General features: G+C 43.8%; 1 protein-coding gene across 1 annotated transcript; it reads left to right on the forward strand.

The window, feature by feature from the left end:
* The first annotated feature begins 228 nt into the window (after positions 1–228).
* LOC143787292 (platelet glycoprotein IX-like) lies at positions 229–13619 on the forward strand. Its single transcript, XM_077275878.1, has 3 exons — positions 229–354; positions 2773–2985; positions 9014–13619. Exon 3 carries the CDS (start codon positions 9015–9017, stop codon positions 9648–9650), a length of 636 nt encoding a protein of 211 aa, XP_077131993.1. The 5' UTR covers positions 229–354; positions 2773–2985; position 9014; the 3' UTR covers positions 9651–13619.
* Positions 13620–72089: the final 58470 nt, after the last annotated feature.

Below are 72089 nucleotides of genomic sequence, written 5' to 3' on the forward strand. Positions count from 1 at the left end.
TTAAGTTATAGTTTTGATTCTGCTTATTTTCCACTGCTGGATCACAAATTGTCCTGCGTAATGCTGATTACAGTATTGCAGTGTGAAAGTGGCTTTACAGAAGTCCGGTGGAGAAAGAGTTAAGGTGATTGTGCAAAAACTTGTTTGTTTTTTTTCTTCCTTTCTTCAAACTTATTGGATATAAGATCATCGGGGCGGGGATATGCATTCGTGTATGCGTGTTTGCATCTGTGTTTCAGTATTGATATAACTCTCACTAACATGCCAACTTGAGAATGGCTTGCACTAAAAAAGAACATTTCCCCAGTGGACTGCCTACGCTAACTTCATTGCTGTTTGGACTCATCGACTGAGGTGGGAACATTTCATTTCTAGACTAGACCTTAGCTTGAGGAAAGGCTTTGTCTTAAAGCTTTGGTGCCAGGGCTTTCATGCCGCCACATAAGGGAGAAACATGTATATATAATACAAAATAATGAATATTATGAAAAAATATCTAAAAGAGCTGTTGATACAATCCAGACAACATAATATACTGTAAAAATTAAATGTACTTAATAAAGGTAGGCTGTGTGTTCCTGCCTTTCTCCCGCCAGCACAGCATAAGCTGGCACGATGCAGAACTCCGTAGTCTACTTTTATGGAATACGGTTATTTCTGACATGATCCTATGTTGTCTGGAATGTTTCAGTACTACTTTTAGATTCCCCATATTATTTTTTTTTTTTATAATATGTACATATTGGCTAACTGGATATTTGGCAACCAATCCGGATTACGGGGACAGCAGAAGCTAAGACTTTAATAACTCGTCGCTTTGTATAGTGTTGTGCCTATCACTTTCGTAACAAATAGAAGATTTCCCTGACGATTCTTAATTAAAATATTTCAAAAACTATTATTCCATATCAAGCAAATTGACCCTCACAATAAATCCAAGTATGATGTTGTTTTCTACGTGTTTCAGACAGAAAAAGTCCTTCATCATGGACCTTTTTTTAGTCTCAATCATGGTTAAAGATTTTTTTCTCTGAAACGCGTAGGAACTACATCATGCTTAGATTTATTATGAGTGCCAATTTTACAATATGGAATAAAAGTTTTTGAAATATTTTAATAAAGAATTAGCTGGAAAGTCTTCTATTTCTTATTCAGTCTTTGGCCACAAGTGACATTTCTGTGCTGAGAATTGTCGAAATCCTCAACCAAGGTGAGCTTGGCTACACCTGTTTGTACCTATCAGTTGCACATCCATACAAGGTGAGCATACTACCTTACAACTACCACTCTCATCATCACACTCTAGTTCTCCAATCTCTGTGCTAACGAACATCCTGTTGTTTTAATATTTTTATAGAAACTTCCGTATGGTGCAGTCACCGGTCTGTGATTCGAATCTGTGTTTGGTCAAGGCCGACTGCCAATCTCCTGACCCCAACTTACATAGTCGTATATTCCTATCAGGCTGCTCGCTAGGGTTAGGATTCCGGTTCTTGAAAAATGGACATGTGGATGCAGCCTTGTACCCATGCAAAGGAGCATTCTGCAATTTCATTATTTCTGATATTACAGAACCATTGGAGAACCCTAAGTAATTGCAGTCTGTCGGGCACTATTGTATGATGAATGAGGGATATGGCTTCCATTATGAGCAAAAGCCATGATGCAGATGAAAATGAAGCATTAGCTGTGTCATCATAGCACATAGTCCCATGTGCGACATTTTACTCACTAGTGATGACCAATTTGATTCTTGCTGGCCTCATGGAACATTATGATATGTATCACGACGTTGTGGGGTCTACTAACCACCAAGGAGACCAGGATGCCAAACCAAGTATGTTGGGAGCAAAAATAAAGATCAGTTGCCACGGAAGACCAGCTGGAACGCTGGGGAAGGGCAACACGAATCAAATTGCTCATCTCTTTTACTCGTTGGGCAGTCTGGTCCGATGGGCAAATCCAGATTGTGCTCCATGCCGCCCTAGACCTGTCAAACCCGTCTCTCCTGACTTGATGGAAGTGGGTGACATCTACATCATCTACACAGTGCTCAGAGACTCATGCCTGCACAGATGAATCAGAGACCTGCACAGGCACCTTTACTTTGGCAGAGGGAAATCATGTAATGCTCAGGCGCCAGCTTTACTTCTACGTCAGCAGCTCTCTGGCTGGTCAATAGGGCAGAGTGAGGTGCGCCTTCACAGGTCTCTGATTCCACTGTGCAGGAACAAGACTTTGAGCACTAGGTGGATGATGCAGGAGACCTCATCCTCTTCCATCATGGTAGAAGAGGCAGTGTATGAAGGGACTAGGGCGACGTTGATCGCAATCTAGAGACATCCAATTTGGACCGGATCGTGCAATTTACATGCAACGTAATCTAAGACTTTCTCGAAGGTGTGAGGGTAAAAAGGGATTGTAGGAACTCTATTTGCATGCTTTAAAAGGTGATAGGTAGAGTTAACAAGGTATGAAATTGGTGACAGGTTCTTAGTTAAATATAGTGCATCTCTTTTGTAGAAAAATGTCAACTGTTAGAGAGTAAAGATGGTGCTGAAGATGGACTTTCCACAACGCATTATGGCTTTACTATTGGTAATGGCATTGAACTGTATTGTTGAGAAATAATTTCATTTTAAACCCTCAGTCCTGGTTGTGTGCACATTTCCAGAATACTTTCTGGCTCACTCCTTATCAATCCTGAACACTAGTTTGTTGATGAGTTTTCTCTCGCCCTGACCACTGCCTCTTATCTATCCCTGACAACAGGACATGTCACGTCAGCGATGTCTCACACATCATGAATGCAAAGCTGCCTCTCTCCACTAATGCCGGATCTCCTCTGGAATATTATCTCTCAGTCATCGTGTACAGCTCTGACATTGGGAGGAGAATTGGATAACCACACTCATCCGCCTGCGTTGTTGGGGAATATGAAGACATATAGACATGGACCTATGTGGGATCAAACAGTGACTAAAGGTGATCTTATGGATTTTCTATAACTATAACATTTAGGTATTTGCAGAAAGAAATAATTTTCGGTTTTGAAAAAAATAATTTGTCAAATTGTAAATGGGAAAATGTCAAGTGTCTCACTGATGTAATTCTACACCTAAAAAGCTTTGAGCATTAATTCTTCTTTTGTAATGGAGGACGGAAATATTGCTAGAAAAACAAAATATTACGCAAAATATGATTTTCTAATTAGGTCCTAAACATACGTCAACCTTTAACCTCTAGTACACATCAAAACCACATCACTTTACAGATATCACCACTGTCCTAGATTCCCTACCAGTATGTCTTTTGAGTGTGAGAGAAAAGCGGAGGACACCCAAGCCAAAATGAGGAGAACATACAAACTTCTTGCAGATGTTGTCCTTGGTGGGATTTGACCGAGGTCTTGCAGCCTCAAGGGGATCAAACTGTTTTTCAGCCCCAAGAATACATTTGTATGATAAATGATGCCATAATGTGAGGCCACGTTACAAATTTTGATTTGGACCCGTACAAGTGAGACTTGACAACACAGCCAAAGGTCTAGGGAGTTCCACACCTGGACCATTACAGATCAAAACTTCTGATAAGGTACGAAGACATGTCAAAAGTTTTCTCAAACTTGAGGTTCACTTTACAGTTTATTAGATATCATGGAAGTAGTTTTCCGGTTTCAGAAAAACTGTGTCCCCGACTGCAGTTTGTTTAAAAAAACACTTCCAGAGCAGAGTCTCCACTGCTGCTATTGTCTGCAGCGCTGACATCACGTCAACAGTGCAGCAGCTAATCACTGAGCTCAGTCGAGTACAATCTGACTAATGTTAGTCAATAATTCTGTGTTCATCTGCAAATGTTTTTCTCAGCTCTGATCAAACGGAGATAAAAATTTCAGCATGCTGAGAGTGGCTGCATATATCGGAAGAGACTCACCAATGTAAGTCAATGGGTGCGAGAAAAAAATAGCACAGCACATGGATCATACATGTATCGTGCGATTTTTACACACCCATCTCAAAGGAAACCCGACATTTCATTAGCTGAGTACAATAAAATCACAGTGTGAACTGTCAGAGTAGATATATAGATAGAATAGATATACAGATAGATGGATAGATGTCATTGAGATATATAATTAGTGTAGAGCGTGTGTAGCTAGCTAATAATTAAATAAATTAAAGAAAAAATTGTGTGGGGTCCCCCTTAATTATCTTAACCAGCTATTGGAAAGTGGACAGCTGGGGGCTGATGTTTATAGCCTGGGAGGGGGGTAATAAAAATGGAGCTTCCTAGGCTATTATCAGTTTACAGCGGTCTGCATAGCCTTTACTGATCATTAACAAGGGGTGACAGCCCTAAAAAATGAAGCTGAGTCCCCCTATGTTTAATAACAGCAAAGGCTAGGTAGGCATACATTTGACAATGGAGTTACTAATGGGAGTGTCTTATAGACGCCTCTGCATTACTAACCCCTGGACGTCAAGTCATATAACATTACAAAGCCAACATCAACTCCAATACTATTACCCCACTTGCCACCGCACCACTGCAAGTGGGAAGAGCTGAAACTAAGTGCCAGAATTATCGCATCTAATGGATGCACCATTTCGGGTGTGGCTGAGGGCTGAGGTTCTTAGTCTGGGAGGGGGCCAATATCCATGACACCTTCCTAGGCTATTAATATTAGCCCGCAGCTGTCTGCCTAGCCTTTGCTGGTTATTAAAAATAGGGGGACCCCACATCATTTGGGGGAGGATTCACCCCATGCCAATAACCATTAAAGGCTACACAGACAGCTAATAATAGCCTAGGAAGCTTCAAGTTCATTACCGCCTATAAACATCAACTCCCAGCTGTCCACTTTCTCTCAGCTGGTTAAGATAATTAAGAGGGACCCCAATTATTAGCTAAGTACATGTACAGTTAGCTACACATGCACTGCAATGCTGATATTTCTATCAATCTATCATCTATCTATTTACATAAAAGATTGTTTTCTTAATTAGAAAACTACAGTAGCTTCAAATGATAGAGAATTACAGTATGTAAAAGCTGATATTAAAAACACATATGCATGTCATATGGATTATAAGTATATTTACGCTGATGAGTATAAGCCCTAAAGCTGTAGGCTCATATACATTTGTAAAGGCATTTCCTTTCTTCCTTTGCTCCTATTTTGGAGCTAGAGATCCGCCACCAATGCCGAATTGTAACAGTCTTTATTAGAAAATGGAAGTACCGTGACTCTTTGTACAAAGCAATGGAGATTCTAGAGTTGCAGATATGAAACATATTCTGATCTCCAATGACGGGCTAAGTCGTATTTTAGGTCCTAGTCTAGTTTACCTAGACTTGAACCTAAAGTGAAGCCCACGATTCATCAAAGAATTGCGCCAGATGTAATTGTTTAGAAAAGTCGCCAAATTTTTGCACATTAGGCAAAATTATGCAACGTTTGTAATTTTCATACCAGTTTCGCACAAGCTATGCCAAATTGTGTGAAGCTGGGGTGGAACAGGGCATTAATTCACAACTTGTCTAATTCATATCGAGCTGTTTCTATCCTTACACCATTCATGGAGTGGAGTAAGATTTTTGGTGAGGCACACATCTCTCGTCAGATGCTCCTGAGTTATTAGGAGGTTTGTGTATCTTGTAGAATCAGGTGCGTCTGACTCCAGCACATCCTCTCATCAACACCATCAACACCAGCGTGGACATCACTAGTCTTGATGAATCAGGGCCAAAGTGTGTATTTCAGAAGTACACAAAACATGTTATGCCTAGTAAATTTTCAATTTATGTGTCTTCATACTCAGGTGGAGCACAATCAATATGATCCCATGCAGTTAGGTATTATAATTAAAGCTGTTTTCGAACCACGGCCCAGGGCTGCGTTGGGATTTCTTGAGCTCTGATCTGGGGTTTCATAACACTTTACACTTGTATGAAAAGCAAATTGATTTCACATGCTTTGCAAAGCAGTAACCTATGTTTTATATCCAAGCAATTTTGGGGCAAGAATGTCATTCGGGGGTCTTCTGCAGTAATAAAAGTGGGCATCACTGTCTTACAGATTAGTTTTTTGGGCTTTTTTGTATTCTATGTAATAATTGATGAGAAGAATCAGCTCTCGATTCTAGGAATAACAATAGATGTCAAAAGGAATCAATGACTGTGTAACTCAGTGATGTCAGGGGGCGGACATACCATATGTGCAACTTGTTAGCAGTTCTCTACTATTAAGGCCCTCATACATGACATTAGATTAAAGCCGGACGAATCTGCCATTATTGGCAGGATCGGCCATCGATTTAATCTGTATGTGGGCCTCCCAATTCTTGCCCAACAGAAGAATTTAGGGAGATAAGGGTCAGGCACTTTAATTCAGACAAGGAGATAAGCCCCTGCCAGAGGCTCATTGGTTTTCTCCTCTCTCCCCATTGAAAACAGCTGACCATTCATGTATATAGAGAAGTTGGGACAGGCAGTTGTTGGCTGACGCCAAAGTTGTATGGCCAACTTTAGAATCTATGAAAGGAATGAGTTAATAAGTTTGATGGGTCATAATCATTGGGGGGAGTGTTAAAGTGAGATAAGGAGATGTTCTATGTTGAGTAAATAGCTAAGAGTATGGGGCCCTTATACTGTTTATCAGGGGCCAAAAATATCATTTATTAATCAAATATTTTTATTTTCATATTTAGAATATTATGTCTTTTCCTGAGGACTAGTCTTTTTTTTTCAAAAGCAGATTGTGATCTTTGTGCGTGGTAGGTCCTTTTTAATGTTTTTGTAGCTTCACTTTAGGAGAGTTAAAGAGATTGTTTCATCTTGCTTGTGAGGAACACACACCTGCTCCCCAATGTCTCAGCTTTATGCTTGCCGGGAAGGGGGATGGTTGTGCTTTCCTTAATGATTGACAGCTTGGACCAGGGGCAATGTGACGCAACTGGCTTGAATTGTGCCTTTTCTGATGCTGACAACATAAGCAGCATCCAAGGCGCGAACTGACACTGAAGCTGACCGAATCGGGAGCTACCGGCATCATCCGGTTATCCCAGCCAGCTTCAGAGCAGTGCTTGCAAGTTCTGGAACTTGTAAACATTGCACTCCTTGCCTAGGAGACTAGCCACCGCTGATAGACTGCAGAGGTGGCCAGTCACCTAGGCAATGAGATCAGAGAGGATTTTGAATGAGAAGTAAAATGCTAAATTGCTAGGTTTTACAAGCACTTTGTAATTTTAACCATTATAGAACCTGAGAATAACCCTTTAAACAAATGTTAACATGCTCCCCCACAGATTGCAGCTGATCATTGGGGTCCCAGAGTCAGGATTCCCCATAATGAGGGTACCTCTCGCAAAAAGGGTCCAAAGCAGACAACCTCTACAAGAATTTTTTGCACCGTCTATGTGGTCCTGCTTATTCAATGCTTAATTTATTTGGGTATACCGTTTACTGCAACGATATTCATATCAATAAGAAAAAAAATGCAATAAGAAAACTGACCTCTAATCTAAATATATTATGTTATATTTGCCTTATCAAATTTGTAGCTTTTAATTTCACGCCTCATAAATTTTACTTCCATCTTTACTTTCTATAATTTAACAGGCTTTTGGAAAAAAGCCACGTACAAGCAAAAATGTGACAATTAAAATGCATTGTCATTGGATTTCTCTGATAGATTCAGTAAGAGGACTACAATGAGAGCGGCAGGCAATTAATATACAGCTAAACATGTGTAAGTCAGAGAAGGTTAAATGCGCCGGAGTTTTCAAGGAGGCAGTAACTCCTCAACTTTATGTGACTTTTTAATTACAGGATCAGTCACAACCCTCACAACCTGCAGCTGATAATTATGTTCTTATCAATTTACTCTCCATTGGGAAGGATATATCAAAAGTAAATAGCAGGGCAACCTATTATCTTCAAGCAAAATGTAACACATGAACATTATTTACAGGGCTGGTGAACTTACAGTACTTTTAAATAATGCTCCAGATCGTTAAGCGATGTTGACAAAAGGGTAATAATATAGCAATCTTTATAGTGGTTGTATAAATTATATATAATAAAATGTCCACCGTTACATAATTCAAACGGCAGCCCTTCCTAGTCATGTGTCAGGACAGGCTGCAGCCTGAAAAAAAACACAGCTCCAGTGACCTATGTCTCAACTGACAGAGGAGCTGTATTGAAAGCACATGTGTGAGCCAAAGAGAAGGGCTGTGAAAGGAGAAGAAATAAATGTTATCAGCTGACTAACTGCACAAGGAGGACTGAGGGTAGAGAAAGTTTTTGTGCTCAGTCAGCTGAGGAGAAGATTTATTTCTTCTGGTGTCACAGCCTTTCTCCTCAAATCATGGAGGCATGTGGACAGGCTGCAGTCTGAAGAAAACAGCTCCTGAGACTTCTCTCTCAACTGATAGAGGAATTGTATCATAAGTGCACATACTTCCGGGAGCCGAGGGGAAGGGCTGTGACATCAGGAGAAATAAGTCCTTTTGTCAGCTAACTGAACATAAAGGAGTTTTTTCTCCACCCTCAGTCCTCCTTGCGCAGGCAGTCAGCCGAGGAGAAGATGTTTTTATTTTCCTGCCACAGACCTTCTCGTCATCTCATGGGGGTGTAAGTGCTTACGATACAGCTCCTCTGTCCGTTGAGACACAGAACTAGGACATGAAAAAGATCTTTGATGGTTGAAATGTCGCATTTGGCACAATAAAGGAGTTTTTTTCACATGGATTGGATGCTGTCCTTCACTTTGTTTGGGAATGTACACTTCCACTTTGGTCCGTGGAACTAGGACGAGCATCCCTCTGAAACAGTTGTGCTGTCAGCTACCTTCTGGTTTATGAACAGAACTAGGACAGACTGCTACTACCAAACTTGTATAGCCTTTTTTTTGTTATTTAATATAGTATATTAACAATACGTATGCATTTGCTGTGCTTCGTGAAAAATAATGTGATTGTGGGAATAACCTTTTAATCATCATTTCCAGGATGCTGATTGGTCCAAACCTAATACTTCTTGGAATCTGGTTCCTGACAGTTGCTGATGGAAGTGATTGCCCTGTACAATGTAAATGTATAAATTTGACTGGTAATACATTACGAGTGAACTGCAACTCCCAGAACTTGAAGAAATTTCCATCACTACCTAAGGAAACAGAAGAGTTATACCTACAGGAGAACCTATTAACAGTAGTTCCGGCCGGGGCATTTGATAATTTAATAAACTTAAAAAAGTTGAATTTATCTTCCAACCCACTGCATTGTGACTGCAAGATCTGGTACTTAATTATGTGGCTCTCTGATGGAAACATGGTCGAAGTCAGCGAGATAAAATGTGTCCATCCTTCTCCGCTGTATGGGAAACCAGTCAGCCAGTTAACAGAAAACGAAATCACTTCTTGCTCGAGGCACACAAGGCTCTGTTCAGACTTTCTATTTAATGATGCATTTCTTTACGCTCTCCTCTCCCTCTTGTTCTTTCTAATGATCTTATGCTTGAAAACTTTCAAAATGATAAAGTTTAAAATCAAAGTAACTGATAATGACATTGAGTTAAGGACATCTAAGACTTCTAAAGATAGTTTTCGTAAGAGAAGGTCTGTTCCAAATGTAAAAACGTATTAACTCCTTGAATATCTGTGATGTGGATAGAATCCGATGATTTACTTATATTGTAATTACAGATAAATTGACAAATACACTGAAGGCCCCCATACACATTAGATAACTGTCGGAGGAATGACCGTTTCACCGACAGCGTTCTCTCCCGATTTTCCCATACTCAGTAGTGCTGGCTCAGCCAAGTACTCCTGTTATCTCTATGAGAGAGCCGTTGATGGACTCCTTTGACATCAACTTAATTCTTGGAGAAAATAAGGATCAATTGTGGGAATTTGCGGGAGGCCCCATACACATTCTACTGTTGGCCGATCCACCGATCTCATTGTGTTTGGTTGACTTTAGTGTAATGTGCATGGGGACCCTTAGTACATGTGACAGTGTTTGTGGATAGAAACATCCAGGCTAAAGCCGACCAAGTATAACTCCTACAGGAATATTCCCATCTCATATTTACAGGAAACGGCATAAATTTATGATAAATGTAGGTCCCAATTCGCAGGTGAGACTTATATCTATCAGACATTTCTATCGACATATCTATATATAACCAACTACTCAATTGTGATTGTTTTACAACTTTGCTACAAGATATCTTAAGAACCTTAAAGGCTATGTAAGTCTTTCAGTCCACTTTTATTGGCCCAATAGATTTGTAATAAATAGTCATACCTCCCTGCAAATAGTCTTCATTAGCAATTTACCATTGTTTTGTGTTTACAGCTTCTATTCAAAATGACTAATATCCATGGTAACAGACTACAAAGCAGTTGTAGTCTGATTCTGTAGTCATACCGCCTTTCTTTTGTCCCCTAATTCTCGATAATATACATTTGCATTCACGTAGGGTTTATTTATCGTACTCGTGTCGCCTAGGTCTGTACAAGAGCAGTAAAGTTAAAATGATTTTAATTAAGACTATTTCTAAAGTTACTAAAAGAAAATGTCATTCAAGTTGTATTACAATAATAAATAGGTAGACTTGGCCTTGAAAAAAAACTTGCAAATCCAATCTTTATAAGATTATTATATTGTTATTTTATAGTGTTCGTGTATATTTTATATATATGTACAAATATACAGTGTATACTTTGATAATTTGTAACGTTTAACTAATATATTATCTATGTACTATATTTCCTTCCTTCCTCAAGAACCTAATTAGTGTTGCCTATTTTGCATTATATTTTGTAAGACTGTGCAGATTTAAGAGTTTGAGCCATTATATTAGTAAGTAAGGTGACCACTTTGTGTTTAGGATTAGAGGGATTCTCCACTATTTGGACAACCCCTTTTTAAATGAAATAGCCTCCTTCATTAACTGAATTCCACTCATTTCGCTGACGACTCTGCATGGGTTTGTGTGGCATTTTTGTGTCAAGGGAGTGCTGCAGACAATCAAAGGCCACTATTGGGCTGCTGCATTCTTACTTCTGTAAGACCAATGTTGGATAAGTGGCAGAAGTGAAAGCCCAGGAGACCAATAGAGGACAATGATTAGCTACAGGGCTCACGTGGCATAAGAATTCCACGAAAATTCCAGCCCACCCGGCACTGACAACAATGGAACAGTGCCCTTTCAGGAGGTGGATTACTTCATTTGAAAAGTGTTTGCCAGGTAGTGTAGTTTGAAACCACAATACTAGGGGGAACAGTACACATGTGGTCAAAATTGTTGGTACCCCTCGTTTAATGACAGAAAAACCCACAGTGGTCACAGAAATAACTTGAATCTGACAAAAGTAATAATAAATAAAAGATCTATGAAAATGAACAAATGAAAGTCAGACATTGCTTTTCAGCCATGCTTCCACAGAATTAAAAAAAAGAAATAAAACTCATGAAATAGGCCTGGACAGAAATGACAGTACCCCTGAAAATAATGTGACAAAAGGGACATGTTAAATCGCGGTGTGTCCACTAACTAGCATCACAGGTGTCTACAGTCTTGGAATCAGCAAGTGGCCTGTATATAGGGCTACAGATACTCACTGTGCTGTTTGGTGACATGGTGTGTATCACACTCAACATGGACCAGAGGAAGCGAAGGAAAGAGTTGTCTCAGGAGATTAGAAAGAAAATTATAGACAAACATGTTAAAGGTAAAAGTTATAAGACCATCTCCAAGCAGCTTGATGTTCCTGTGACTACAGATGCACATATTATTCAGAAATTTAAGATCCAAGGGACTGTAGCCAACCTCCCTGGACGTGGCCGCAGGAGGAAAATTGATTTCAAATCAAAGAGACGGATAATTCAAATCAAAGAGACGGATCATCGACGATCAGACAACAGCAGCATCTAGTCCCCCATGGAGACTATTGAAGCATGCAAAAAGTAAAAAAAGAAGTTTTTAAAAATATAAAAAAAATAAAAAAATATAAAAGTTCAAATCACCCCCCATTAGCCCCATTCGAAATAAAACAATAAATCAAACATACACATATTTGTTATCGCCATGATCAGAATCGCCCAATCAATATAAAAAAAGAAAAAAGAATTAACCCGATTGAGAAAAAAAACATCAGAATTACACTTTTTTGTTCGCCGCTGCATTCCAATAAAATGCAATAACGGGCAATTTAAAGATCGTATGTACACCAAAATGGTATCAATAAAAACATCAGCTGGGTACACAAAAGAATAAGCGCTCACCCAGCCCCAGATCACGAAAAATGGAGAAGCTACAGGTCTCGGAAAATGGCACCATTTTTTTTTTTAACCAAACTTTGGATATTTTTTTAACCACTTAAAAAAAAAAGAATCTAGACATGTTTGGTGTCTATGAACTCGTAATGACCTGGAGAATCATAATGGCAGGTCAGTTTTAGCATTTAGTGAACATGGTATAAAAAAACAACTGTGGAATTGCACTTTTTTTTGCAATTTCACAGCACATGGATTTTTTTTTTCCATTACACCATATGTTAAAACCAATGGTGTCGTTCAAAAGTACAACTCGTTCTGCAAAAAACAAGACCTCACATGGCCATACTGACCAAAAAATTAAAAAAAGTTATGGCTCTGGGAAGAAGGGGAGCAAAAAAAAAGAAAACGCAAAAAAAGGAAATTCCTCTGGTCGTGAAGGGGTTAAGAATGCATTTACACAATAAAGAAGATGCTAGAGTTATAAATGGCACATATTTCTGGAATATATTAGATGGGGAGCCATGTTTTAGATTTTCCATTGGGGACAAGGTTACGTCGTTGATCACACATTTGTGTAAGGTTAATAGATTTTACAATGAGCTTGAATATTAGCGAATGGCGCTTGTTCATTGACGATCGTGGATTCTGTCTCTGCTGTTCGAATGATCTGCATTTCCAGTTAATAGCAGCAGATTTCCCTTGATATAAATTACAGTGTGGCTCCTCCATATTTTCTGTGTTATTCAGAATTCTGTAAACATTCCCTGTTGGATCAAGGCTAATTTATTGTATCTGGATCCCATCTGCCTTGCAAATATTTCCCCATCTCTCTGCACTGTTCCTGTCCAAGTAGTATTCACCATCTGCTAGACATGGCACTTTCTGGCATCTCAGATACAGATCTGTCTTCCTATCTGTCAAGTTCTCCACCTTCCAAATAAACATTTGCTGGCATTAATATAGTGTTTGTAAATCTCTATATTTCAATTATTAGAATGTTTATGAAAAGAAGGTAAATAAATGTCATCAAATCAAGGAGAACGAAGGTTAGAAAAGAAAATGAAGAACTGCCCCCGCTACTGGGCATCCATCCTTCCTATCTGGAGAAACTACACTCCAATTGTTTATGTCAATCTTTTATTTCTTGCTATTTCGCGGCTTCAAATATTAACATTTGAATTGTCTGCGTAAATCTCTATAATATTACTTCTAATCAACCCCTTTCCTACACATTGGCAAGTAGTGGTCATAGTTCCGGGAAATCTTTTGAAGGTTCGAAATGCATAGGTAAATGTATACCGAGTTCCTAAGTGATTATATGTCTGCCCTGATATGTTTTTAATGGTGACGGAATACAATAAGTTTCATCAAAATGCTGGATGGTTTTTATTAAAGGGGTTCACCACTACTTGGAAAACCACTTTTGAATGCCTATGTTTTCCCCCCAGTAAAATAATAAAACTTATACTCGGCCGGCGCTTTTCCAGCGGAATCGGCACTGGCTCTCCCAGGGCTCTCGTGACATAGTTATGTCACACAATCCCTGTGGCCAATCAATGCTGGCTTCACTCTCCTCTCATAAAGATGTAATTATGCAAATTGCCTCTTCTGAGAAAAAGAGGACTTAAACTCTACAGCGCCACCTATTGGAAGTAGCGATCCTACAAGTCACAATCAACCCTTTAACGAGTCGTGCAATATGACTTAGGATAAAAGCCAAATCAGTATCTCAATTTGCAGACACGGTGTTTTGGGCTGTTGGCCCTCGTCAGTGCGAAGATGTAATTGACATCCGAAGGAAGTGAGGACAGAAGCAGCGTTTACTTCCTCCGGATATCTTGATTTGTATGAAGAAGGGGAGAGTGAATTCAGCATTGATTGGCCGCAGCCGATGCCGACACCCCTGTAATGGCACCAGCAATGGAGGTGAGTATAAGTGATATTATTTTATTGGGGGGAGACATAGGGATTCAGAAGGGGTTTTCCGAGTAGCGGACAACCTCTTTAATTGTTATGAACACTGTTTGTCTTCTGCAAACCGGCAGGTGCCTTTGTATTTGCATACATGAGGAGCGGTCATCATGAGCAGTAATAAGGTATCTGGTAAGTCTCTCTGACTTTTTCTGGCTAGTCAAGTAGATGACAAGGACTGGCATTGTATTTTAAATTCTGCTACCCTCAAAGGAAACCTGTCACCCCTAAAACACAATTATAAATAAGCACATAGTCACATGGGGTACTTAGCCCCTATAAATATCATACCTTTACTCTATAGATATGTCTCTCTGTTGTGCATAAAAATACTCTTTATTCCCATATGCTATTTAGAGTGCTTGGTGCACCCTTGGCATGGCTGAGCAGTTGCACCATTCTGCCCCCCTAAGTTTGTATGCCCCGGGTCCTTCTCCAGTGATTGACAGCACTGCCTTGCCGAGAGCTCTGGCTCTATCTCAGGAGAAGGCTGGAGCCGGCGCTCACTCACTATAATGGAGCCGCTAAAGCACAGAGGAGAGAGCTGTGAGCACACAGACTCCAATCTAGGAACAGTGAGTGGAGACAACAACCTTCTCCTGAAACTGCACTGGCTCTGTGCAAGCCAACACGGTCCATCATGTGAGAGTGAAGAGGGGATATCCAAAAGCTAAACGGGGTTAATCTACAGGTTAGTAACGTTCTGAACCTGCCTGGTGCCGGCACTTGGAGCCCGCTACCGGGAGGAATTAAACTTGATTCCTCCCGACGGCATTCAGCTTTCAGTCACGGGAGCGGCGCCGGTGTGTGTTCAGTCACCATTCAGTGTATATAGAACGGCGGCTGTAACCACGCCCCCGGCACTGACTGACAGCCGGCATTGGGGTCAGCTGTCAGTCAGTGCTGGGGATGCAGTGACAGAATGCGCACCGCTGCCGCCCCGGTGACTGACACCCAAACACTACCTGGACAAATAAAGTTAATTTTCTCCAGGCAGCAAGGGTCTATGTGCGGGTACTGAGCAGGTTCACAATAACCTGCAGATTAACCTCATATCTGAAGGTTTACAGCGTTTTTTCACATGACAGGTTCTCTTTAAGTTCCCTCAATAGTCTTACCTTAGGAAGATCATGGTATCTGATCCCTGCCCACATGCCTAGGGTACAAGGTTACCCACCTACATGCTTTTATATTTTTTAGATTCAAACCCATATACCCACATCTAGTAGACCTGTCCTAGAGTACAGAAATTTGGGACCTGGATATAAGCAATGGTCTATACATTATCTATAAATAAAAACCCTCCTGATCAGAAAGATATGCAGGTTTTTAACTTGTTTCCCAACATAGGACGGACATAGCTGTAATTAATATGTTGGGTGGGGTTGTATGGAGAGGACTTGGGAACCGGTTACATCCACAACCAGCCTGCCTGTAATAGCAGCGATCAAAGCCAGCTCCAAATGTTATAATTTAACCCTTTAATTGTTATTGTCAATCGCTGACAACAACATGTAAGGGGCACGGTCCCAGTGGAACATCCAACCACCTCTGCAACACAATCAAGTGGTTGACGTTGCAGTTACTGCCGTCTTGGCACTCCTTGGAAGCCCGGCACTAGGCTGGACTCTATTGGAGACCATGAATTTGTCTATTTATAGTACAAGTGATCAAACAATTCCAAAAATACAGGTTCTAAGATATACGGTTCAAAATAAGCAAAAGTTTTGAAAAATAACGAAAAATTTGAATCATCCACCTTTTTCCTATTAAATCAAAAATGTAATAAAAACATCATATCGACATTGTTGAATCTTTAACAGTTTGAGCTATTAAAATATTAACTTATTTAACCCATATGGTATACACTTTAAAGAGAAATGAAACGACAAAATTGCTCTTTACAGTCCTTCTTCCAAAAATACAATAAAAAGCTAAACATCATATGAACCTCAAATGTACAACTCACCACACACAAAAAACAAGCCCTCGTACAGCTCCATCGATAAAAAGAATAAAAAAAAGTTATAGGTGTCAGAAAATTATATAAACCAAGTATATGTTTACAAATTTCTAAAAAAAGGTTGGTTAAAGCTACATGGCTACTAGATACAATGCATCAGAAATCACATAAAAAGATAATCACATATACCTTTAGTTTACATAATGAATTCAATGGGTAGAAGTCATTTTTCAGGGAACGTAAATTATTTTTTCAAATGGCAAAAACTACTTAAAAAAAATAAAAGACGTGATATTTACCCTGCGTGAGCCTATGCAGAAATGTTGGTCATTTCCAGCTATCACTAGTGTGTCACGGAAAGGAACAAAAAGAACAGACAAGGTAGGACAGGGTAATCGTCAAAATGGGAGCAACGGGGGTGAGAATCACATTTTTCTTTTTTTGTAAACAGTGTGTAGCATTTTAAAAATGATTTATATTCCGTATATGAGAAAGTCATTCTATGAATCCATCTGACATTTAAACATACACATCAATTTTAGAGGAGTCGACGAAACATTGTACCTTCTATTGTGAAATTCAGACCTCATCTATCCTTCTCAGCTCATTTACTTTGCATTTGATGCTGATCAGGACCATTAACCTGATGACGGACAATGAGCATTTAACATAAGGTTGATGGGTAGGTTCGAAAGAACGTGACATTGTAAAATGTTATACATGTAATATCCATTATGGATCATATCACTATGTGAAGCGCATTTTTAATAAATTGACTTTTAAAGCCACTTGTGTCTTGGTATGTAAACAATATCTGCCAGATGCTATATGTCATTTGCATGTATTGTTGAAAACCGCTTCTGTCTTCTCCTCAGGGTTCATGGACTTGATATGCTACTGCTAGACTACAGGAATAGGATCTATAGTCCTGCCCTACAGGGATAAAGGAGACCACCAAGCGTAAAACAAATTATGGTGCTTGGTAGTTGTTAGTGATGAGCGAACATGCTGGGATAAGGTGTTATCTGAGCATGCTCGTGTGCTAACCGGGTGACTTTAGCATGCTTGAAAAATAGGTTTGAGTCCTCGCTGCTGCATGTTTCTCAACTGTTTGACAGACGCAACACAAGCATGGATAGCCTAACAAACAGGCAATCCCTGCATATGTGGCTGTCAAACAGCTGAGAGACATGAAGCCGTGGGGACTCACATATTTTTTGAGCATGCCGAAGTCTCCGGGTTGGGGCACGAGCATCTTATAATGGAATGGGATCCCCATAATTTCATAAACAGCTAAGGGAAAGCCAACAGCTGGGGTTTGATATTAATATTTTGGGAAAGAGACAATATTCATAAAGGTTCCCAGGCTATTAATATCATCTTACAGCTGTATACTTAACCTTTCTTGGTTATTAAAATTGGGCACCCCAAAAAAAAATTAGTTGGGGTTCCCCTGTATTTTTGATAACCAGCCAGGCAAAACTGACAGCTGTAGGCTGCAACCCTCACCTGTCAGCTTCAACAAGGTTGGTTATCAAGAATAGAGGGGTCCCAACTGCATATTTTTTAATTATTTAAATAAATAATATTTTAAAAAATGTCGTGGAGTGCCTCCTTTTTGACAACCAGTCAAGCTAGAGCAGACAGCTGGGGCTGCTATTCTCAAACTGGTAAGGGGCCATGGATATTGCCCCCATCCTAAAAATAGCAGCCCACAGTTGCCCCAAAAAAGGCACATCTATTAGAATGAATAGGTGTCTGATGAATGCCTCTCCATTACTAAGCCATGGGCTTGATGTCACCTGACAATACAAAGGTGAAATCAACCACACAAATATGAACCCCAATTGCCACCGCTACAGGACAACTGGGAAAAGCCGGGCAAAGTGCCAGATTTGGCGCACCTAATAGATGCACCTTTTCTGGGGTGATTGAGGGCTGCTATTTTTAGGCTGGGGGGATCAATATCCATGGTCTCATACCAGCCTGGGAATACCAGTCCCAACTGTCAGCTTTAAATTGGCTGGTTGACAAAAATGTGAGGGCTGGTGGGGCGGTGCTGTCTGAAGTCATGGGGACTCAGTCTTGCAGCATGGGCATTGTGAGGCACCAGGCCTTCGGCCCTGGTGGTGCATTGTCGCTGCGACAGTGGTTATCGCATGACACCGCTCCTTTAAGGTGATAGGAACCCACTGAGAGGTTCACCGTGATGTTGCAGCAGCTTCATACAGTCTGATCAGAATGTTAAACTGAGAACCTCATGTTCAGTAATATATATTTTTGTCTAGCAGCAATAGATCAACGTATGACTTCCATGCTTTTTGTGTATTGCATGTTATTTACCCTTTCTTGGACCAGCACTACTCCCATTTAACAAAGGTGATTTTAAATTACCAGAAGACTGCAAACAAAGGGGTCCAACCTATTTTTGCTTTTTTGCTTTCTATGATTTTTTGGAGGTGCGGTCCATGCTCTTTGTTTTGGTGTATTGCTTGATTCTTGATTGATTCATTCACAGCTACTATTAGAATATCATTCTACCTATTCGTTATCCATCCATCTTGATAATAATCCTTCTTTTCATCTTCCATTTTACTGATTCAGTGATTTCTTTGCCAATGAATTAGGACACAGTACTCTGGGTCGTGTGATATAAAAGTGAGCTTAAAAGGAATCTGTGAACAGATTTTTTGCTGTGTAATAAAAAGTCAGCATGAGGTTGGGGTTAAAACAGATTTCAGAGATGCCTCTCTTATCTTGCTGTTGTTTACTTATAATGATTGTTTTAGCACCAGGAGATTATCATTGCTGGACTGCCTGGTAGTCTGACTCCGCCCCCTCCTGTGATAAGCAGCTTAATGTCAATAGTAAATACAGAGCCTGGTGTGGGTGGAGTTAGCTGTGTTGTGGGCGGGGTTAGCTTTCTTAGCTCTGCTCTATGCTACATCTAAGAACTCTGATTTGTCAGAACGGCTGTACCCAGTAATATAAGTGATACATTGTTCGATTCAGGCTCTCATTGCCTACATCAGGCTGCTCCAAGATGAGGTAGCAAAGACTTGCTGACAGATTCCCCTTGATTGTATCAAGATTAATTATATTTTAATGTGTATATAACGAAAAAAAAATCTTAAAAGATTGACCTCCAAAAAGTATATGTGTGACTTTAGTCCTCAGTCTTTCGGAAAACCTTCCTTCAGGGGGGTCGTCATCTCTTGCAAATTTTTTATAACACTAGAGTGAAGAAATGCAAACGTGATTTGGGTATGATGAATAAGTATAATCAGCAGAATATTCAAGCCTGAACTTGTTGCTCCCAGCAATGAGATTCTGGCAGGTAACATTATAATGTACCGTATTTGCAGTCTTCACAACAGCAGAAGAATTGTAATCTGAATAAAAAGAATGAAATGTGAGTTAATTAACATATACAGCTAAAAGCTGTCTGTATACATCCATCCCCGTAACCTTTCCAATGGACTTGAGTGCACATTTAAAGTGAACCTGTCACCAGGATTTTCCGATACAAAGTACAGCCACCACCATTAGGGTCTTTTTTTTACAGCATACTAGAATGCTGTATGTATGTACCAATCCTGTCTGCAGATCCCAAAAAATAGCTTTTGTTATTCTTACAAATGGGGCGGTCCAGTCCGATGGGCATCTCTGGTCTTGATCCGGGGTCTCCTCTCTTCTTGTAGTAGCCATCTACCTTCCCTGCTTCATGTGGATGACATGTCCTATGTCATCCACACAGTATCCCCATCGTGCTCCATAGCAGGCGCACTTCTTTCTGTCCTGCAGAAGGCAGAGTAAAGTACTCTAGTGCGCATGCGCCCGCTTTACTTCCGGGTCATCAGCGCCCTTTGGCCTTTCCGGCACATGCGCACTAGAATACTTTGCTCTGCCTTCAGCAGAACAAAGAGAAGTGTGAAAATCAGACATGTGTCCATGTTTTGGTGCCAACCACTTGGTCCGCAAAAATACAAGAACATGTGAACATAGTACTAGCTTTCCAAGGCCGAATCTGTCTTTGTTTTGGCTATAGCGGCTTAAAAGTCTCCTCATCCCAGCATGTCAGGCTTGACATGTCACTCTCCGCAAGGAAGAATGTTACTCCTTGGATCCCGGTCAGATGCCTCCCACCCAGCCAAACCCGATCTCAAACTTTGCACTGACAAGGGGCAGTACCCTGAAACCCAGTGCCTACAAATTGAGATTTTGGTTTTGGCTTTTCTCCTAAGTCATGTGACAAGGCTCGTTAGAGAGTCGATATTGATTTTTGCCACTTATTATAGGTGGTGCTAGAGTTCTAGTCTTCTTCCTCTCTGAAGAGACAATTTGGCTATAGCTGTAACGTTACGTTGACAGCTCAATCGCTGAGCACAGTGGCTCTGTTGATGTAGACAGCACAAGCTGCTGAGCTCCTTGATCGGCTGCAGCGGTGATGTGAGCTGTCTATATTTAGCAGAAAAAAAAACAGGAGCAGTAGCAAAGAGCGAGAGCGCAACCTGGAAAGGGTTAGTACTTTCTCATTTTGCTACTTTGCCTTACTTTACCGTTTGGGGGTCACTTTTTCAAAGACCCTTTAACTTCATAAGCATTACTTGTGTAATGAAAATGTAATATCAGAGAGTATAACCGAGTCCCACAGATCCTCATCTCAGAAATAAACCATGTGACACTGCCAACAAGCAGCACTTGATATATAATGCATTTTCATGTTTTATTCGTAGGCTTTTTCCCTGCACATTGCTTGCACTGTGCACCATTCCCCATAGTATTAGTGTACTTCTATCTCAGCCCTTGACATGTAATAACAGTGTGCTATCCAGTGGCCTATTATTGCTTTTTTCGGCTGTCACAGATACTCAAGAGCGCAAAGATTATAAAATAATCACTGATACAGTATTTGGCACTGCTCTGTTAACCCCGGCAGTGTCACTCATTACATACTCAAGCCTTTCTGGGAGACATTGGTGAATAAAGTAATATCTTAGAAATGAAAATAAATCTTACTGAAAGCATAACATGAAATTTTAACTCTTATTCCAAAGTCAAGATGAATTACCTCTCCATAGAAAATATAGAAAAAATTATTTGCCTCTTATATGTAGTGAAAACAAAACCTCTAAGGCTACGTTCACATTTGCGTTGTGCGCCGCAGCGTCGGCGCCGCAACGCACAACGCAAACAAAAACGCAGCAAAACGCATGCACAACGCTGCGTTTTGCGCCGCATGCGTCCTTTTTTTCATTGATTTTGGACGCAGCAAAAATGCAACTCGCTGCGTCCTCTGCGCCCGGACGCGGGCGCCGCATTGACGCATGCGGCGCAAAACGCAAGTGCGACGCATGTCCATGCGCCCCCATGTTAAATATAGGGGCGCATGACGCATGCGGCGACGCTGCGGCGCCCGACGCTGCGGCGCTGACCGCAAATGTGAACGTAGCCTAACCGGGCAGATTGATTTATCCGATGCCAGAGAATGGCAAGATGAACTCGCTTAGCAACGGGACTCAGTCACACAGGCACGTTTGTCTCACAAAAACAGTCCATGCGGTTTATTATGGCATCATAAACCGGGTCATGCACAGTTCATTACATTTCATGGAACACAATAGGCACCAACAGATGACATTAAGTTGCGGCTTTTACTTCTATACTTCATATACGGCTTTTAACTCACAGTTCAGACACTACGCCCGCCAGCGCTCCTTGACTAGTTCCCGGGGGTGTCCGTATGCCGTATCAATGTCTCTAGTCATATAGTGCACACGACATTGATCTAAACAAGATATATCATTCATTGATTCCCCAATGTTTTCGGATGGTTGTGGCAAAATACTCTTACTGTGTTAAAACCTGGGTCAGCTGTAGGATTTTCTTGTCTGCCAGACTGTTGAAGCCATACAGGCAGCTTCAATGATGGCCATTATGGGTCTGGGGCTCAGACCAGGTTATCTCCATCTTATCTTCTTCATGGGAGAAGGGAATATGAACATAATTTTCTATTTTTTTGCCCAAAGCAACGGATAAGAGGCCCTGGGTCAAGCCAAAATGTGGCTGTTGTAAAAGAGGAAAAGGAGTGTTGTGTGAATCAGCACCAAAAAAGTGTCTAAATGTCATGGGTGTCTCAGATGCTACAGTCGCTCTCCATCTAGCTGCAGAAGGTCTCTGCGTTTGGCATTGAAGACGCCTTCTTAATCCATCTGACATTTGGACCCAGTGACATCCTCCCTCCAGCTCCAATTAACACACCTGGACCTGGGTGTTTATAGACTCCCAGTCTGCTTCAGGGAGTTGCCGGCAATATTCACATTTTCCCTTGTGAAGGCTTGGAGCTATAGCAGTTGGCTTACTTCCTCTCTGGGGCTGTTGGAGGACACTTGGTGTTATCTCTCTGAGTCTGCTCCAGCTAACGGTACCGTCACACTAGGCGATATCGCCAGCGATCCGTGACGTTGCAGCGACCTGGATAGCGATATCGCTGTATTTGACACGCAGCAGCGATCTGGATCCCGCTGTGAAATTGCTGGTCGCTGCTAGAAGGTCTGCACTTTATTTGGTCGCTAGGTCGCCGTGTATCGCCGTGTTTGACAGCAAAAGCAAGGATACCAGCGATATTTTACACTGGTAACCAGGGTAAACATCGGGTTACTAAGCGCAGGGCCGCGCTTAGTAACCCGATGTTTACCCTGGTTACCAGCGTAAAAGTTAAAAAAAACAAACAGCACATACTCACCAGCGCGTCCCCCAGCCTCTGCTTCCTGACACTGACTGAGCGCCGGCCCTAAACTGAAAGTGAAAGCACAGCGGTGACGTCACCGCTGTGCTGTTAGGGCCGGAGCTCAGTCAGTGTCAGGAAGCAGAGGCTGGGGGACGCGCTGGTGAGTATGTGCTGTTTGTTTTTTTAACTTTTACGCTGGTAACCAGGGTAAACATCGGGTTACTAAGCGCGGCCCTGCTTGTTTACCCGATGTTTACCCTGGTTACCCGGGGACCTCGGCATCGTTGGTCGCTGGAGAGTGGTCTGTGTGACAGCTCTCCAGCGACCAAACAGCGACGCTGCAGCGATCGGCATCGCTGTCGCTATCGCTGCAGCGTCGCTTAATGTGACGGTACCTTAAGTTGCTACTCCCTTGTTTGTCTCCCTTCTTCTCTTTAGTGTACAGTGGGGACTGACCAGTGCTTATTCCCCCCTTCCTTATCCAGGGCCTGTATATCTAGGGATATACAGGGCTTAGGTTCCTGCTCGGCGATTAGTGTGGAAGCAATATAGGAACGATAGGAGAGGCAGGGTGTTATTAGATCTGCCTAGGGGTTTCCACTCCCCCTTCTCTAGCATTTCGGCTTCCTTCCCCTCGTGTTGCATTTAGTCTTCCCACATTGTGCGTAACACCAAGGAACGAAATTCTGTGCTTTTTATTGACTTCATACATATGCTGAAACAACGCCATAAGGTTGTGTTCAAAGCCTCCTGCAGCAGGCACTGCAGAAATGACTAAAATCACTACAGACCCATAAAAAGTAATTGGGGTCCACCTGGCGCTTAATTACATCGGAATAAGAAAAAAACGATTCTAGCATTACTGGTTTAATTCTTATACTTGGATTCTAGAGTCAAGACAGCTGGCTAGAGCTTTGTCAATATTACCACCTGGTTATTAGAGCGCTAATTAAACAATGAATAATTATGCTTTCAGTTTGAAATATTAAATAGATAATTACATTGACAGAAAGATTTTTGTTATGTTTGTGTTGTAAGATAGCGTCTATTAATCATATTCCAGGTTTTCGTAGCAAATATTTTATCCATTGGAACCAAAGCCATACAACTGTGGAATAAATATAAAGTAAGGCAGTACACCTTTTTTTCCTAAAGAACCTGATTTATCTATTGTCTCTTCATATTGTATAAATCCTAATATCCAAATGATTTAGTTAACCTGTAACTGAGCGCTTAGAAAACTTTTGACATGTTATGTAGACATTTCAGAGGCATTAATTGATGAGGGCTTGGGTGCTGAAAATAAAAGATTCAAATTTTTGCTTTTTTCCCTGTGAGACTGAAGATTCGCTCACACACTTTTCTCTAAGGGTACTGTCACACAGTGCAATTACGATCGCTACGACGGTACGATTCGTGACGTTCTAGCGATATCGTTACGATATCGCAGTGTCTGACACGCAGCAGCGATCAGGGATCCTGCTGAGAATCGTACGTCGTAGCAGATCGTTTGAAACTTTCTTTCGTCGCTGGATCTCCCGCTGTCATCGCTGGATCGTTGTGTGTGACAGCGATCCAGCGATGCGTTCGCTTGTAACCAGGGTAAACATCGGGTTACTAAGCGCAGGGCCGCACTTAGTAACCCGATGTTTACCGTGGTTACCAGCGTAAAAGTAAAAAAAACAAACCGTACATACTCACCATGTGATGTCCGTCAGGTCCCTTGCAGTCTGCTTCCCGCTCTGACTGTGAGCGCCGGCCGGAAAGTGAGAGCAGATCACAGCGGTGATCACCGCTGCGCTCTGCTCTCAGTGTACGGCCGGCACTGTCAGAGCAGGAAGCAGACTGCAAGGGACCTGACGGACATCACATGGTGAGTATGTACGGTTTGTTTTTTTTACTTTTACGCTGGTAACCACGGTAAACATCGGGTTACTAAGCGCGGCCCTGCGCTTAGTAACCCGATGTTTACCCTGGTTACCAGCGAACCTCGGCATCGCTCCAGCGCCGTGATTGCAAAGTGTGACCGCAGTCTACGACGCTGGAGCGATACTCATACGACGCTGCGACGTCACGGATCGTGCCGTCGTAGCGACGAAAATTGCACAGTGTGACAGTACCCTTAGTCTGTCTTCTGTCTTGGAGGAGATCAGCTCTTAGCTAAATGCTTCTTTCACCTCCTTTTTAGAAATCAGTAGGTTTCTTAACTTGGACCCTCGCGAATCAATTGTCCAACAATGTTTCTAAGACAAGTCAAAACTTTTCTCAATCTGCAGTTACTCTTTAAAAATAGTTCAGATTCAATAATGAATACATTTTGATGTAACTCATCAAGACTCTTTACTAGAAATCTCCATATTTCTGGGGATATCTTGCGGGTCGCCCATATTTTTAATGACTTGGCAAAGGAGGTAGAGTCTAAGAACACAAGCATCTGGAATACCCAGGAGTTGGGGATTACATTAAAGGGGTAGTCTGAAACTAACATTTATTTTAATCCTAAATGTCTATTTAATGTAATAATCTAATCTCTTTTCGAATATACTTTAACTAGAAAAATTTCTATTGTTTCCTCACTACGGTATCTGATTTTTTTTTTACCTACTTTCTGTTTGAAGACGTTTCCTTTGAGAACCTCCAACATGTGCTGAGATACTCAAAAGAGATGTCATCAGGAGGCAGAAATGGCAGTCACATAGCTTCTAGCTGGACCATGAAATGAAGCATCATCAGTGATCTCCTTTTCAGGGGTTGGGATAGTCCCTGCTCTACTGAGCCTGCATTGGATGTCAATTCTGACATATAATTAGTAGGATCTTGTTTCTGTGCAATATTCTTTTCAATGCACAGTGACAGTGCGCTCCCTGGTGAGAAGTGGCAAGCCAGCAAAAGAGAGCACTGTCAGTATGCATTGTAAGGAGAGAACCCGGCAAGCAAAGACCAGCGCCGCCCCCTCATGTGAAGCCGGTTTCGGGGACAGGGTTGGTCTCTGCATTACCTGAGTGCCAGTGAGGAAATCTTCGAACAAGACTGTTTCAAAAATTGCCATATTTTGCATTTGTAAAGCATATAAACAATAAAAAAAAAAGTTGCTTCAAAGACAGACATAGCCTTTAATTCCATCAAGTGCATGTTGGCCACAGCTATTGGATAAGCATTGTAGGACATTTGATTTTGTTTTGGAGGGGGAATATTTTATATTTAGCCTTTTTTTTAATAGACTGCAACCAACCAGTGATTGGCAGTTTGCTTCTGTGACCAGCAAGCATATTTGAGGCAGTGATTCATCCTTTTTTCTTAGCTCTGGCTATTTTTAGTCTTCTTTTTGCATACATTTCTGCAAATTTGCAAGAATTTTGCTGCTTTGTTGGAATAGCTTGCCAAGCTAACAGGCTAATTGCTATAAGACTTTATTTAACCGGGCAATGAAAACGCAAACACCACAAACCTATTCAGTAATATTAAAGTTTATTGCTGAAGACCTAAAAGGAAACTAAAAAGAATAAGATAAAAGGGAAGAAAACAATATATGACCTTCACATTTAGTTTTTTGTGTGTGTGTTAAAAGGCAAGCATACAAATACCCGTTAACCCCTTCACCCCCAAGGGTGGTTTGCACGTTATGGACCGGGCCAATTTTTACAATTCTGACCACTGTCCCTTTATGAGGTTATAACTCTGGAACGCTTCAACGGATCCTGGTGATTCTGACATTGTTTTCTCGTGACATATTGTACTTCATGATAGTGGTAAAATTTCTTTGATATTACCTGCGTTTATTTGTGAAAAAAATGGAAATTTGGCGAAAATTTTGAAAATTTCGCAATTTTCCAAATTTGAATTTTTATGCAATTAAATCACAGTGATATGTCACACAAAATACTTAATAAGTAACATTTCCCACATGTCTACTTTACATCAGCACCATTTTGGAACCAAAATTTTTTTTTTGTTAGGGAGTTATAAGGGTTAAATGTTGACCAGCAATTTCTCATTTTTACAACACCATTTTTTTTAAGGGACCACATCTCATTTGAAGTCATTTTGAGGGGTCTATATGATAGAAAATACCCAAGTGTGACACCATTCTAAAAACTGCACCCCTCAAGGTGCTCAAAACCACATTCAAAAAGTTTATTAACCCTTCAGGTGTTTCACAGGAATTTTTGGAATGTTTAAATAAAAATGAACATTTAACTTTTTTTCACACAAAATTTACTTCAGCTCCAATTTGTTTTATTTTACCAAGGGTAACAGGAAAAAATGGACCCCAAAAGATGTTATACAATTTGTCCTGAGTACGCCGATACTCCATATGTAGGGGTAAACCACTGTTTGGGCGCATGACAGAGCTCGGAAGCGAAGGAGCGCCATTTGACTTTTCAATGCAAAATTGACTGCAATTGAGATGGGACGCCATGTTGCGTTTGGAGAGCCACTGATGTGCCTAAACATTGAAACCCCCCACAAGTGACACCATTTTGGAAAGTAGACCCCCTAAGGAACTTATCTAGATGTGTGGTGAGCACTTTGACCCACCAAGTGCTTCACAGAAGTTTATAATGCAGAGCCGTAAAAATAAAAAATCATATTTTTTCACAAAAATGATCTTTTCGCCCCCAATTTTTTATTTTCCCAAGGGTAAGAGAAGAAATTGGACCCCAAAAGTTGTTGTACAATTTGTCCTGAGTACGCTGATACCCCATATGTGGGGGTAAACCACTGTTTGGGCGCATGGGAGAGCTCGGAAGGGAAGGAGCGCCGTTTGACTTTTCACTGCAAAATTGACAGGAATTGAGATGGGACGCCATGTTGCGTTTGGAGAGCCACTGATGTGCCTAAACATTGAAACCCCCCACAAGTGACACCATTTTGGAAAGTAGACCCCCTAAGGAACTTATCTAGATGTGTGGTGAGCACTTTGACCCACCAAGTGCTTCACAGAAGTTTATAATGCAGAACCGTAAAAATAAAAAATCATATTTTTTCACAAAAATGATCTTTTCGCCCCCAATTTTTTATTTTCCCAAGGGTAAGAGAAGAAATTGGACCCCAAAAGTTGTTGTACAATTTGTCCTGAGTACGCTGATACCCCATATGTGGGGGTAAACCACTGTTTGGGCGCATGGGAGAGCTCGGAAGGGAAGAAGCGCCGTTTGACTTTTCACTGCAAAATTGACAGGAATTGAGATGGGACGCCATGTTGCGTTTGGAGAGCCACTGATGTGCCTAAACATTGAAGCCCCCCCACAAGTGACACCATTTTTTCAAAGTAGACCCCCTAAGGAACTTATCTAGAGCTGTGGTGAGCACTTTGACCCACCAAGTGCTTCACAGAAGTTTATAATGCAGAGCCGTAAAAATAAAACAAAATTTTTTTCCCACAAAAATTATTTTTTAGCCCCCAGTTTTGTATTTTCCCAAGGGTAACAGGAGAAATTGGACCCCAATAGTTGTTGTCCAATTTGTCCTGAGTACGCTGATACCCCATATGTTGGGGGGAACCACCGTTTGGACGCATGGGAGGGCTCGGAAGGGATGGAGCGCCATTTGGAATGCAGACTTAGATGGAATGGTCTGCAGGCATCACATTGCGTTTGCAGAGCCCCTAATGTACCTAAACAGTAAAACCCCCCCAGAAGTGACACCATTTTGGAAAGTAGACCCCCTAAGGAACTCATCTAGATGTGTTGTGAGAGCTTTGAACCCCCAAGTGTTTCACTACAGTTTATAACGCAGAGCCGTGCAAATAAAAAATATTTTTTTTCCACAAAAATTATATTTTAGCCCCCAGTTTTGTATTTTTCCAAGGGTAACAGGAGAAATTGGACCCTATATATTGTTGTCCAATTTGTCCTGAGTACGCTGATACCTGATATCTGGGGGTGAACCACCGTTTGAGCGCATGGCAGAGCTCGGAAGGGAAGGATCATCATTTGCAATGCAGACTTAGATGGATTGGTCTACAGGCGTCACATTGCGTTTGCAGAGCCCCTAATGTACCTAAACAGTATAAACCCCCCACAAGTGACCCAATATTGGAAACTAGACCCCCCAAGGAACTTATCTAGTTGTGTTGTGAGAACTTTGAACCCCCAAGCGTTTCACTACAGTTTAGAACGCAGAGCCGTGAAGATAAAAAAAATAAAAAATTTCCCCAAAAAATTATTTTTTAGCCCCCAGTTTTGTATTTTCCCAATGGTAACAGGAGAAATTGGACCCCAAAAGTTGTTGTCCAATTTGTCTTGAGTACGCTGATACCCCATATGTGGGGGGGAACCACCGTTTGGGCGCATGGGAGGGCTCGGAAAGGAAGGAGCGCCATTTGGAACGCAGACTTAGATGGAATGGTCTGCAGGCGTCACATTGCGTTTGTAGAGCCCCTAATGTACCTAAACAGTAGAAACCCCCACAAGTGACACCATTTTGGAAAGTAGAACCCCTAAGGAACTCATCTAGATGTGTTGTGAGAGCTTTGAACCCCCAAGTGTTTCACTACAGTTTATAACGCAGATCCATGCAAATAAAAAAAAATTTTTTTTTCCACAAAAATTATTTTTTAGCCCCTAGTTTTGTATTTTCCCAAGGGTAACAGGAAAAATTGGACCCCAAAAGTTGTTCTCCAATGTGTTCCGAGTACGCTGATACCCCATATGTTGGGGTAAACCCCTGTTTGGGCGCACGGGAGAGCTTGGAAGGGAAGAAGCACTGTTTTACTTTTTCAATGCAGAATTGGCTGGAATTGAAATCGGACGCCATGTCACGTTTGGAGAGCCCCTGATGTGCCTAAACAGTGGAAACCCCCCAATTATAACTGAAACCCTAATCCAAACACACCCCTAACCCTAATCCCAACGGTAACCCTAACCACACCTCTAACCCAGACACACCCCTAACCCTAATCCCAACCCTAATCCCAACCGTAAATGTAATCCAAACCCTAACCCTAACTTTAGCCCCAACTCTAGCCCTAACCCTAATGGGAAAATGGAAATAAATACATTTTTTACATTTTTTTAATTTTTCCCTAACTAAGCGGGTGATGAAGGGGGGTTTGATTTACTTTTATAGCAGGTTATTTAGCGGATTTTTATGATTGGCAGCCATCACACATGAAAGACGCTTTTTATTGCAAAAAATATTTTTTGCGTTACCACATTTTGAGAGCTATAATTTTTCCATATTTGAGACCACAGAGTCATGTGAGGTCTTGTTTTTTGTGGGACGAGTTGACGTTTTTATTGGTAACATGTTCGGGCACGGGATATTTTTTTGATCGCTTTTTATTCCGATTTTTGTGAGGCAGAATGACCAAAAACCAGCTATTCATGAATTTCTTTTGGGGGATGCGTTTATACCGTTCCGCGTTTGGTAAAATTGATAAAGCAGTTTTATTCTTCGGGTCAGTACGATTACAGCGATACCTCATTTATATAATTTTTTTTTGTTTTGGCGCTTTTATACGATAAAAGCTATTTTATAGAAAAAATAATTATTTTGGCATCGCTTTATTCTGAGGACTATAACTTTTTTATTTTTTCACACATGATGGTGTATGGCGGCTCGTTTTTTGCGGGACAAGATGACGTTTTCAGCGGTACCATGGTTATTTATATCCGTCTTTTTGATCGCGTGTTATTCCACTTTTTGTTTGGCGGTATGAGAATAAAGCGTTGTTTTTTGCCTCGTTTTTTTTTTTTTTTTTTACGGTGTTCACTGAAGGGGTTAACTAGTGATATAGTTTTATAGGTGGGGTCGTTACGGACGTGGCGATACTAAATATGTGTACTTTTATTGTTTGATTTTTTTTTATTTAGATAAAGAAATGTATTTATGGGAATAATATTTTTTTTTTTTTTATTTATTTAGGAATTTTTATTTTTATTTTTTTTTTTACACATGTGGACATTTTTTTTTAACTTTTTTACTTTGTCCCAGGGGGGGACATTACAGATCATTGATCTGGCAGTGTGCACAGCACTCTGTCAGATCGACAATCTGCTGTGCAGGGCTGCAGGCTTACCAAGTGTCTGCTCTGAGCAGACACTCGGTAAGCCACCTCCCTCCCTGCAGGACCCGGATGCCGCGGCCATCTTGGATCCGGGACCTGTGGCGAGGAGGGAGGTAGGAGACCCTCGCAGCAACGCGATCACATCGCGTTGCTCCGGGGGTCTCAGGGAAGCCCGCAGGGAGCCCCCTCCCTGCGCGATGCTTCCCTATACCGCCGGCACACCGCGATCATGTTTGATCGCGGTGTGCCGGGGGTTAATGTGCCGGGGGCGGTCCGTGACTGCTCCTGGCACATAGTGCCGGATGTCAGCTGCGATAGTGAGCTGACACCCGGCCGCGATCGGCCGCGCTCCCCCCGTGAGCGCGGCCGATCGCGTATGACGTACTATTCCGTCCTTGGGAAGTAGGGCCCACCCCACATGGACGGAATAGTACGTCTAATGACAGAAAGGGGTTAAAAACAAAAGTGGCATTAAAACATTCCAGATTATGATGTGTTCTAGGGTAAAAAAACAAAAACACATAGCCGAATCTATAGCATGTTACAGTTTAGGGGAAAATATGGCACTGGTTCAAAATCAAATAAAAAAAGCATCATAAATAAAACTGCCTTTATACAAAAAGGAAATGTGTTCTTTTTCATTAATTAGTTCTCCATGGTCTTCTTGGCTTAATGGTGGAGAATGCCGTGAATAGTCCATATACTTAAGAGCACAATGAGGTCAAAAATACTCTGTTGTAAAAAAAATCACAGTAATAAGCAAGTGCTAATGAACAGGTTCCTACAGACTTGTTCAATGTGCAAGTAGCCCATGTGTTTCTGGTTCTATTATTGTTCTCTTGTTTCTACAAGACTGGGGAGTCCACCACTCCTCTGTGGGTCATTTGCATTTAAGCTGTTCCATCCTGCATGTCCTCATGGATAGTCCTTCTCTGAACCCTGCTTATACAGGTACTATACAGATGATCAGGTTTTAAATACATCAGATAGGGATTGCATACATTAGTTAGGACTGCTCTATAAGGGTATACCTTGACGATTTGGTGGAGCAGCTTAGTATACATTTTTTTGCAAAAAAACGTATCAACTAAATACCCTGTTTTCTTTACATCTTTTGATTAGCACTTGCTTATTACTGTGATTTTTTTACAACAGAGTATTTTTGACCTCATTGTGCTCTTTTGTGTCTTCAAGTTTTCTGGTGGTGTGAACAGGTTCCTACAGACTTGTTCAATGTGCAAGTAGCCCATGTGTTTCTGGTTCTATTATTGTTCTCTTTTTCTACAAGACTGGGGAGTCCACCACTCCTCTGTGGGTCATTTGCATTTAAGCTGTTCCATCCTGCATGTCCATGTAGGGGACGGGGACCTGGCGAGCCGTACAGACGGGTGGAACCATTGTTGCCGGGAGTCGGGGTTCCGGGGGATGGATTTGAAGGGCGGAGGAGAAGCCAGGCGGAGGTGACAGGAGATAGAGTGACGCAGGGAGAGGGGAGGAAAAAAGGGGAAGCGCGCGAAAGCAGGGGCGGGGAAGCGCGGGAGAACTCTGAGGAGAGGGAACTGCAGCGCAGTTGTCGTGTGTGTGCAGGCCGCAGTGAGACTTGCTGGAAACAGGGGGAGAACGTGCAGCAGACGCTGCGGTCAATTACCAGAGCCCCCAGAAAGCGGCGCATTTGTCGTCAGCGACCCCGAAAGCAGAGGGGTAGCGCTGATCATCTCAGGGACAGTATTACCGCGCTCCCCGGGAGTATCTTGCCAGAAAGTGCTCCAGTCCCTCCTGGGTTTGTCTCAGCTGTCACTGATACGGATTACTCCGCTAATTCTCCTCAAAAAGACTCCTCTTTGGACTTGGAAACTGTTACCCTGGATCAACGTCCGCCTGCAGGGGGTGACGCAGCACCGCAACAGACATTCTGGTCTCGAATTTACACCTGGGCCCGTCGACGGAAGACACCTCCTTCCCCCGCCATCAGGACTACGTCCCTGACGGAGCTTCACCATCAGGACTGCATCGCTGAAACAGCGCTGATAAGTGAACTTTGTTGACTTTTCTCGTTTGGGGGTCACTAGTGAGGTGCTGCCGCGTTCCGCGGGTATAGTTCAGGGCGTCTATATAGTAGATAGGATTTACTGTGAAATTGTGACCTTGTACTTAAGTTCCCTGCGTGGAAAACTGTTGTTATCTTTGTTGGGTTGGAAGTTAAAGGAAAGTTAAAAATGTTACTTGCTTTCTGGCTCCTTTTTGTCCCTGCATCCTTCTTTACCTGCGGTTTCTTCATCCACATGGAAAGTCCTTCTCTGAACCCTGCTTATACAGGTACTATACAGATGATCAGGTTTTAAATACATCAGATAGGGATTGCATACATTAGTTAGGACTGCTCTATAAGGGTATACCTTGACGATTTGGTGGAGCAGCTTAGTATACATTTTTTTGCAAAAAAACGTATCAACTAAATACCCTGTTTTCTTTACATCTTTTGATTAGCACTTGCTTATTACTGTGATTTTTTTTACAACAGAGTATTTTTGACCTCATTGTGCTCTTTTGTGTCTTCAAGTTTTCTGGTGGTGTGAACAGGTTCCTACAGACTTGTTCAATGTGCAAGTAGCCCATGTGTTTCTGGTTCCATATACTTAGCAGCAAATAAGACTGTTCTACGCTTTCGAGCAATATGGTTGATGGACCCATTAAAGGGAATCTGTCAACAGAGTTTTGCCATCTACCGTAATTTAATGTAGAGGCGGAGACCCTGATTCCAGTTATGTGTCACTTATGGGGCTGCTTACTTTAATTTTGCTAAAATTACTGTTTTATCAGCAGGAAATTATCTCTAGAGGCCTGGTAAACCAACTGACTTGTAGTCCTCCACATTCATAAGCTCTGTATCACCCCGTCCCCACCACTGATTGGCAGCTTTCGGCCTATGCATAGAGTATACAGAAAGTTGTCAATCAAAGGTGTGGGCAGAGTTACACAGGGCTCAGCATTCAGAGAACTGGTAAATCTGCAGCAGAAAGAACTGTGATTTTTTAAAAACTACAGCAAGCAGCCCACAACAATTGGAATCGGGGTCTCAGCACCTATAACATTCTTTTCTCAGATGGTGTAGCAAAACTCTGGTGACTTTAAAGCCCACTAGAGACATGAAACAGTATGGTACAACATTACAAAACTAGAAATTTAAAAATAAAAATATACAGCACCTGATTTTCTAAATTGTCATCAAGAATCTCAATACCGGACTAGTGGTCTCCTGCAGTAAATTAAAGAGGTTGTCCGAAAGCAAAGTAATTTTGCTCCTAACTCTCTGTCTATTTGGTGCTATAATCTGAGTTATTTTCTAATATACTTTATTTTCAAATCTCCTACCACTCCATAACTACACTGTCTAACAGTTGTTTTGTATTTTTTCCCTACTTTCTCTGTGATCACAATTCGTTTGAGTATCCAGTGCATGCTGGGCTACTCAAACGAAGCGCCATCATGGGGCAAAGGCTGCGGTCACTGTCACAGCCCCTGTCCCCTCCTTGAAACAAAGCATCAACAGTCAGGCTCGTTTCAGGGACGGCGGTGTCCCTGCTGTATCCCCAGTGCGCTGTCTCTCCTGTGTGATGTGCGCAGTGCGCTGTCTCCCCTGCGTGCTCTCTGATGTCTGCTTAGAAGAGTGGTAATAAGCTGGGAACAGAGCGGTGACAGAATACCCAGAGAAGACCAGTGATGTTACTTGCGGGGGTGGCCCTGATCTCTTGCCCCGCCAGGTATAGTGACACCCTCTATTCCCAGCTTATTACCATTTATCTAATCAGACATCAGAGCGCACACAGGGGAGACAGTGAGCTTTGTACAGATAGGGGGACAGTACCTGGGGTGGAGGACAGAAAGAACACCGTCCATGAAACCAACTTCACTGATGATGCTTCGTTTCAGGAAGGGGCAGGGGCTCTGACAGTGACCACAGCCTCTACCCCCTGATGATGCTTTGTTTCAGGGAGGGGGCAGGGGCTGAGACAGTGACCACAGCCTATACCCCCTGATGACTCTTTTTTCAGGGAGGAGGCAGGGGCTCTGACAGTGACCACAGCCTCTACCCCCTGATGAATCTTTGCTTTAGGAAGGAGGCATGTGGCGCCCCTGAGGTCCAGTCGCCACAGAGGTACTGCACCTCATCCAGAGGTGTGGGACTCAGCTCTCAGGTAAGGAGGGGGCACTACCCAGGACCCACACACTTGCATCCAATATCACATCACTTTAGCCTGGTAGATGGGCAGTCCCCAGAGAAAGGGGAGGGATGTCACTCAGGCAAGAAGAGTAGTGACAGTTGGAAGGAAAGTGAGAGTCTGTGAGAGGAAGTAGATGGAGTGAGACATGCAGAAAGGAGCTCCCAGAGAGAGGGAGCTAGAGAAAGGTGAAGCTACAGAGAGAAGACAAAGAAGGGGTCCTAGGGACACAGCGACCATAGTTGGGTGGAGGGACCAGGGGGAACCGGCCCCCAAGACTAGTGGAGAATTACAAGGCTTAGCTAGCCAGACGGAGGCTGTGGTATCTATATGTGCCACAGCCACATCCACACACATTCGCTAAAAAGGTGGCCACATAGGACCAAGGGGACTAGAAATACGTCGCCTGACAAGATCCGGGGCTGCTGGCCTGGGACACTGTGTGTGAAGGCGCAGGGCAGGAGAGGTGGGAGCCAGAGCAGCGAGACGGCCAGGAAAGGAACCTAAGAAGGAGGTCCTGGAAAAGTGCACCCAAACTACCTGAGAGCTGGCTGGACCAAAGACCCGGAGGACACTGCACCCCAGATGGCGAATGCATCAAGAACTGTGAGTAAAGCTGTGGAAACTGTACCTTGCTGTATCCTCTGAATTATTTCTGCGTCACCTGCCCTGCACCATAACAACACTCACCATCACATTTTACACCATAACTGCCCTGGGGCCTAGCTCTACCTGTGGAGAACTGTATCAACTCTGATACATCACCATCTGCCCCAGAGGACTTGAACTGCAGTGTCAGCCACCATCTCATTGCCGAATACCACGGGTGGCGTAACTAACAATTCCCCTTTTTCCATAAAATTTATTTCCCTTTTAATTTCATTGAATTTTACTGGACACCCAGGGCCATGGACCGTGTCACTGCTGCCATGACACATCCCCCTTAAGAACTGATGGACCCAGCCCGAATACCAAACGGTCCTAGCGGGTGCTCCAGGAAGGTGCTATGACAGTGACCACAGCCTCTACCCCCTGATCATGCTTTGTTTCAGGGTGGAGGCAGGGGCTCTGACAGTGACCACAGCGTCAAACCCTGATGACGCTTTGTTTCAAGGAGGGAGCAGGGGCTCTGACAGTGACCACAGCCTCTACCCCCTGATGAGGCTTTGTTTCAGGGAGGGGCAGGGACTGTGACAGTGACCACATCCTCTGCCCCAATGATGCTTCATTTCAGGGAGGGGGCAGGAGCTGTGACGGTGACCACAGCCTCTGCCCCAATGATGCTTCATTTCAGGGAGAGGGAAGGGACTGTGACAGTGACCGCTGCCTCTGCCTCCTGGTCTGATTCTTCATTTGAGTATCCCAGCATGCACTTCGATACTCAAACGAAGCATTATCACACAGGAAGTAGGGGAAAAATGCAATAGCTGTCAAACAGTGTAGTTATGAAATCATAGAGAATTTGTAAAGCAAGTATATTAGAAAATAGCTTAGAGTAAAGCATCAAATAGATAATGAGTTAGGAGCAAATTGACTGCCATCGGACACCCCTTTAATGTTGACTTGAGCAGTGTAGTCACTGCGTTTTTTCTATACAGACATATGCAAATTGTCTCTTCAGAGAGGAAGAAGACTAGAATTCTAGGGCCACCGATTGGAAGTAGCAATCCTAACAGTCAATATCAACCCTTTAACAAGCCTTGCAATAACATCACTTTAACATGACTTACAATAAAAACCAAATCAGAATCTCAATTTGCAGACAAAAGCTTGTTAAAGGGTCAATATTGACTTTTAGGATTCCTACTTCCTATAGGTAGCACTAGAGTTCAAGTCACCTTCCTCTCTGAAGAGACAACTTGCATATCAACTAATTTCCCAGAGGAGAATTGCATGGCCTATAAGTCTCCTTACGCCAGCTTGGTGCTTTCCATAAGAAGAAACGTTGTTCCTTAGACCAATACGCAGATGAAAACAGTAAAAATCAAATACCAAGGCTAAAGCTCTACCACCTAAGAGGTTTAATAAAACATGGCATTTAAACTTTACATACTTACATAATTAGTACAGTTGAAAAAGACATATGTCCATCAAGTTCAACCTAGGAATGGGAAGGGTAAAGGGAAGGGGTATGGTAAACATTTTAGAAATTTGTTCCCCTCTATTGACCTAGAGAAAAGCAAATGCACTCAAGACAAGGAAAAAAGTGGCAGATGACTGGTAATGATTGAAAAAATTCTGAATTTGCAGTGGATGTTATAGGGAGACTTATCTGCCTATAGAGAAACATAAGTCATGGTAAAGGTTCTGACAAGTGCTCATCTTCATACATAAGGTTCTCCTCATAGTGCCTTAACCCCTTGAGGCAAAATAATGTTCATGTATATCAGTGCTGGGGTCACCGTGTGTGGAGGAGCTGGGCTTTCTCCGCATACAGTAGATGATGGATATGTTGCATAGACAGCATCTATCTCTATCAGCAGCGAGCAGAGTAGCTAGTCTCTGTTTGCTGCTGTTAACCATTTTTATGCAGCTGTTAATCTCTGACAGCGACATATAATAATAATAATCTTTATATAGCGCTAACATATTCAGCAGCGCTTTACAGTTTGTACACATTATCCTCGCTGTCCCCGATGGGGCTCACAATCTAAATTCCCTATCAGTATGTCTTTGGAATGTGGGAGGAAACCGGAGTGCCCGGAGGAAACCCACGCAAACACGGAGAGAACATACAAACTCTTTCCAGATGTTGTCCAAGGTGGGATTAGAACCCAGGACTCCAGCGCTGCAAGGCTGCTGTGCTAACCACTGCGCCACCGTGCTGCCCAGCGTATAAATTTAGCTTCCATTTTCCCCGGCGGGATCAGAGGCAGACATATGATTGATGCAACCTGTGAAGCTCCACAGTGGCCCAAGATGTAACGGGGCCCATATATACCACCAAAGCAGGTGGAATTGTACATTATGATGAGTTATTGGACTGCCAAGGGTCCGTATATTGTTCTTGCACAGGGGCCTTCTTCTGTCTGTGTCTGCTTGTACATGGGGTAATATGGGAACATAGTGTAGTATGTTCTATTTGAATATAATAAGGTAGGACACATAGAAAGTATCAGTAGTGGAGAAGAGGTGAGATGACAGCTGGCTGGGCAAGGGAAGACATTAGGAAAGGATTAGAAAGTAATTAAATTGCAAGGAGGAGGAAAAAAATCGGCACATCCATCTGTGGCGCCCCAGGGTCCTGGTCGTCACAGTTACATTGCTTTCCCCATGGGGAGAGTGATGTTACGCTTGGAGGCAAGGAACGATAACTGTCACCAGGTAAACACAAGCATGCAACATGTTCACACTCCAGGCCACCAGGGGGAGCTTTAGATCCTATTCCTAGGTGACTCCCCATATATATGGTAGTTTTGGAGGGAAAGTTAGCTAGTTAGTGCCAGACAGCAGACTGGAGCAGTCTCAGGCAGGAAGAACGCAGGAGGAGCCGTGCAGCTACTACAGAGTGCTGCAGCTCCTGGACAGAGACACATCGAAAGCCGAATATATTGCAGTGAGCATGAAGAAGAGCAAAGCACAGGAGAGTAACATCAGGGGAGACCAGCTAAGAGCAGACTGCCTCCCTCTGAGGCGCAGATAACCGGTAGCCAGACCACCGAGGTTGTAAGGGACTCTACAACTTACAGCAGAGACCGGCAGGACAGCTGAACTGCAAGTTATCTGTCCGCCACACACACCTGAGACACAGTAACACATAGAGCCTGGGGCGTGATAGAGTCCCTGTAAAAAGGCTCGAGTTACCTGTCATGCAGGCATTGTCCTATCCTATATGGGGACAGAGAGAAGAACTGTGAGGACATTATCTGAAGCCATAGGCAGTAAGGGACTACAACACCACCGCGCTAGAGGAAGGCTTTTAACTCCACCTGCGTAAAGGGGAACTCTGGATTCGCTTCCAAGCCGGCCGGACCCTGCCTGCCCTGTGATCTGGTACCTGTTGTGAAATTGGATTCTGGGCTCCCCCGGTGGCCACTTGTGGAATTGTACTTGTGTGCATCATCCCCTCTGTTCACCTGCTCCTATCAGGATGTGGGAGTCGCTATATAACCTTGCTCCTCTGTCAGTTTCATGCCGGTCAACAATGTAATCAGAAGCCTTCTGTGCATGTTCCTGCTACTAGACAACTCCTAGCTAAGTTGGACTTTTGTCCTTGTGTGTTTTTGCATTTTGTTCCTGTTCACAGCTGCTGTTTCGTTACTGTGTCTGGAAAGCTCTTGTGAGCGGAAATTGCCACTCTGGTGTTATGAGTTAATGCTAGAGTCTTAAAGTAATTTCTGGATGGTGTTTTGATAGGGTTTTCTGCTGACCATGAAAGTGCCCTTTCTGTCTTCATGCTATCTAGTAAGCGGACCTCGATTTTGCTAAACCTATTTTCATACTACGTTTGTCATTTCATCTAAAATCACCGCCAATATATGTGGGGGCCTCTGTCTGCCTTTTGGGAAAATTTCTCTAGAGGTGAGCCAGGACTGTCTTTTCCTCTGCTAGGATTAGGTAGTTCTCCGGCTGGCGCTGGGCATCTAGGGATAAAAAACGTAGGCATGCTACCCGGCCACTTCTAGTTGTGCGGCAGGTTTAGTTCATGGTCAGTATAGTTTCCATCTTCCAAGAGCTAGTTCTCATATATGCTGGGCTATGTTCTCTCGCCATTGAGAATCATGACAGGTACCCTGGACTGTGGCTGCCTGAAGTCTTCAGTAAACCAGGTAAAGAGACTGCAAACCTGTGTCCTCGTTCTTTACTGTGCCATTCACCATCTTTCATAAACACTGGGAGCCCTGGGGATACACTTCACCTGTGGGAAGTTATACCACCTAGCTGCTATAACATCACCCCAGAGGACCCCTTAAAGCAGCGTCGGTCCCCACTGACCGAATACCACAGGTGGCGTCACGAACATTCACTAAACCCCTTTAAAGACTTTCCCCTTTTACATGGGCGCCCAGGGCCATGGACAGGGTCGCCACCGTGACATCCCCCTGTGAACTCCGGACCTGGTACCGGGTACCCCACGGCCCTGGGGTATCTCGAAAATTTATTGGAAATGTTTAAAACCATGGATTACAAAGATATAAAAACCTGACACATTTCTGGCATCCAAGTCACATGTAGAAAGTAATGTGGAGGCAGGTGGAGCAGGGGGTTAAACAGCCTGGCAGGGGCTCAGCGGAGGGGTAAGGGGAGAAGGAGGTGTACAGAGGTTTTGTCGTGGAGAAAGGACAAGACATTAGGCAGGGGGAAGGGATTCAGCAAGCGGTGACAACCAGGTCCCTTTTTCATCAAGTGGCTAATACTCTGACATCAGTATCAGGTGTACTGCCATGAAGGTGGCACTGACAATCAGATAACTGATCAATATTAATAGCCTAGATATGTAATTTCTTCGGTATCACATCGATATTGCAGCTCCATATTATGGACACTTAATGAAACAAGCCTCAGTTGTATAATTATATTTTACTAGATGGTGGCCCGATTCTAACGCATCGGGTATTCTAGAATATGCATGCCCACCTAGTATATTGCCCAGCCACGTAGTATATTGCCCAACCACGTAGTATATTGCCCAGCCACGTAGTATATTGCCCAGCCACGTAGTATATTGCCCAGCCACGTAGTATATTGCCCAGCGACGTAGTATACAGCATTGTATAATTATATTTTATAGGTCAATCCACTTTGTGTACATCACTGCTTAACACGGTGACTTGTTATAAAATAAGAAAAAAATTGCCATAAGCTCATTGTTAGCACAACAGCCTCTAAAGTATTTGTTATCCCTTAAGCCGTTCTGCTCTATGATACCGATCACAGAAACCTTTATTAACATAACTGTCTTGCTGAAATAAATTCAATTTTCCAATTTAAGAGCTAAACTAATTAAATAGGTTGATCAATAAATCTATCTATAACATGCTGGCTCAGAATACACAACTTCCGATTATTACTAGACGAGGAAGGCTGTGTATATGGCCTGGGGATATGAGTGAGGATACATCAAAGGAAAAAGCAATTATGAACAAAATAGTCTTGTGTCTGATTAATGAAGAGAGCTACGTTGCTTCCATGCTTCTTCAAGTACTAGACAAAAGTGCTGCAATGCAGCCCGGAAAGTTCTTGATAACAGTTCAAATTTTGAACAAAAGTAAAGTTCAGACAGGGACAAGCTAGGATGGGGGCCAAGGAACAGGAGCCAAAGGAAGGGGTACAAATACCCAAGAGAGCTAGCAAAAAAAAAGTGCTGTAATACCAGTTTTTGATGTAAAGAGTTCTAAAAAATAGAAATAGAATGGCAAATTTGTGCTAAAATTTGCATGCTTCCCATTGTTCATTAACTTTGAAAAGTATCCAAGATGATATAGCTTTAGTTAAATTTATTAAGAAGTCCTAAAAGTAGTATGGTGCTCCTGAGGGTCCAGTCGCCACAGAGGTACTGCACCTCAGCCAGAGGTGTGGTATCCCACTCTTGGGTAAGGAAGGGGCACTACTCGGTACCCGCACACTATCATCCAACACCTCACCACTCCAGGCCAGGGGATCTCGGCGGACCCTATTTAGAGAGGGCCCCATCTCAGGCTGGAGGGAGAACTAGGTAGAGGGTGTGGGTGGAGGAAGAGTTGTCATGGAAACAGGAGTGAGGCGGAGTTAGTGAGAGGAGAGCACGGACGAGCATGGAGCGGAGAGGAGCTCCTGAGAGAGAAGGGGTCCTAGGGGCCAGGGAAGTGAAGAATCCACCCATGGCATCCAAATCCATGCCGACCGTAGTCGGGTGGAGGGACCAGGTCGCAGTGGGGGACCGGCCCCAGACTAGTGGAGAGACTGAAGGACTCAGCTAGCAACCCGGAGGCTGTGGTATCTGTATGTGAGAGCCAGCGCAGAGAGATGACCTGGGAATGGTACGCAAGAAAGGGGTCCCAGAAAAGTGCACCCCAAATTACCCGAGAGCTGGCTGGACCACTGACCTGGGGGACACAGCACCTGGCTGGTGATTGTAACCAACAGACTGTGAGTAAAAGTGTGAAGACTGCACCCTGCTGTGTCCTCAAAGTTAAGGCCCCGTCACACACAGCGACGCTGCAGCGATACAGACAACGATGCTGATCGCTGCAGCGTCGCTGTTTAGTCGCTGTGTGGTCGCTGGAGAGCTGTCACACAGACCGCTCTCCAGCGACCAACGATGCCGAGGTCCCCAGGTAACCAGGGTAAACATCGGGTTGCTAAGCGCAGGGCCGCGCTTAGTAACCCGATGTTTACCCTGGTTACCAGCGTAAAAGTTAAAAAACCAAACAGTACATACTCACCTTCGCGTCCCCCGGCGTCCGCTTCCTGCACTGACTGAGCGCCGGCCCTAACAGCAGAGCGGTGACGTCACCGCTGTGCTGTACTTTCACTTTACGGCCGGATCTCAGTCAGTGCGGGAAGCAGACGGCAAGGGACCTGATGGACACCGGAATGTGAGTATGTACTGTTTTTTTTTTTTTACATTTACGATGGTAACCAGGGTAAACATCGGGTTACTAAGCACGGCCCTGTGCTTAGTAACCCGATGTTTACCCTGGTTACCAGTGAAGACATCGCTGAATCCGTGTCACACACACCGATTCAGCGATGTCAGCGGGACCTCAACGACCAAAAAAAGGTCCAGGCCATTCCGACACGACCAGCGATCTCGCAGCAGGGGCCTGGTCGCTGGTACGTGTCAAACATAGCGAGATCGCTACTGAGGTCGCTGTTGCGTCACAAAACTTGTGACTCAGCAGCGATCTCGCTAGCGATCTCGCTATGTGAGATGGGGCCTTTATTTACTGTGTAACCTGCCCAGTACTACAACAGATTCCATAATCTAATTTACCCTATAACTACCCTGGGGCCCCGCTCTACCCGTGGGGAGCTGTACCATCTTTGCTGCATCACTATCGGCCCCAGTGGACCTGAACCGCAGCGTCGGCCATCCCTTGCCACAGGTGGCGTCACGAAACAATCCCTTATAAACTTTCTCCTTTGCATCATTTTTTTTTATTGCATGCCCAGGGCCACGGAGTTGAGTCACGGCCCTGTGACTTCCCCAAAGAACTGTCCGACCCGGTTCCGAGTACCCCACAGCCCTGGTGGGCGTCACAGTAGCCTAAATATATTCCTCCTTATAGAAGCCATATATATGGACACCTTCTGAAACTTACGCACTAGTCTCCATGCTGTCTCTGGGGTGGTATACCTCTTCATTCACAGACATGAGCATACAGACTCCCTCTTGTATGGCTAAACCTGATTTTTTTTTACAACTATTTTTTAACCTCTCTCAGTTTGTCAGTAGACTAATTTCTGCTTACCCATAGTAGGACAAACCTTCGATAAAGCAGATACGCGAAACGCGCGTCAGGGGCCGCAAGGAGGGCTATAGCGGCCCAGACCTACTATGAGTAAGCAGAAATGATCCCAGTTACGACAGTTCACCTTGTTGGTAATTATGATGCATCCTACAACTAGCTGTATTAACTACTACTTGGGGCTGCCTTTACACATATTCTAGTGATCTTGTGGTTCTGCTTCCCTAGGTCCTACTATGACCTCCACAATTTCCTTGCCTACCTCCATGTCTCCTCCACATTTCTTTCATTTTTGTTATGTACTCATTGTCTAATATATTTTAAATGTTATAACTTAATAAAATGTATTCGGTTTATATTACTTTTTGGTGGTTTATAGTTTTACTCCATTCTGTTCTTAGTTGTGCTATACTATTGGGAGTACTCCACTATTGTGACCTAACTTTTCTCATATGTCGGGAGAGTTATACTCTAAATTCTCTCAGCCCCAATACAGAAATTGTGCTTGTTGATTACTGTTTCAGTGGATAGATACAGTATGTTGTGCTGAATTGTTATACCAATGCTATTTGTAGCCAGTCCATACATTGTGTTTGATTGATGGAATGAAGTAGCATCTTAGGTGCAAACTGGAGAGGACAGACCTGTGAGAAGAGCAGCGAATGATGCAGAATTCTCCGACTGGTCAGCATTGCTGCACGAGTGATCCGTGGAGTCCTTGGACCTGCCTGCACTCACAGAATTAGAATATATTCTGGCTGACCATTTCTGAACATCCAGTGTGGTGAGGATGCCGAACCTTTTCAGGACAGTTTTTGTGCCCTGGACATGTGGTTACAAACCACCTTGAATGATATTACTGACTGCAAGTGGAATTCTCATCATCACCCAAGACAGAGAGTCTAATCTGACCCTGGAAAAAGTGTCTCTGATGTACTCATCAGTGGTGGACACAGACAGAAAAGGGCCCCTGTGCAAGAACAGTATCTGGGCCCTTTGCAGTCCAATAGTTGTGATATGACCGAAGCTCCTTGCAGTTACAGAGGTAAATATGCCCCCTTATCTCTTGGGTCCCACAGGCTGCACCAATGTTATGTTCTCCCCGGGTAACACTTTCTGGAAAGAAGAACCGGATCCAGCATTCGATGAAATTGGCAAAGCTGAGGACCAATGAGCATTTAGCTTTGCCTCTGAAAGCTGCAAAAATGTCACGTCCTCCATGTTTTTGGAACAATTTCCTCCTGAAACCAGATGCATTTTGCTTATAAAAACTTAAGTATCTTCTTCTTCTTCTCTCATTGGAATTAATGGCATGTCCTGCAGCCGTTTTAAAATCTTAGCATTGATTTTCAAAAAAATATATATATATCAAGATGATACATGATACAATACTTAGGAAATATAAAAAAATTACGTGGGAAATGCTCCATATAAAATGTGCTACAGTGATGTATTGTGAAAGTAATGATATTATAATACGGTTTTAATTGCTTGGCATATTTTAGCTTTTGTTTGTAATTAGCTTATCAATATTTTAGAAAGAATATGTGATTATTAACACTTGCCGCCGGATGTCAGCAATACCCAACGGCAAAAGACATTTGTAGTCACAGCTGGATCTGAATTACTACTGTAGGAACCTTAGTACTCACCAATGTACCATAGAGAAATCCTCGTCATTCCCTGGCACTTACGTGGTCAACCCTTCGACCCAACAACTAATACGCAAGAAATGTACAAGACAGGTAATGGTAGAGCCTTGTTTTCATAAATACCAATTAATTTTTTATTCCCTCTATGAACTCCCCTAAGCAGCTACCTCATTCTGCTCTGTTCGGCCTCTTCCGCATAAAAGAGAGTAAGGCATGCATTCTAATGCCCACTCTGGGTCGTAGGCCCCGGCCCACCCAGGGATCTCCGCAAGGATGCTGACGTGTCCTCATGCTGTCTGGAAACTCTGTACTCGAAGTGCCCACTCCAGCTTGCACCCGAACTTCACTTGCACCTTCAGCTCCTACCGTCTAAGACTCACAGCTAGGAAGTGCTTCCCCTTTTTGTTTGTTCTAACCCCTCCCAGTATGTTGGTTATTCCCAAACATTTAACTGTGTCTTAATCAGTGTAATAATTATATCCCTACAGCCTTCCACTGGCTCCTTTATTGGACAGCCCTCCTCACTCCCTAGGGATGGCCTTGTGGTTAAACCTCCAGAAAACCAAAATACACACTGGCCATAAGGATAAAATACACTTTTGTATATACACTCTTACATATATATGTTAATTGCTTGCAGCAGTGAGCCATTTTTCTATTACTTATGCAGCGCCCCCACTGCCGCAGGGCCGAGGGGTACCCGGTACCGGGCCTCCGAGTCTCTGCTCTGGGGTTGTCATGGTGGCTAGGCCCGGTCCGTGACCCTGCTGGTGGGGAGGCGACGTACAGTGAATGATAGATAAGGATGGTGATGCGGTGTAGTGCCGGACGCGGTAAAATAACGAGGACACCAGGTTGCAGTCTCTTTACCTCTTTACTGAAGATCTCTGGGTTCTCAATCCGGAATACGGTTAACCAGGCTGCGCAAGTCCGGCCGGTCCAATGGCACCTCCAGAGTTCTCTTTGCAGGTGGAAATCTGTGCCTTCCTGCTAGCGCTATGTGTTGTGGTCCTTCCCTGCTGTGCTTACGGAAAGTCCCCACAACTGTTGTGTCTGTTTCTTAAGTTCCCTCACAACTCGATTAGATGATGTTCTGCTAATCTTCCGTCCCTCCCTGATGTTACGGTTAGGACGGCACCCGTATGACGGGTAGGCTCGGAGCTCTTCCGGGACCCTAGAGTCGCCCCTCTCCACTAGTTGCCCCCTATGTCTTCATAGGTGTTTTAGGTGAGACAGCCCGCCTATGACTGACTGTCCTGCCGTTGGTTTGAAGTATTGCTTGAAGCTAGATTTATGAATACTTCCTCGGCGTTCCGGCCGCCGGTTGTGTGCCTCAGTAGAATGTTGCCTCGGTCTTGCAGCACGACTCCTACTGGTATTCTCCTTGTTGCTTTGATCTCGTTTCTCACTCAGCACAATCTATCTCGCTTCCAATCCTTCCTTGGGCACCGCCGCTATACTGAGCAGGCACGGTCCCGTTACGTTCCCTCCAGTTGCCAGGCCTCTGTCAGGATCCCACCCCTGACAGGGACCCTACCGAATCTTCCCCCACAACACCCTCTGCCACAAGGTGTTGCCTGGTTCCAACCCAGTCAGCTTTCTCCCTAACTTCCTGCCTGACCCCCAGTTTTACCAGTATGTGAGGACTGGCCTAATGAATAGAACCCTTAGCTCCCCCTGGAGGCCCGGCTGTGAAATGTATTGGTGTCTGTGATACCTGGTCAGATGAACTCCTTCAGTGCCATCAGACGTACCATAGCTCCCCTTAGCGGCGGAGCCACAGTACTGCAACGACCAGGACTCTGGGGCGCTGCACTCCCCCCCCGGTTAAATCCAGTACTCCTGGACTGTGAAGAAGAAAACAACAATACAGGTTAGCAAAAAGACATACAATTTTGTTGAGTGCAATAACAATAAGTATACTTGAACAGAGCTTCCCTTTATGGGAGGTGAGGAGACTTGAACGTTACAAACTTGGTTAACCATTATAAATTACAGGCTATAAACAACTCCTGTTACCCAACCGGGTATTCTACTCAGTGCAAATTCTTTGAACAATAATTTAACATTGTCTTTAAGGACGTACACTCTGCCTCCACAAAAGACCTTCTTATAACACAGTATAAGGTTAATTAACTTTTTGCATTCTCCTTCTTTAAATCTGCAGGACTGCCTGTCCTAACGGCTCCAGACCTACTGCCTCTCCTTTCTTTACAGGACCGCCCCTTTCAGCCCGGGCCTACTGCCTTTTCAACTACTATACACAGTATAGAACATAACATTTACTTTCAGTTTGAAATCACTGAGCCATCCCTACATGGCTCCTAAGAGAACTCTCTGACCAACCCGTACGGGTTCACTTTCTGTCCTCATTTTTCTATCAACATTATCAAACATTTCTTACAATCAACTAGTTGGATACATATAACTTTTACATGTAAGCATCATCATCATTTTCCTTTTGGTCAAGACATTATTGCTATCTATCTGTCTTAAAGCAATACCATTCTTTAAGTACACAAGTGAACATCCCCTTTAAGAGGGGACCAAGTCTTTATGAGGTAGCACATCTTCTCAAGCTACCAGTCCATACTCAGCAAAGGCTCCGGTGCGGTATCTTCGCAAAGAGTCCTTCTTTAAGTAAAACCAGTAGGGAGCACCTTTAAGAAGGTGCAAACTATTTACAAGCAGTTTGTATCATGCACTGTTCATGATGGTGGCAGTTCTTTTCAACAGGAAACAAAAAGTAGAAAAAATAACCAAAAAGCAATAGGGATCCCGGGTCAACAAAGGGATCCCTTTAAGAGTTAACCCTAGACGGGTTTTAGCAGTAAAATCAGGAAAGTTAAACAGTTAACTATTTACATTCTCATGGTATCGAGGTTTAGTTGAACAGCTTCCAGGGCTGCACCTGGCACTTAACCCTTCCTGGCCTGGGAAAAGTGAGGTCCAGGGCTACACCCAGTGCTGGACACACGCCGTTAATCCGTCTTTCATGTACGGTTAAATCATGCGCAGCGATGGAGGTCTGCTGTTATGACCCCAATGGCGAGGGTCTCAGAGATATCAAAGAGAAAACAGCAAAGGCCATAAAGAAAATGGGGATCACCAAACAGCAGGAATGTATACAAAAACCACATTATTTTATTAATATATATAATATATATACCCCTGATGAAGCCATTCTAATGGCGACACGCGTCGGGTTTTCACTCTGTTACATGCTTGTGGATATCTGAGGGCTATTTGACCCTTTTTGTCTTTGGGGGATTGTTTGGTGTGCTACTTTTTCACCTGGTCTGCGTATGGGCGGCTTGATCACTCAGAGTGATATACTCCATGTCCATGTCAGCTTGCTATAGCTGTGTGATAATAATGATGATTGAATCTTTTTCCATATGTACCATCTTGGAAATAGGATTATTGGTTTATTGATGCATATGTATATGCTTGTGGGTTACACCTGTGGATATATTTGGGTGCTCTTAAATACTGTTGGCACACTTTCTATTATTGCTATCTTTGAGGTTTTATCATTTGCCTTTTTGTGACCTGTTGTGTTTTCATGTATTTATATATTTCTATAGCACCACGCTTCTATTTATGGTTCCCATAATGCCTATGTGTGTGTTTTTCACACCATATCCGTGTATCAATATGCTGTCCATATAGTGTCCTTGGGACCAGGTGTACACCTATACACACATTGTTCTCCATATATTTGTTTTCAGGCATGAGGCCCTATTTTGGGCATGTACTGTTTTTTTAAATGTTTTTAAATTGTTTTCCTGTGTTATACCTTAATAAAATAATGTGGTTTTTGTATACATTCCTGCTGTTTGGTGATCCCCATTTTCTTTATGGCCTTTGCTGTTTTCTCTTTTTTCTTCTTTGTATCTTCATATTCTAAGGCTTAGGGTGGATCCCAAAATTATATATCTGTGGTGCCCCCATATATGTATATATTTTGGTCTCAGAGATATCAGCAAGTCTGCAAAGTACAAAAATCCAGCTCATAGGGCAGTGGTAACTGGGTTGACCATATATCTACTCCTAACGCCAACCCTAGAAGTAGCCGGGGAACATGCCTACGTTGGTCGCTAGATGTCTCGCGCCAGCCGGAGAGCTAACTACCCCTAGAAGAGGAAAACAAAGACCTCTCTTGCCTCCAGAGAAAGGACCCCAAAAGTAGGATACAAGCCCCCCACAAATAATAACGGTGAGGTAAGAGGAAATGACAAACACAGAGATGAACTAGGTTTAGCACAGAGAGGCCCACTTACTAATAGCAGAATATAGTAAGATAACTTATATGGTCAACAAAAACCCTATCAAAAATCCACGCTGGAGATTCAAGAACCCCCGAACCGTCTAACGGCCCGGGGGGAGAACACCAGCCGCCCTAGAGCTTCCAGCAAGGTCAGGATACAGATAATATACAAGCTGGACAAAAAATGCAAACAATAACGAATAGCAAAAAGCAAAAAAGCAGACTTAGCTTAATCAAGCAGGAACCAGGATCAGTAGACAAGAGCACTACAGATTAGCTCTGATATCAACGTTGCCAGGCATTGAACTGAAGGTCCAGGGAGCTTATATAGCAACACCCCTGACCTAACGACCCAGGTGAGCATAAAAGGAATGACTGACAAACCCAGAGTCAAATCACTAGTAGCCACTAGAGGGAGCCAAAAAGTAAATTCACAACAGTACCCCCCCCCTTAGTGAGGGGTCACCGAACCCTCACCAAGACCACCAGGGGGATCAGGATGAGCGGTGTGAAAGGCACGAACTAAATCGGCCGCATGCACATCAGAGGCGACCACCCAGGAATTATCCTCCTGACCATAGCCCTTCCACTTGACCAGGTACTGAAGCCTCCGCCTGGAGAGACGAGAATCTAAGATCTTCTCCACCACGTACTCCAACTCGCCCTCAACCAACACCGGAGCAGGAGGCTCAGCAGAAGGAACCACAGGCACAACGTACCGCCGCAACAAGGACCTATGAAATACGTTGTGAATGGCAAACGACACCGGAAGATCCAGGCGAAAGGATACAGGATTAAGAATCTCCAATATCTTGTAAGGACCAATGAATCGAGGCTTAAATTTGGGAGAGGAGACCTTCATAGGAACAAATCGAGAAGACAGCCATACCAAATCCCCAACACGAAGTCGGGGACCCACACCGCGGCGGCGGTTGGCAAAACGCTGAGCCTTCTCCTGTGACAACTTCAAGTTGTCCACCACAGGATTCCAGATCCGCTGCAACCTATCCACCACAGAATCCACCCCAGGACAGTGAGAAGGCTCCACATGTCCCGAGGAAAAACGAGGGTGGAAACCAGAGTTGCAGAAAAATGGCGAAACCAAGGTGGCAGAACTAGCCCGATTATTAAGGGCAAATTCAGCCAACGGCAAGAAGGTCACCCAATCATCCTGATCAGAAGAGACAAAACACCTCAAATACGCCTCCAGAGTCTGATTAGTTCGTTCCGTTTGTCCGTTAGTCTGAGGATGAAAAGCGGACGAAAACGACAAATCTATGCCCATCCTACCACAAAAGGATCGCCAGAACCTGGAAACAAACTGGGATCCTCTGTCCGACACAATATTCTCAGGAATGCCGTGCAAACGAACCACGTTCTGGAAGAACACAGGAACCAGATCAGAAGAGGAAGGCAGTTTGGGCAAAGGAACCAGATGGACCATCTTGGAGAAACGATCACATATCACCCAGATGACAGACATGCCCTGAGACACCGGAAGATCCGAAATGAAATCCATAGAGATGTGTGTCCAAGGTCTCTTCGGGACAGGCAAGGGCAAGAGCAACCCGCTGGCACGAGAACAGCAAGGCTTAGCTCGAGCACAAGTACCACAGGACTGCACAAATGACCGCACATCTCTTGACAAGGAAGGCCACCAAAAGGACCTGGCCACCAGATCTCTGGTGCCAAAAATTCCCGGGTGCCCTGCCAACACTGAGGAATGAACCTCGGAAATGACTCTGCTGGTCCATTTAGCAGGCACAAACAATCTGTCAGGTGGACAAGAGTCAGGCCTACCAGCCTGAAATCTCTGCAACACACGTCGCAGATCTGGAGAAATAGCTGACAGGATAACTCCTTCCTTAAGAATACCCACAGGTTCAGCGACTCCAGGAGCATCAGGCACAAAGCTCCTAGACAGAGCATCGGCCTTCACATTCTTAGAACCTGGTAAATACGAAACCACAAAGTCAAAACGGGAGAAAAACAATGACCAGCGGGCCTGTCTAGGATTCAGGCGTTTAGCAGACTCGAGGTACATCAGATTTTTGTGATCAGTCAAGACCACCACACGATGCTTAGCACCCTCGAGCCAATGACGCCACTCCTCAAATGCCCACTTCATGGCCAACAACTCCCGATTGCCCACATCATAATTTCGCTCTGCCGGCGAAAACTTCCTAGAGAAAAAGGCACAAGGTCTCATAGTAGAGCAACCAGGGCCTCTCTGCGACAAAACGGCCCCTGCCCCAATCTCCGAAGCATCCACTTCAACCTGAAAGGGAAGTGAGACATCAGGCTGGCACAAAACAGGCGCTGAAGTAAACCGGCGCTTCAACTCCTGGAAAGCCTCCACGGCAGCAGGAGCCCAGTTAGCCACATCAGAGCCTTTCTTGGTCATATCCGTCAACGGTTTAACAACGCTAGAAAAATTAGCGATAAAACGACGGTAGAAGTTAGCAAAACCCAAGAACTTCTGAAGACTCTTAACTGACGAGGGTTGAGTCCAATCATGAATAGCTCGAACCTTGACTGGGTCCATCTCCACAGCAGAAGGGGAAAAAATGAACCCTAAAAAGGGAACCTTCTGTACACCAAAGAGACACTTTGAGCCTTTAACAAACAAAGAATTTTCACGCAAAATCTTGAAAACCATCCTGACCTGTTCCACATGCGAGTCCCAATCATCAGAAAAAAACAGAATATCATCCAGATAAACGATCAAAAATTTATCCAGATACTTCCGGAAAATGTCATGCATAAAGGACTGAAAAACTGAAGGTGCATTAGAGAGCCCAAATGGCATCACCAAGTACTCAAAATGACCTTCGGGCATATTGAATGCGGTTTTCCATTCATCTCCTTGCTTAATGCGCACAAGGTTGTACGCACCACGAAGGTCTATCTTGGTGAACCACTTGGCACCTTTAATCCGGGCAAACAAGTCTGACAACAACGGCAAAGGATACTGAAATTTGACAGTGATCTTATTCAAAAGCCGATAGTCAATACAAGGCCTCAAAGATCCGTCCTTTTTAGCCACAAAAAAGAATCCCGCACCAAGAGGGGAAGAAGAAGGACGGATATGCCCCTTCTCCAGAGACTCCTTGATATATGAACGCATCGCGGTATGTTCAGGTACCGACAGATTAAACAGTCTTCCCTTAGGAAACTTACTGCCTGGAATCAAATCTATTGCACAGTCACATTCCCTATGAGGAGGCAATGCACTTGACCTAGACTCGCTGAAGACATCCTGATAATCAGACAAATACGCCGGAACTTCCGAAGGCGTAGAAGTAGCAATAGACACGGGCAGGGAATCTCCATGAATTCCATGACAGCCCCAACTTGACACTGACATTGCCTTCCAGTCCAAGACTGGATTATGGGTCTGTAACCATGGCAACCCCAAAACAACCAAATCATGCATCTTATGCAGAACAAGAAAACGTATCACCTCCCGATGTTCAGGAGTCATGCACATGGTAACCTGTGTCCAAAACTGCGGCTTATTTTCTGCCAATGGCGTAGCGTCAATACCCCTAAGAGGGATAGGATTTTCTAATGGCTCAAGAACAAAACCGCAACGCTTGGCAAATGACAGATCCATAAGACTCAGGGCAGCACCTGAATCTACAAACGCCACGACAGGATACGATGACAGTGAGCAAATCAAAGTTACAGATAGAATGAACTTAGGTTGCAAATTACCAATGGCGACAGGACTAACAACCTTAGTAAGACGCTTAGAGCATGCTGAGATAACATGTGCAGAATCACCACAGTAGTAACACAAGCCATTCTGGCGTCTATGAATTTTCCGCTCATTTCTAGTCAGGATTCTATCACATTGCATTAAATCAGGTGCCTGTTCAGATAACACCATGAGGGAATTTGCGGTTTTGCGCTCCCGCAACCGCCGGTCAATTTGAATCGCCAGGGCCATGGAATCATTCAGACCTGTGGGAATGGGAAAACCCACCATCACATTCTTAATGGCTTCAGAAAGGCCATTTCTAAAATTTGCAGCCAATGCACACTCGTTCCACTGGGTCAGCACGGACCATTTCCGAAATTTTTGGCAATACACCTCAGCCTCGTCCTGGCCCTGAGACATAGCCAGCAAGGCTTTTTCTGCCTGAATCTCAAGATTGGGTTCCTCATAAAGCAAACCGAGCGCCAGAAAAAACGCATCAATATCAGCCAATGCCGGATCTCCTGGCGCCAGCGAGAAAGCCCAATCCTGAGGGTCGCCCCGTAAAAAAGAAATAACAATTTTCACTTGCTGAGCGGAGTCTCCAGAGGAACAGGGTCTCAGGGACAAAAACAATTTACAATTATTCCTGAAATTTCTAAACTTAAATCGGTCTCCGGAAAACAGTTCAGGAATCGGTATCTTAGGTTCTGACATAGGATTTCTGGTAACATAATCTTGTATGCCCTGCACACGAGCAGCAAGCAGGTCCACACTTGTAATCAAGGTCTGGACATTCATGTCTGCAGCAATCACAAGCTACTCAAAGGTAAAGGGGAAAAGAAAAAAAAAAAAATGAGAGAGAGAAAAAAAAACTCAGAACTTTCTTTCTTATAATCCCACTTCTGCAATGCATTTAACATTTAGTACTGGCCTGGCAAACTGTTATGACCCCAATGGCGAGGGTCTCAGAGATATCAGCAAGTCTGCAAAGTACAAAAATCCAGCTCATAGGGCAGTGGTAACTGGGTTGACCATATATCTACTCCTAACGCCAACCCTAGAAGTAGCCGGGGAACATGCCTACGTTGGTCGCTAGATGTCTCGCGCCAGCCGGAGAGCTAACTACCCCTAGAAGAGGAAAACAAAGACCTCTCTTGCCTCCAGAGAAAGGACCCCAAAAGTAGGATACAAGCCCCCCACAAATAATAACGGTGAGGTAAGAGGAAATGACAAACACAGAGATGAACTAGGTTTAGCACAGAGAGGCCCACTTACTAATAGCAGAATATAGTAAGATAACTTATATGATCAACAAAAACCCTATCAAAAATCCACGCTGGAGATTCAAGAACCCCCGAACCGTCTAACGGCCCGGGGGGAGAACACCAGCCGCCCTAGAGCTTCCAGCAAGGTCAGGATACAGATAATATACAAGCTGGACAAAAAATGCAAACAATAACGAATAGCAAAAAGCAAAAAAGCAGACTTAGCTTAATCAAGCAGGAACCAGGATCAGTAGACAAGAGCACTACAGATTAGCTCTGATATCAACGTTGCCAGGCATTGAACTGAAGGTCCAGGGAGCTTATATAGCAACACCCCTGACCTAACGACCCAGGTGAGCATAAAAGGAATGACTGACAAACCCAGAGTCAAATCACTAGTAGCCACTAGAGGGAGCCAAAAAGTAAATTCACAACAGTCTGCACAGCTTGAGTATGGGCATTTGCTGCAGCAGAGGTAGCGGCTGCTGCAAGATCAGTCACTGGAACGGAGTCAGCAGCTGTGGCACTAGCAGTCACTGGAGGGGTGTCGGTCGTCAGGGCAGGGTCGTCCTTCATACCTGCTTCAGATGCAGTCCCTCCGGTGCCGGTCTGCTCTTCCTCCGCTGGGGTCTGGAATGCTGGCTGCAGGGCCTCGCGCTGCGGCGTTGTCATCTCCGTTTGCAGCACCTCGCTTTCCGGCAGGGCCTGGCTTTCTGGCTTTGGAGCGCTGGAACTTCTTTCCTGCTCCGGACCAGACGAGGCTGCCGACAGATGTCTGGTGAGGCTCCCGATGATGGTCTTCTTCCACCCGGCCTCAGTGCTCAGCTGCGTCTGCGGGAGTTGGTGGATCAGCTCGTCCGCTCCGGTCTGCAGGAGGTCAGCGTCAACTGTGGAGGTCTGGCTGCGGTGCCTCTCCAGGTAGCTGGGGGAGTCCTCGGCTCCGACTCCACGCTCCGGCTCTGGGCGGCTCGCCATGGCGTCCTCCATGTCGCTGAATTCTTCTTCCTGGTCCTTTTCCCGCTCTCTCCTTCGTGGGCGGTTTCGCTTTCGTTGTCTCCGTCCCCCATTGAGGATCAGTAGGCGGATCTCGGCTGCTGACGGACACGTCCTCAAGGGGCTGAAATATTTAGACTGGGCGGCCATTGTCTTTCGCGCTCTCCAGCTTGTCTACGCCTACTCCACGCCCCTCTTCTTCTCCTACGCTCTCCTCAGAGCTGTAATGGCGGCGGATTTTGGCGGCAAATGGCACAGCACAGTCCTTGCAATAAAGTACAGTCCAAGCACAGTAAATCACAGTTCCAAGGCACACATGACCTGATTCTTCAGGCTTAAGTAGATCCTGTTCGTGACGCCAAGTTTGCAGCGCCCCCACCGCCGCAGGGCCGAGGGGTACCCGGTACCGGGCCTCCGAGTCTCTGCTCTGGGGTTGTCACGGTGGCTAGGCCCGGTCCGTGACCCTGCTGGTGGGGAGGCGACGTACAGTGAATGATAGATAAGGATGGTGATGCGGTGTAGTGCCGGACGCGGTAAAATAACGAGGACACCAGGTTGCAGTCTCTTTACCTCTTTACTGAAGATCTCTGGGTCCTCAATCCGGAATACGGTTAACCAGGCTGCGCAAGTCCGGCCGGTCCAATGGCACCTCCAGAGTTCTCTTTGCAGGTGGAAATCTGTGCCTTCCTGCTAGCGCTATGTGTTGTGGTCCTTCCCTGCTGTGCTTACGGAAAGTCCCCACAACTGTTGTGTCTGTTTCTTAAGTTCCCTCACAACTCGATTAGATGATGTTCTGCTAATCTTCCGTCCCTCCCTGATGTTACGGTTAGGACGGCACCCGTATGACGGGTAGGCTCGGAGCTCTTCCGGGACCCTAGAGTCGCCCCTCTCCACTAGTTGCCCCCTATGTCTTCGTAGGTGTTTTAGGTGAGACAGCCCGCCTATGACTGACTGTCCTGCCGTTGGTTTGAAGTATTGCTTGAAGCTAGATTTATGAATACTTCCTCGGTGTTCCGGCCGCCGGTTGTGCGCCTCAGTAGAATGTTGCCTCGGTCTTGCAGCACGACTCCTACTGGTATTCTCCTTGTTGCTTTGATCTCGTTTCTCACTAAGCACAATCTATCTCGCTTCCAATCCTTCCTTGGGCACCGCCGCTATACTGAGCAGGCACGGTCCCGTTACGTTCCCTCCAGTTGCCAGGCCTCTGTCAGGATCCCACCCCTGACAGGGACCCTACCGAATCTTCCCCCACAACACCCTCTGCCACAAGGTGTTGCCTGGTTCCAACCCAGTCAGCTTTCTCCCTAACTTCCTGCCTGACCCCCAGTTTTACCAGTATGTGAGGAGTGGCCTAATGAATAGAACCCTTAGCTCCCCCTGGAGGCCCGGCTGTGAAATGTATTGGTGTCTGTGATACCTGGTCAGATGAACTCCTTCAGTGCCATCAGACGTACCATAGCTCCCCTTAGCGGCGGAGCCACAGTACTGCAACGACCAGGACTCTGGGGCGCTGCACTTACATAGTTTCTCACTCCATTGTCTCCATGTAACAGGTTTATGGGCAAGCAGCAGTCAGGACCACGTCACAACCACATGTAACAACCCCCTAAAGCTGCTGTTTTGCAAACCAGTCTATCGCCCCCTTGGCTGTGACAAAAGCACTGCCTCCTTTCATATTTCGTTCATTGCACTTTTCTACCATTGAACCCAAGGATGCCATTGTCCTTGCTCGCCTACCATGAAATGCAGAGAACTGGCAGAAGATTGTTGATTATCCAGATAGAACAACATACTGGTTAAAGCTAAAGTTAATTTATTTCAGTTCTTCAATCCTAAAAGTGAAACTCCTGTATTATATAGAGTCATTACAGAGTGATCTATTTCTTTTCCAAAGATTTATTAAGTTTTCCAATAAACAGGGTAGTTAAAGGGGTGGGGGGGAAGGATATGATGGGGGGAAAGAAGGGGAGTGTAGGATAGCAACATACGGTACAATACACACAAAAACAAGTAAAACATCATATGGCTATAAGTATGATGGTAAGTTGTTTTTTTTTTTAAACAAATTGAATTTTCTGGTCAGTAGCTTAGTACAATGTTAAGGGCATCCCCTCTTGGGGAAGAGAATGACGGGTTAGGTTGCTTAATCTGCAAGAAAAAGTATATGCAGAACAATGGCATTAACTTAAGTAACTATATAATTACCGTATTTTACGCTTTGTAAGACGCACTTTATTTCCCCCAAATTTGGGGGGGAAATGTGGGTGCGTCTAACAAAGCGGATATACCGCTTACCATTACAGGCTGGGATGAGGGGGTGTCCGCCACTGCTACCGCCCGCCGCCACTGTCGCCCGCCGCCGCTGTCACCCGCCGCCACTGCCGGGGTTGTCCGCTGCTGCCCCGGGTGATGCTGGAGGCTCCGGTGCTGCGGGGGGCTCTGGCGACATTTTGTGAAAGACCAGAGCCCCCCGGCAGTTCGTCCATGCGTTCTAGTATGACTAACTCCTGGAAAATGGCCGCCGGAATCTCGGGAGATGAGATTTCAGCACTGAGATCTCATCTCTCGAGATTCCGGCGGCCATTTTCCCAGAGTCAGTCATACAGGAACGCATGGACGAACTGCTGGGGGCTCTGGTCTTTCACAAAATGTTGCCAGAGCCCCCCGCAGCACCGGAGACAGCCCTGGAGACAGCCCTGCAGCACTGGAGACAGCCCTGCAGCACCACAGCCCCCTGTAGTACCAGAGCCCCCTGCAGCACCAGAGCCCCCTGCAGCACCAGAGCCCCCTGCAGCACCAGAGCCCCCTGCAGCACCCCTCATCCCAGCCTGCAGCACAGCAGCCCCCATGCAGCACCGAAGCCCCCCTGCAGACCCCATCATCCCAGCCTGCAGCAATGCTCCACTCCTGCCTCCAGCAACGACCCTGGGACCCTGATCCACCGCAGCCACAACCCCTGGTAAGCAATAAGACGCATGGATTATAAGAAGCCCCCTCAATTTATTAAAAAAAGTTTTTTCCTATTTTTCTCCTCAAAATTTGGGGTGCGTCTTATAATCCGGAGCGTCTTACAAAGCGAAAAATACGGTAAGTGCTAGCCCGTCCCCTTGGGATATAGAAATATAGCGATCCTATTTTATAGACACTGTCGGACTTCAGACTTGATAGGGGAGACTTATTGGTGCACCGCATCTCCCCTTTCTGACCTACTGTTGATACACTGCCGCACTCCATTGTATACAGATATTAGGATTGCACGGGGTACTTGGGCGGGCTGTGTATGACACACATGGTTTGATCCCTCCCTCTCAATATGGAGTGGCCAATTGACTGTGTTAGTTCTGCGACTGGGCGTGTTTGTCATGACACATGTGGTTAGACCACTCCTCCTTAAAACCAGATTGGCCAGTCGACTGTATAAGATTCATGGGGCTCATCGTACTGACACACCCCCAGGAAGAAGCAAAACGCGAAACGCGCGTCGAGGCTTGTTGGCTGAGCATTTTGTGACAGACACAGAGCAGGTAATATGTATGGGGTACGGGATGCTCTTACTATTTCTTGCATGATCACAGCAGTAGCACTTTGATATCTAGTATGGGGAACTGTTTATTCATTTATGGTGTAATGTCTTTGCGCAAATCCTCACTATAGTATTTGCATGATTGCAGCTAACTACATGCGCCTCATCTTACCCCTCCTAGTATAGTCATAGGACTAAAGCAATCTATGTATCCTCATTTTGACACTAAATAGGAAGTGCATGGAATTTTGATTGTCTATGGTATAGGCTTTTTGTTAAAATCCTTTCTCAGTATTTTTAAGATTGCAGCAGAATGTATGCATTTCTTTCAATTCCTGTTAGCATATTTAGAAAACCATAGTTAAATATATATGTATCTCTACATTTTCATGCATGTTCCCTTCAAATCCTGTCTCTGAAAATTACATGTCTGGCTCTAGCTGACCATATCCAATTTTGTTGGTTTGTTTTGAGGTACCTATTCACCTGTCAGAAGTGTAGACTAGTGGCCCTTTTAGAAGAAAAGGTGCGGGGTCTGAAAGAAAGAATAGCAACTTTGAAACTCATCAAAGAGAATGAAGACTTCCTAGACAGAACAGAAGCATCTCTACTGGTCACAGAAGGTGAAAAAAGTGTCAGAGAACCTCCAAAAGCAGATGAGTGGAAGCATGTGACCAAAAGAAGAAAGACCATGGAGAAATCACCAACCACACAACTGAAGAACCGATATCAAATCTTTGTAGAGGATGAAGATGGCACACCTAAGGATGAAGCAAGCAAAAAAGAAAAGGGTACACAGCAACAAGTGACAGCAAAAAGTACAGCGAAGAAGCAACGAAGAGTGGTGGTGGTGGGAGACTCACTACTGAGAGGCACAAAAGCAGCCATCTGCAGACCGGACATAACCGCAAGAGAAGTATGCTGCCTTCCAGGTGCGATGATCAAGGATGTGACCAATAGGATACCAAAGCTCTTCAGCTCCAAGGACGTCCACCCATTTCTTCTGATACATGTTGGCACCAATGATACGGCAAGGAAGGACCTACCGACAATCTGCAAGGACTTTGAAGAGTTGGGGAAGAAAGTAAAGGAACTGGATGCACAGGTAGTTTTTTCTTCTATCCTTCCAGTAGACGGGCATGGCACCAGGAGATGGAACAGGATCCTTGATGCGAACAACTGGCTAAGACGATGGTGCAGACAACAAGGATTCGGATTCCTGGACCACGGTGTGAATTACTTGTACGATGGACTCCTCACCAGAGACGGACTACACCTCAACAAACCTGGGAAACACACATTCGCCAGAAGACTCGCTACACTCATCAGGAGGGCATTAAACTAGAAGAAGAGGGGACGGGAAGAAAAACATTAGACTCGAACAAAGAAGACCCAGGAAAACATACTCAGAAGGGAGGTAAGAACATTTCTTGTTATGGTTCTCAATGGCAAGAGAACATAGCCCAGCAAACATAAGAACTAGCTCTTGGAAGGATGGAAACTAAACTGACCATGAACTAAACCTGCCGCACAACTAACAGTAGCCGGGTAGCGTAGCCTGCGTTTTATCCCTAGACGCCCAGCGCCGGCCGGAGGACTAACTAATCCTGGCAGAGGAAAATATAGTCCTGGCTCACCTCTAGAGAAATTTCCCCGAAAGGCAGACAAAGGCCCCCACAAATATTGGCGGTGATTTTAGATGAAATGACAAACGTAGTATGAAAATAGGTTTAGCAAAATTGAGGTCCGCTTACTAGATAGCAGGAAGACAGAAAGGACACTTTCATGGTCAGCTGAAAACCCTATCAAAACACATCCTGAAATTACTTTAAGACTCTAGTATTAACTCATAACATCAGAGTGGCAATTTCAGATCACAAGAGCTTTCCAGACACAGAAACGAAACTACAGCTGTGAACTGGAACAAAATGCAAAAACAAACAAGGACTAAAGTCCCACTTAGCTGGGAGTTGTCTAGCAGCAGGAACATGCACAGAAAGGCTTCTGATTACAATGTTGACCGGCATGGAAGTGACAGAGGAGCAAGGCTAAATAGCGACTCCCACATCCTGATGGAAACAGGTGAACAGAGAGGATGATGCACACCAGTTCAATTCCACCAGTGGCCACCGGGGGAGCCCAAAATCCAATTTCACAACAGTACCCCCCCCTCAAGGAGGGGGCACCGAACCCTCACCAGAACCACCAGGGCGATCAGGATGAGCCCTATGAAAGGCACGGACCAAATCGGAGGCATGAACATCAGAGGCAGTCACCCAAGAATTATCCTCCTGACCGTATCCCTTCCATTTGACCAGATACTGGAGTTTCCGTCTGGAAACACGGGAGTCCAAGATTTTTTCCACAACGTACTCCAACTCGCCCTCAACCAACACCGGAGCAGGAGGCTCAACGGAAGGCACAACCGGTACCTCATACCTGCGCAATAATGACCGATGAAAAACATTATGAATAGAAAAAGATGCAGGGAGGTCCAAACGGAAGGACACAGGGTTAAGAATCTCCAATATCTTGTACGGGCCGATGAACCGAGGCTTAAACTTGGGAGAAGAAACCCTCATAGGGACGAAACGAGAAGACAACCACACCAAGTCCCCAACACAAAGCCGAGGACCAACCCGACGCCGGCGGTTGGCAAAAAGCTGAGTCTTCTCCTGGGACAACTTCAAATTGTCCACTACCTGCCCCCAAATCTGATGCAACCTCTCCACCACAGCATCCACTCCAGGACAATCCGAAGATTCCACCTGACCAGAAGAAAATCGAGGATGAAACCCCGAATTACAGAAAAAGGGAGACACCAAGGTGGCAGAGCTGGCCCGATTATTGAGGGCAAACTCCGCTAAAGGCAAAAAAGCAACCCAATCATCCTGATCTGCAGACACAAAACACCTCAAATATGTCTCCAAGGTCTGATTCGTCCGCTCGGTCTGGCCATTAGTCTGAGGATGGAAAGCAGACGAGAAAGACAAATCTATGCCCATCCTAGCACAGAATGCTCGCCAAAATCTAGACACGAATTGGGTACCTCTGTCAGAAACGATATTCTCCGGAATACCATGCAAACGGACCACATTTTGAAAAAACAGAGGAACCAACTCGGAAGAAGAAGGCAACTTAGGCAGGGGAACCAAATGGACCATCTTAGAGAAACGATCACACACCACCCAGATGACAGACATCTTCTGAGAAACAGGAAGATCCGAAATAAAATCCATCGAGATGTGCGTCCAGGGCCTCTTCGGGATAGGCAAGGGCAACAACAATCCACTAGCCCGAGAACAACAAGGCTTGGCCCGAGCACAAACGTCACAAGACTGCACGAAGCCTCGCACATCTCGAGACAGGGAAGGCCACCAGAAGGACCTTGCCACCAAATCCCTGGTACCAAAGATTCCAGGATGACCTGCCAACGCAGAAGAATGAACCTCAGAAATGACTTTACTGGTCCAATCATCAGGAACAAACAGTCTACCAGGTGGGCAACGATCAGGTCTATCCGCCTGAAACTCCTGCAAGGCCCGCCGCAGGTCTGGAGAAACGGCAGACAATATCACTCCATCCTTAAGGATACCTGTAGGTTCAGAATTACCAGGGGAGTCAGGCTCAAAACTCCTAGAAAGGGCATCCGCCTTAACATTCTTAGAACCCGGCAGGTAGGACACCACAAAATTAAACCGAGAGAAAAACAACGACCAGCGCGCCTGTCTAGGATTCAGGCGTCTGGCGGACTCAAGATAAATTAGATTTTTGTGGTCAGTCAATACCACCACCTGATGTCTAGCCCCCTCAAGCCAATGACGCCACTCCTCAAAAGCCCACTTCATGGCCAAAAGCTCCCGATTCCCAACATCATAATTCCGCTCGGCGGGCGAAAATTTACGCGAGAAAAAAGCACAAGGTCTCATCACGGAGCAATCGGAACTTCTCTGCGACAAAACCGCCCCAGCTCCGATTTCAGAAGCGTCGACCTCAACCTGAAAAGGAAGAGCAACATCAGGCTGACGCAACACAGGGGCGGAAGAAAAGCGGCGCTTAAGCTCCCGAAAGGCCTCCACAGCAGCAGGGGACCAATCAGCAACATCAGCACCCTTCTTAGTCAAATCAGTCAATGGTTTAACAACATCAGAAAAACCAGCAATAAATCGACGATAAAAGTTAGCAAAGCCCAAAAATTTCTGAAGACTCTTAAGAGAAGAGGGTTGCGTCCAATCACAAATAGCCTGAACCTTGACAGGATCCATCTCGATGGAAGAGGGGGAAAAAATATATCCCAAAAAGGAAATCTTTTGAACCCCAAAAACGCACTTAGAACCCTTCACACACAAGGAATTAGACCGCAAAACCTGAAAAACCCTCCTGACCTGCTGGACATGAGAGTCCCAGTCATCCGAAAAAATCAAAATATCATCCAGATACACAATCATAAATTTATCCAAATAATCACGGAAAATGTCATGCATAAAGGACTGAAAGACTGAAGGGGCATTTGAAAGACCAAAAGGCATCACCAAATACTCAAAGTGGCCCTCGGGCGTATTAAATGCGGTTTTCCACTCATCCCCCTGCTTAATTCGCACCAAATTATACGCCCCACGGAGATCTATCTTAGAGAACCACTTGGCCCCCTTTATGCGAGCAAACAAATCAGTCAGCAGTGGCAACGGATATTGATATTTAACCGTGATTTTATTCAAAAGCCGATAATCAATGCACGGCCTCAAAGAGCCATCTTTCTTAGCCACAAAGAAAAAACCGGCTCCTAAGGGAGATGACGAAGGACGAATATGTCCCTTTTCCAAGGACTCCTTTATATATTCTCGCATAGCCGCATGTTCAGGCACAGACAGATTAAATAAACGACCCTTAGGGTATTTACTACCCGGAATCAAATCTATGGCACAATCACACTCCCGGTGCGGAGGTAATGAACCAAGCTTAGGTTCTTCAAAAACGTCACGATATTCAGTCAAGAATTCAGGAATCTCAGAGGGAATAGATGATGAAATGGAAACCACAGGTACGTCCCCATGCGTCCCCTTACATCCCCAGCTTAACACAGACATAGCTTTCCAGTCAAGGACTGGGTTATGAGATTGCAGCCATGGCAATCCAAGCACCAACACATCATGTAGGTTATACAGCACAAGAAAGCGAATAATCTCCTGGTGATCCGGATTAATCCGCATAGTTACTTGTGTCCAGTATTGTGGTTTATTGCTAGCCAATGGGGTGGAGTCAATCCCCTTCAGGGGTATAGGAGTTTCAAGAGGCTCCAAATCATACCCACAGCGTTTGGCAAAGGACCAATCCATAAGACTCAAAGCGGCGCCAGAGTCGACATAGGCATCCGCGGTAATAGATGATAAAGAACAAATCAGGGTCACAGATAGAATAAACTTAGACTGTAAAGTGCCAATTGAAACAGACTTATCAAGCTTCTTAGTACGCTTAGAGCATGCTGATATAACATGAGTTGAATCACCGCAATAGAAGCACAACCCATTTTTTCGTCTAAAATTCTGCCGTTCACTTCTGGACAGAATTCTATCACATTGCATATTCTCTGGCGTCTTCTCAGTAGACACCGCCAAATGGTGCACAGGTTTGCGCTCCCGCAGACGCCTATCGATCTGGATAGCCATTGTCATGGACTCATTCAGACCCGCAGGCACAGGGAACCCCACCATAACATCCTTAATGGCATCAGAGAGACCCTCTCTGAAATTCGCCGCCAGGGCGCACTCATTCCACTGAGTAAGCACAGCCCATTTACGGAATTTCTGGCAGTATATTTCAGCTTCGTCTTGCCCCTGAGATAGGGACATCAAGGCCTTTTCCGCCTGAAGTTCTAACTGAGGTTCCTCATAAAGCAACCCCAAGGCCAGAAAAAACGCATCCACATTGAGCAACGCAGGATCCCCTGGAGCCAATGCAAAAGCCCAATCCTGAGGGTCGCCCCGGAGCAAGGAAATCACAATCCTGACCTGCTGAGCAGGATCTCCAGCAGAGCGAGATTTCAGGGACAAAAACAACTTGCAATTATTTTTGAAATTTTGAAAGCAAGATCTATTCCCCGAGAAAAATTCAGGCAAAGGAATTCTAGGTTCAGATATAGGAACATGAACAACAAAATCTTGTAAATTTTGAACTTTCGTGGTGAGATTATTCAAACCTGCAGCTAAACTCTGAATATCCATTTTAAACAGGTGAACACAGAGCCATTCCAGGATTAGAAGGAGAGAGAGAGAGAAAGGCTGCAATATAGGCAGACTTGCAAGAGATTCAATTACAAGCACACTCACAACTGAAGGAAAAAAGAAAAAAAAAAAAAAAAAAACTTCAGCAGACTTCTCTTTTCTCTCCTTTCTCTGTCAATTAATTTAACCCTTTGTGGCCGGTCAAACTGTTATGGTTCTCAATGGCAAGAGAACATAGCCCAGCAAACATAAGAACTAGCTCTTGGAAGGATGGAAACTAAACTGACCATGAACTAAACCTGCCGCACAACTAACAGTAGCCGGGTAGCGTAGCCTGCGTTTTATCCCTAGACGCCCAGCGCCGGCCGGAGGACTAACTAATCCTGGCAGAGGAAAATATAGTCCTGGCTCACCTCTAGAGAAATTTCCCCGAAAGGCAGACAAAGGCCCCCACAAATATTGGCGGTGATTTTAGATGAAATGACAAACGTAGTATGAAAATAGGTTTAGCAAAATTGAGGTCCGCTTACTAGATAGCAGGAAGACAGAAAGGACACTTTCATGGTCAGCTGAAAACCCTATCAAAACACATCCTGAAATTACTTTAAGACTCTAGTATTAACTCATAACATCAGAGTGGCAATTTCAGATCACAAGAGCTTTCCAGACACAGAAACGAAACTACAGCTGTGAACTGGAACAAAATGCAAAAACAAACAAGGACTAAAGTCCCACTTAGCTGGGAGTTGTCTAGCAGCAGGAACATGCACAGAAAGGCTTCTGATTACAATGTTGACCGGCATGGAAGTGACAGAGGAGCAAGGCTAAATAGCGACTCCCACATCCTGATGGAAACAGGTGAACAGAGAGGATGATGCACACCAGTTCAATTCCACCAGTGGCCACCGGGGGAGCCCAAAATCCAATTTCACAACAATTTCTAAAACAATCCACAGCAAGGAGATTGGAAAAAAACAAAATCCTCTAAACTGCATGCTCACAAACGCCAGAAGCCTGACAAACAAGATGGAAGAACTAGAAGCAGAAATATCTACAGGTAACTTTGACATAGTGGGAATAACCGAGACATGGTTAGATGAAAGCTATGACTGGGCAGTTAACTTACAGGGTTACAGTCTGTTTAGAAAGGATCGTAAAAATCGGAGAGGAGGAGGGGTTTGACTCTATGTAAAGTCTTGTCTAAAGTCCACTTTAAGGGAGGATATTAGCGAAGGGAATGAGGATGTCGAGTCCATATGGGTCGAAATTCATGGAGGGAAAAATGGTAACAAAATTCTCATTGGGGTCTGTTACAAACCCCCAAATATAACAGAAATCATGGAAAGTCTACTTCTAAAGCAGATAGATGAAGCTGCAACCCATAATGAGGTCCTGGTTATGGGGGACTTTAACTACCCGGATATTAACTGGGAAACAGAAACCTGTGAAACCCATAAAGGCAACAGGTTTCTGCTAATAACCAAGAAAAATGATCTTTCACAATTGGTGCAGAGTCCAACCAGAGGAGCAGCACTTTTAGACCTAATACTATCTAATAGACCTGACAGAATAACAAATCTGCAGGTGGTCGGGCATCTAGGAAATAGCGACCACAATATTGTACAGTTTCACCTGTCTTTCACAGGGGGACTTGTCAGGGAGTCACAAAAACACTGAACTTTAGGAAGGCAAAGTTTGACCAGCTTAGAGATGCCCTTAATCTGGTAGACTGGGACAATATCCTCAGAAATAAGAATACAGATAAAAAATGGAAAATGTTTAAGAACATCCTAAATAGGCACTGTAAGTGGTTTATACCTTGTGGGAATAAAAGGACTAGAAATAGGAAAAACCCAATGTGGCTAAACAAAGAAGTAAGACAGGCAATTAACAGTAAAAAGAAAGCATTTGCACTACTAAAGCAGGATGGCACCATTGAAGCTCTAAAAAACTATAGGGAGAAAAATACTTTATCTAAAAAACTAATTAAAGCTGCCAAAAAGGAAACAGAGAAGCACATTGCTAAGGAGAGTAAAACTAATCCCAAACTGTTCTTCAACTATATCAATAGTAAAAGAATAAAAACTGAAAATGTAGGCCCCTTAAAAAACAGTGAGGAAAGAATGGTTGTAGATGACGAGGAAAAGGCTAACATATTAAACACCTTCTTCTCCACGGTATTCACGGTGGAAAATGAAATGCTAGGTGAAATCCCAAGAAACAATGAAAATCCTATATTAAGGGTCACCAATCTAACCCAAGAAGAGGTGCGAAACCGGCTAAATAAGATTAAAATAGATAAATCTCCGGGTCCGGATGGCATACACCCACGAGTACTAAGAGAACTAAGTAATGTAATAGATAAACCATTATTTCTTATTTTTAGGGACTCTATAGCGACGAGGTCTGTTCTGCAGGACTGGCGCATAGCAAATGTGGTGCCAATATTCAAAAAGGGCTCTAAAAGTGAACCTGGAAATTATAGGCCAGTAAGTCTAACCTCTACTGTTGGTAAAATATTTGAAGGGTTTCTGAAGGATGTTATTCTGGATTATCTCAATGAGGATAACTGTTTAACTCCATATCAGCATGGGTTTATGAGAAATTGCTCCTGTCAAACCAATCTAATCAGTTTTTATGAAGAGGTAAGCTATAGGCTGGACCACGGTGAGTCATTGGACGTGGTATATCTCGATTTTTCCAAAGCGTTTGATACCGTGCCGCACAAGAGGTTGGTACACAAAATGAGAATGCTTGGTCTCGGGGAAAATGTGTGTAAATGGGTTAGTAACTGGCTTAGTGATAGAAAGCAGAGGGTGGTTATAAATGGTATAGTCTCTAACTGGGTCGCTGTGACCAGTGGGGTACCGCAGGGGTCGGTATTGGGACCTGTTCTCTTCAACATATTCATTAATGATCTGGTAGAAGGTTTACACAGTAAAATATTGATATTTGCAGATGATACAAAACTATGTAAAGCAGTTAATACAAGAGAAGATAGTATTCTGCTACAGATGGATCTGGATAAGTTGGAAACTTGGGCTGAAAGGTGGCAGGTGAGGTTTAACAATGATAAATGTAAGGTTATACACATGGGAAGAAGGAATCAATATCACCATTACACACTGAACGGGAAACCACTGGGTAAATCTGACAGGGAGAAGGACTTGGGGATCCTAGTTAATGATAAACTTACCTGGAGCAGCCAGTGCCAGGCAGCAGCTGCCAAGGCAAACAGGATCATGGGGTGCATTAAAAGAGGTCTGGATACACATGATGAGAGCATTATACTGCCTCTGTACAAATCCCTAGTTAGACCGCACATGGAGTACTGTGTCCAGTTTTGGGCACCGGTGCTCAGGAAGGATATAATGGAACTAGAGAGAGTACAAAGGAGGGCAGCAAAATTAATAAAGGGGATGGGAGAACTACAATACCCAGATAGATTAGCGAAATTAGGATTATTTAGTCTAGAAAAAAGACAACTGAGGGGCGATCTAATAACCATGTATAAGTATATAAGGGGACAATACAAATATCTCGCTGAGGATCTGTTTATACCAAGGAAGGTGACGGGCACAAGGGGGCATTCTTTGCGTCTGGAGGAGAGAAGGTTTTTCCACCAACATAGAAGAGGATTCTTTACTGTTAGGGCAGTGAGAATCTGGAATTGCTTGCCTGAGGAGGTGGTGATGGCGAACTCAGTCGAGGGGTTCAAGAGAGGCCTGGATGTCTTCCTGGAGCAGAACAATATTGTATCATACAATTATTAGGTTCTGTAGAAGGACGTAGATCTGGGGATTTATTATGATGGAATATAGGCTGAACTGGATGGACAAATGTCTTTTTTCGGCCTTACTAACTATGTTACTATGTTACTATGTTACTATGTTACCTATTGACGGTTCTTGTTTGTGTATATGTTTTTAATTATTTGTAATAAAAACTCAGTTTTAACAGTATAAAAGGTCTTTTGAGACACTTCTTTGAACACGGTCCATGTAGCTGTGGTTCAGTATGTTTTCAATGTTACATGAAGTGTTACCCACTCCTTAGGGGAATATGGGCTTGGGTATTGTGCTTACAAAGAAAAAGTATACGCAGAACAATGGCATTATCTTAAGTAACTATATAATTAAGTGCTAGCCCATCCCCTTGGGACACCCTAAGTGTAACAAGGGCATGTGGGCGAAAATATCCGGCTCATTATCAAAGCTAATTATTAGGAAGAAATACATTTGTAACTTGTAAGAGGCGTAATAAAGACAGATAGTAATATGTGTAGGACAGGACTACAAGTCAAGTAGGACTTCCTCAGGGGTTGCAATATGTACAATCCCGGATATGAATTTTACCAAAATAGTGGAGGAAGGAGACCATGAATAGGCAAAGTGAGACCTCCGGAGCTCCCATGTAACTGATTAAAAATCTCGTCGCTTTTTCAAAGTGTCATTAGATAAATCTCTAAAGAATGTTAGGTGGCCATATGGGGAGAGCAGGAAGTCTTTTTCGGAGGAGAGGTCAAATAGTTTACCTCTAACCCACGCCGGGAAAAAGGAGACTATAATGTCTCTTGGCACGTCCAGTGAGAGGGACAAGGGTCTTTTAATTCGGTAGACTCTTTCTATGATATTAGGTTCGTTGATATCAGGAATGAGTTGAGAGATCATTTTGTGGATATAGTTTTTCAAGTGGGGGCGTTTAACAGACTCTGGAACTCCCCTGATTTTCACGTTGCTTCTCCGCCTATGGTCTTCGAGACTTGCCAAGTTACACTTAAGTGAATCTATGTCTCTTTGCAGACTTTCCAGCAAAGCTGTGGATATAGGAGGAGTCGGTGATAGATCCGAATGGGGAAGATCGAAATCTCCAAGGGGAAAATCTTCCATACTGCTGTCTGAAGAGTTTACAGAGGGTGCGTATGAGTCGTGTGTTGACGAAGAGTAGTCGCAGAGGGAAGACCTTGAGGAAGATAAGGACGAGGAGGAATCGAGGCTTTCTGCAATGGATGTCAGTGCGTCCTTTATATAAGACTCAGATGCTGTATCCGTACAAGATGGTACAGTGCTTGATGGATTGAAAGAGAGGAAAGAACATTTTTCTAGTATTAGGGAGTAGTCATCTAGGAATGTGACACTTGACTTTTGGGTTTTCATTGGTTGTAAGCCATAATCATCAACATTAACAGAAATAATCACGTGAATTAGATCACTCTGTTTGTAATGACTCTATATAATATAGGAGTTTCACTTTTTGTATTGAAGAACTGAAATAAAATAGCTTTTTGATGATATTCTAATTTTGTGAGAAGCACTTTGTATAGACAGTAGTTTCAATTGCTACAATTATGAAATGTGTTATAAAGAATTTTTATTTTGCCAATATTAACAAAAAAAGTGAAGAAATTTGTGAACAGAGCTTAAAGGAAAAATATTGTCACCATTTTATTTGGGATCCATCATTATATGACATTATTATACTCAATATTCAAAAAACAAGTAGAGATCCAGATGGAGCCAATAATCCATTTAATCACACAAAATGTTTGCATCTGTTAAAAATAAAAAAAAATCTACCGTAATCATGATTCTACACGATTTGAGAATGTTTACAAAAAGCTAGTCCCTGTGCTTTTACCAATTTTAAACTGTTTTTGCTAGTTATATTGAGATGGGCACACTTGCCTCCGTTGCTGTTGACAGAATTGGATGCGTAGGTTCTACTTTCTCTCTTCTTGGGAATGTCCCAACCTCACGGCGGAATTCCCCCAAACTAAGCCTTAAGCAAGACTGCCTACGTTTGGGTTTGGTTTCCATAAATCCATCCCCTTTCTGCATGAAAAATACCTGCATTGGTCAGGATTGCATCCAATAAATGTGGACATTCCCTGGCAAATTCAGAACTGTTGCCAACTATGTATTGGTCAGGGAGCTGAGATCAGTAACAAAGCCTTGAACAACGAGGTGATAACTCCTATAAATGCAAAGTTCCATTTGGTCTGGTAGACTTTTGAACCAGACATTTTTAGTAGATCGAAATTCCTGAGCCCCAATACATAATCTGCAACAAGTCCTTCACATACCAGGAGCAGTTTGTAATACTGGAGTCTTCTTACATCGAAGAGCAAACTTTGGGCTCCATCAGGCACCAGCGTCCAGGTGAGGCTGTTGCACCCCTAACTATAAGCTACTAATTTAAATTTACCCATGAGTGCACTATATATCATGCTCCAGCCAATTGCTGGACCCCGCATTAATAATTTTCTGTAATTGTCTTATAGTGATTGTGTCATCAGAAAATAATATATTATTAAAATCAGGTTTTTGTATCATATGTATTTTAATTTTTTATTCATATCGCGATCTTTATAAAAAAAAAATGAATTTTTTTTTTCACTCATACATCCTGTCCTTTCAGGAACTGGTTTTCAGCAGACTCCTTATCAGCAGAGACAGGATTACAATAACACTGTAGACAGCTGATAACAGGATCCACCAATCACAAAAGGCGATGTCACAGCTCCGCCTTGACCTTTGCACAGGCTCATCAGATGCTTCAATACAAAGTATAGGGTCGGGATCTGTTCCTGGCAGCTAATTTACATGTTGATTTAATGAAACAACAGGTAGATAGAACTTAAATTTGCCCTAGTATTAAAATTGCAACTTTTCCTGTTTTTTTATATTAAATATGGATCGTGATATAGAAAAACAAATTGCTAAAAAAATAACACAAAAACTTGATTTGAACATAGATCATTTTGTGATGACGCATTTTCTTTAATAATGTGTCAGGACTCAGGAAATCATAATATAAAATAACCAATCTCAGACATTTTAATATTTTTAGAGGAAAAATACACTGCGCACAAAATAGGTCTTAAA

This window comes from Ranitomeya variabilis, chromosome 8, assembly GCF_051348905.1.
Source record: "Ranitomeya variabilis isolate aRanVar5 chromosome 8, aRanVar5.hap1, whole genome shotgun sequence".
NCBI classification, from domain to species: domain Eukaryota; kingdom Metazoa; phylum Chordata; class Amphibia; order Anura; family Dendrobatidae; genus Ranitomeya; species Ranitomeya variabilis.

Bases quoted from the DNA above. Each gene is read 5' to 3' on its own strand.
- LOC143787292 (XM_077275878.1), top strand. From the start codon at position 9,015: ATGCTGATTGGTCCAAACCTAATACTTCTTGGAATCTGGTTCCTGACA.